Source organism: Meleagris gallopavo, chromosome 8, assembly GCF_905368555.1.
Source record: "Meleagris gallopavo chromosome 8, MGAL_WU_HG_1.1, whole genome shotgun sequence".
Classification (NCBI taxonomy): Eukaryota; Metazoa; Chordata; class Aves; order Galliformes; family Phasianidae; genus Meleagris; species Meleagris gallopavo.
The window spans coordinates 30,843,789-30,914,404 of NC_139411.1; the positions used below are offsets into that span (position 1 = coordinate 30,843,789).

At 44.0% G+C, this 70,616-nt stretch overlaps 3 protein-coding genes across 4 annotated transcripts; all 3 read left to right on the top strand.

Annotated features, from left to right (window-relative positions):
- The first annotated feature begins 4,890 nt into the window (after positions 1-4,890).
- HMX3 (H6 family homeobox 3) lies at positions 4,891-6,697 on the top strand. The gene is made up of 2 exons (XM_010714867.3): positions 4,891-5,817; positions 6,010-6,697. The coding sequence occupies exons 1-2, from the start codon at positions 5,502-5,504 to the stop codon at positions 6,618-6,620; spliced, it is 927 nt and encodes a 308-aa protein (XP_010713169.2). The 5' UTR covers positions 4,891-5,501; the 3' UTR covers positions 6,621-6,697.
- Positions 6,698-9,676: 2,979 nt separating this feature from the next.
- On the top strand, positions 9,677-15,612 carry HMX2 (H6 family homeobox 2). The gene is made up of 3 exons (XM_085229205.1): positions 9,677-9,900; positions 13,686-13,963; positions 14,885-15,612. Exons 2-3 carry the CDS (start codon positions 13,687-13,689, stop codon positions 15,427-15,429), a joined length of 822 nt encoding a protein of 273 aa, XP_085085331.1. The 5' UTR covers positions 9,677-9,900; position 13,686; the 3' UTR covers positions 15,430-15,612.
- An 843-nt stretch (positions 15,613-16,455) lies between these two features.
- BUB3 (BUB3 mitotic checkpoint protein) lies at positions 16,456-27,906 on the top strand. Of its 2 annotated transcripts, none has more exons than XM_010714865.4 (9): positions 16,456-16,546; positions 16,768-16,858; positions 18,540-18,734; positions 19,563-19,632; positions 20,463-20,614; positions 23,347-23,505; positions 24,888-25,065; positions 25,428-25,644; positions 27,589-27,906. In XM_010714865.4, exons 2-9 carry the CDS (start codon positions 16,850-16,852, stop codon positions 27,596-27,598), a joined length of 990 nt encoding a protein of 329 aa, XP_010713167.1. In that variant the 5' UTR covers positions 16,456-16,546; positions 16,768-16,849; the 3' UTR covers positions 27,599-27,906. The 2 variants fall into 2 exon arrangements, with proteins under 2 accessions (XP_010713167.1, XP_085085550.1); XM_085229424.1 differs by having other exon boundaries at positions 16,519-16,541.
- The last annotated feature ends 42,710 nt before the right edge of the window (positions 27,907-70,616 follow it).

The following is a 70,616-nucleotide window of genomic DNA, read 5'->3' on the forward strand; positions in this document are numbered from 1 at the left end:
AGGAGCCCCCCGCAGTGTGCACATCACTTGTGCTTCTTGGGATTCCTGAATCACTGATCTTCTCTGAGGAGTAGCCTTCCCTGAGGACCATCAGGTAAGACAGATCTATTAATAAGTGCAAACCACATAGAAGTCTTGACATAGAAGCTCTTGCTGAAGCAGAAAATGGCCCCATCATCCACTTATTTTATAAAACCAAGAGCTATTTTGAGGATTTGCTGACTTGGAACGAGCTGGTTCAGAGTTCCATGCCATTTATAATGAAAGTGCTTAGGGAAATTAGGATGACCACAGGATCTTTTAATAAAGTCTGAAACGCAGCTTGCATTTGGAATGTATGTCCAGCACAATTCTTGTACAATTGCCAAGGATCTCAGATAGGAACGCGAGACTCCTCATAAGCAGCTGATTTTTGAGTCAATGGGCTGTAACACTTTTGAAATCGATGATTATTTAAGGACTCCTAAAACAGCACGTTGTTCAGTAGCTGTGCACACAAACACTGGATCTATTCTATTCCCTGCTGGCTCCCAGCAAATGGATAATTTGGATCTGAGTTCTGAAGGCTGAATATGGTTTATAACTCTTGTTTCCTAGATAGGCCAGTACAACATTCACACACAGCTTTGGAGTTCTGTATGACTTCAGCAGGAGCTGAAAACGCTCAGCACTTTTCAGGTGTGATTCCAGGATGCTCATGGATTTTCATGAACGTGTAATTTGTGAGCATAAAGAAATTTACACAGTTTATTCTGTTTTTTTCCCCCCAGTTTATAGAAAATAACTCAGAGTTTATGGCTTGATATGTAAACACCAGTCTTTAGATTTAGAACCACAAGCTGCGAAGTTGCCATCTATCCACTGTTCTTTGGATCTTGCCATCCTTGTATTGAAACAAATAAGACGAGCTACAACAAAGTGTCACTTAGATGAAATGTCAAAGAACAGCTTATATTCTGCCTTGACATCCTCCTATGATATTTTTCACAAGAGATCTCCTCCACTGTATTTAGCTGACCTCTTTTCTGTGAGTGCACTTGTGAAAGTGATAAACTGTGCACTCATAGCCATCGTCAACACAAAGATGATCATCCTTTCTAGAAACTGGACTGGAGGGCAGGTCACCATGACAAAAGCAAAGGATATGGTGTATGAGTGTGTGATGATCAAAGAGCATTGCATCATCTTATATAGAGCAAGTGTGTGGTGCTGTATGAAATGAAGACTGTAGCTGGATCACATCATTTGCCCATCAATTCTCTCCCTGCGGATTTATTCCAAATTACATGGCAGTTTTCAACAGAACTTGTTTCACAGAAATGTCACAACCTGGAAATTGTTCCTCTTTCCTGTAAAAATGATATCTTTGTGAGTCAGAGACAGGGCTGTGATGGGCCTCAGAATAAAAGTCTCACAAATTAACGGTGCAATCAGGTTCAGAATGGACACTCTAAAATTTGTCAGGAAAGACACTCAGCTTGCCAGGAAACCACCAGAAAGCAGATATTTGCAAGGCCTTCAATTTAAAGGAACAAAAATGCCATTGTAAGGCATAATAAGGGAACAACTTTAACTGTTCCAAAATACCTCCTGCTCCACGCACATTGCATACACTCCTCTGTATACTCAGCCAAGCAAAACCCGAGCTGGGTTACCAAGCATAACTCACCTGTAGTTTCTCCAGCCTCGAATAAAACATCCTTATCAAACACGTCCTGCAGCAGGCATTTCTTGTGATGAGAAAGGAGCATCCGCTTTCTGGGTAACCTCTTGTTTCCACCAAGAAGCAATTGAAAGAGTGGCAGAGAAATGGGGTGTTTCTGAATAACTCGGATTTTACGGCAGCCCTGATGGTGTGTAACAATTTGCAATAGGAAAGGGAGAGCCATCGCTCGTGGCTCAAAGTCTGTGGTAGTTAATCTTTGGCACTCACAGAATTGTTTTTAGCTGCCTGGGCAGCGGAACGGCAGCTCTGCAATCTGATAGCAGGAGAATTCATTTCAATTGCCTGAGTAAGTAATATATCTGCATGGGGCAAACTGCTAACTGCATTCTCATCTCCTTCCTCCCCCCGAACGTCCAAACCCGATGCTATGAGGCACTTCCCAATGGAAGAAATTGTGTAAAGCTAGCCACGAATTTAAATACTGCTTTGATGGATGGTTGTTTCCTTACAATCGTGGGGCAAAACGCTGCAGAGCACTGGAGGAGAGCACGGGACTGGCTGTGCAGACAGTCCTGCTGCTGTCAGAAAGCTCCTGCCAGAGGAAAAGCAGATGCAAAGCTTACAGAAATCACGGCGCAGCTTCATGCTTCAGCTTAGCAGGAGTGCATCTCTTTAGAAAAATAATGAAAAAGAAGAGGCGGTACTGAGACAGGATAAATAAGGAGATAAATCACTTTGCAATACAATGCAAGCCAAACCTGGAAAATAAACAATTACTTTAAATCATATCAAGCACCTATCACCAACATCGCATTTATACAATTGATCCATGTGTAAATTAGCCAATTAATTCTGAATTGGAACACTAATGAAATAATAATCATCTGTTTACAATGGAGTGGGATGAGTGTGGGTTTAGAAACAAAAGTAGAAGGAAGACTGCAGCAAAACCCCCTGGGCTCAGGGATGGGTCAGCATCGAGCTTCATGTGCAGCTGTTGCTGGGGGGCATAAATTAAAAAAAAAATGAGTGAGAAAGGGATATAGAAAAGGACACAGAAAGGGACATGGAAAGGGATACAGATTCTTTTCTTTTTTTTTCTTCCCCTTTTTTGATGCAGAATAAAGAACTGCAAAGTGACAGTTCCTTGTAGCATCATCGCGGACCGACTCGGTTTGTCTCTCCTGCTCAGCTTTGCCCTGTGAGTGGCTGCTGGGACCACAGGCAGATTAGGAGCCGACAGTCCTGCCCTGGAGCTGCCCCCTGCATCGCTTCCTGCCCGTGCATCTTAGTCCAGAACTGAGGAATATCCTCACTGCAACAGACTTGCTTTGACAAATTCCTGATAAGCTTTACTTTGATGCCTTTAAATAAAACAGATGCTTAGAGGAAGAGAGTATTCCTGCATACTTCTGTACCTGGATGATCCCCCATCCCCAGGATGTGCTTTGCTGATCTTAGGATCAGAAATCATACAATCATCTTCTATTTCTGCACCTCCCCGTTCATCTGAACTGCTCCTTGCCATGACAGGAATGGCTGGAAATGGTCACATAGGAGATGGCATTCTGAAAAAGACACATATGCTGAGGGTACACAATCTGTAACACGCCTGTTGTAGCCCAAAATGTCACATGGTTGGGTGTGTAGGAACTTTCCTTGGATTCATGACCCCAAATATTCTGGGGGATGCAGAGCTCCCAAAGAGAGCTCGCAAGCACAGCCGGTAAGAGGTCTGGTTCAGATAAAAGATGTTTCGAATTGCAGGTGAATGTCTTTGAAAGGGAACAGCGAGAGGAACACCAGAAATCTGTTCTATTTGATCAGAGCATTAAAACATTTACAGGTAGAGCTGCACACACCCACCTTCAGATCTATAGTCCTGTGCCAGGAGAGATGTGTGCAGTGGATGTGCAAGTGTGTCCCAAACGTTTAGAGCACACCAGAATCGAGGGGCTGGAACAATTGATTTATTTCCTTCTTTCTTTCTTTTTTTACTTTCTATCTTTTTTTTTCTTCTTTTTTTCCCCCTTTCCTTCCCCCTTCTCTTCCCCTTCCCTTCCCTTCCCTTCCCCTTCCCCTTCCTCTTTCCTTCCCTTTCCCCTTTCCTTTCCTTTCCTTTCCTTCCACCCTTTCCTTTCCTTTCCTTCCCCCTTTCCTTTCTCCTTTCCTTCCCCTTTCCTTTCTCCTTTCCTTCCCCCTTTCCTTTCTCCTTTCCTTCCCCCTTTCCTTTCCCCTTTCCTTTCCCCTTTCCTCCCCTTTCCTTTCTCCTTTCCTTCCCCCTTTCCTTTCCCCTTCCTTCCCCTTTCCTTCCCTTTCCTTTCCCCTTCCCTTCCCCCTTTCCTTTCCCCTTTCCTTTCCCCTTTCCTTCCCTTTCCTTTCCCCTTTCCTTCCCTTTCCTTTCCCCTTTCCTTTCCCCTTCCCTTCCCTTCCCTTCCTTTCCCATCCCTTCCCTTCCCTTTCCTTCCCTTCCCATCCCTTTCCTTTCCCCTTCCCTTCCCTTTCCTTCCCTTCCCTTTCCTTCCCTTTCCCCTTCCCTTCCCTTCCCTTCCCTTCCCTTCCCTTCCCTTCCCTTCCCTTCCCTTCCCTTCCCTTCCCTTTCCCTTCCCTTCCCTTCCCTTCCCTCTTCCCTTTCCTTTCCTTCCCTCTTCCCTTTCCTTCCCTTTCCCCTTCCTTTCCTTCCCTTTCCCCTTCCTTTCCTTCCCTTTCCCCTTCCTTCCCTTTCCTTTCCCCTTCCCTTCCCTTTCCCCTTCCCTTTCCTTTCCCCTTTCCCCTTTCCCCTCTCCTCTCCCCTTTCCTCGTCTTTCCCCTTTCCTTCCTTTCTTTTCCCCTTTCCTTCCTCCTTTCCTTCCCCTTCCCCACCCCTCCCCCGACGTTTCTCCCAACACGAACCCCGCTGCCCTCAGGCTGTCCCAGTTCAGTCCCAGGCCGGCAGTGCCCCGCAGTGCCGATTCCGGCAGCGCACCCGGCGCAGCCCAGGCCGCCTCCTCCCGCTCCCGGTTCCGGCAGAGGGCGCCGCGTGCCCGGCGGGGCGGAGGGGTCGGGACCGGGACCAGGACCGGGCCCGGAATCGGGGTCGGTCCGTGCGGGGCGCGCAGCAGCCGCAGGAGCTGTTTCAGCACGGAAAGTTGGCGGAGCGGCGGCCCGATTGGCGTCAGGCCCGCGGCTCGGCGGCTCGGCCCGGAGCTGCTCGGGGCGGCCCGGCTGCGCCCGCGCTTTTGTGGGTGCGGACGCGGGGCGGGGCGGCGGCGCGGCGGGGCGAGAGCCGCTTTTGTGGCGGCGCGGCGCGGCCCGTGCCATTCGCCTCCCGCGGTGCCTCGGCGGAGCCGGGATCCCTTTGTGCTAATAGCCCCGTCCTCATTTGCTGCCTAATTGGACTCCGCCGAGCCAATAACGATCGGGCGGGCGCTCGCAGCCTCCCGCCGCGGCGGCGCACGTCGCAGGGGGGCCGGGGCCGCGGCGCTGCGGGCAGGGGCTGCGCGGAGCCTTCTCCTGCCGGCCGCCTCCCCGCCTAATCCCATTTGCCATCGTGCGTGCCCAATCGCCGCGTGCTCCCCGCGTTTAACTTGGATGACATTTTGATTTCATCATTAGCATCCGGCGCCGGGTTGACGCAGCAGCGAGCGGCGGCGGCGGCGGCAGCGAGGAGCGCGGCTCTCCCTCCGCCTGCCCGGTGCCGCTCGGCTCCCCTCGGCCCCCCGCGCTGCCGCCCCCCCATGCGAGGGGCCCCCGGCCGGGCCCGCCGCGCTCCCCCGCCGCGCCGCCGCCGCGCCTCTCCCCCGCGCCGCCGGGAGCCGCCACCCGCGGCGGGCAGGAAGCGGGCGGGCAGCGGAGGATGCCGGAGACCGGGCAGGAGCCGCCCAGCGCCCCGCCGCCGCCGCCCCCTCCCAAGGAATCCTTCTACATCAAGAACCTGCTCAACGGAGACCCCCCCAAAGCGGCCCCCAAGCAGCCGAGGGCTCTGTTCGCCCCTTCGGGCAAAGCGGACGGCTCCGGCTTCGCCCTCTCTCAGGTGGGAGATCTCTCCTTTCCCCGCTTCGAGATCCCGGCTCCGCGCTTCGCTCTGAGCGCGCACTGCCTGGAGCGAGCCCAGACCTGGTGGTACCCCTACGCGCTGACGCCGGCCGGAGCCCACCTGCCCCGCACCGAAGGTACCGCTCCCTCCGACCCTCCGACCCTCCGTCCCTCCTTCCTTCCCATCCGTCCCTCCGTCCTCCTATCCGTTCCCTCCATCTCTCCATCCCCGACGGGACGGGGGTGGCACCGCGGGCGGGCGGCGGCGGCCCGTCGGGGGGCAGCTCGGGGCTGAAGGTGTCTCTTTGTGTCCCTCTGTCCCCGTTCAGCCGCGGAGAAATCCCTCCTGCGGGACTCGTCTCCCGCGTCGGGAACCGACAGGGACTCCCCGGAGCCGCTGCTCCAGGGGGGGGACGCGGAACAGAAGGAGCGGGACCCCAAAAGCCCCGCCGAGATCGTGCTGGAGGAGAGCGATTCGGAGGAGGGGAAGAAGGAGGGCGGCGCGGAGGACTGGAAGAAACGGGAGGAGAGCCCCGAGAAGAAGCCGTGCCGCAAGAAGAAGACGCGCACGGTGTTCAGCCGCAGCCAGGTCTTCCAGCTCGAGTCCACCTTCGACATGAAGCGCTACCTGAGCAGCTCGGAGCGGGCCGGCCTGGCCGCTTCGCTGCACCTCACAGAGACCCAGGTGAAGATCTGGTTCCAGAACCGCCGCAACAAGTGGAAGCGGCAGCTGGCGGCCGAGCTGGAGGCGGCCAACCTCAGCCACGCGGCCGCGCAGCGCATCGTGCGCGTCCCCATCCTCTACCACGAGAACTCGGGCGCGGAGAGCAGCGCGGCGGGAGGCGGCGGTCCCGGCCCGCAGCCTCTGCTCACCTTCCCCCACCCCGTTTATTACTCCCACCCCGTGGTCACCTCCGTTCCGCTCCTGCGGCCCGTCTGAGCCCCGCGCTGAGCGGCGCGGAGCCGCCCGTAAGTAGCGCTGCGGCCCTATAGCCGGAGAGAGGGGAGCGGGGCGGGAGGGTTAAAGGGGAGGGGGGTGGGGAAGGTAAGGAAAGAAAGAAAAAGTGTAACAACAAAATAATTAGGGAGCAAAAGTGGGGAAGGGGGTGGGGGGGGGGGGGAAGGAAAACGAAAGCGGGCACCCCGGGGCTGTCACACCTTTTGTAACCGCGAACACACACCGCGATGGTCTCTGTGGCTTTAGGTTTATTTTTGTACAAAAGAAAAATTAAAAAAAAAAAAAAGAAGAAAGAAAGAAAAGATAATAATAATAATTAAAAAAAAAAAAAAAAGATCCCACGCCACTACTCCTCCTCGAGATTTGCCAAACCAGAAAAGCCAAAAAAAAAATTATTAATAATAATAATAATAATAAAATGAGGAATTCTATCATTCAGTCCCTCTCGGAGCGCTGCTTTGCTCCGACCTCACGGCGTTGTGCCGCGGGGGGCACAGCCGGGGGGGGCGGGGATGGCCGCTCTGTTCGGGTATCAGAACTCTTCTGTCGGATTCCCGTTCCTATTTTCCTGCTCGTTGTTTTTGTTTTGGTTTTGGTTTTTTTTTTTTTTTTCCTGTTTGGTTGGTTGTATTTTTGTTGTTGTTGTTGGCTTTTTTTTTTTTCTTTGTAATGTTATTTCGGTATTTGGGGCAAAAAAAAAAAAAAAAAAAAAAAGGAAATATCTGTACTCTTTGGGTTCCTTTTGTAATATTGATTGATGATGATGATGATGATGATGAATCCATATTTTTATTCTTGTACTTTTGAACTGTGCAATACTGTACGACGATTCTCGAAGCACTGCTTTTACCTGAGGGGGTGAGGAGAGGGGGGGGGTTTAGCCTTGTATAACTGCGTTTCGCTCGTGTTGTACGAAATAAAATTAAAGAAGAAGAATTAATAAGAATACAATAAAATCCAATAGATGGAAGCGAAGGGAGAGGCGTGGAGCTCCGCACCCTCCCGGCCCCGCGGAGCAATGCGGGCGGTTCGGCGGGCCGGGCGCTATCAGTGAAGGACAATCAACTTTAAGGGGGGATTTTCGTTTCTTTGCTCCGATGTCGCAGTTTTATTCTGAGCTCCTTCGAGGGCCGCGGGCAGAACCGAACCGGGACGGCCCCCCCTCCCTTCTCTCTTCCCACCCCGCGGCTCTCCTCCGTTGTCGGCCGTTCTTCCCGAGGGTTTGGGACGGGTGCCGTTCTTTTCCTTTCGGATTTCTCATTGCTTTTATTTTGCCTCCTTTCCATCCTCCTCTTTCTCGGTTGTACCCCCCCCTCCTCCCTTTGCTTTCTGTTAGGGATCGGTCCTATTTTTACAGCCTATATTGTTATCAACTGAATGTTGTGGTGGAAAATAATAATAATAATAACAATAATAATAATAATAAAACCCGTTCCTTAGCGTTTTTTTTTTTATTATTATTATTATTATTTTTATCTCTTTCTTGAAGCGTTTCTTCGAAGAAAACAACACCAAAACAACAGAGATGCCAAACAACCACCGGAACGGGAGGAGGGGCTCCCACGGGCGGGTGGGGGCGGCTCTGCGGGGCATCGCGGTGAGTCCGGCCCTGACGTGTCCCGAACCAGGGGGGGGTCCCGACTCGATGCGATCCCCCCCAGCCTCCATCATCGGTACGGCACTATGGGACGCTGTGGGGGGGGAGGAGGGGGGAAGCGATGGGACGCTGTTTGGAGGGACATTCCTTGCGGGATGCCGCACCTTTCCCCGGCGGCCCCCCCCCCCCCCCCCGCTGTTGCCCTCGGGGTGCCCCCCCATCACGCACACACACCGCACGGTTATTTGCGGCACAAATCGCTCCTCTCTCCTCTCAGATCTGCCCCACCCGATGTGTTTATAGTGCCCAGGGCGGGAGCGGGGGGCGAAGGAATCAAAATAAAACTCCGTTCTACGGGCGGAGAGCTCCGCGCCTTTCTTTCGTTTGGGATCCAAACCCGATGCGATGGGTCGTAAACGGAACACAAACAGAGGGTCGGAGCCAAAATACGGCTCTCGCTGTGTCTCCTGCAAACAGAGTGATGCCTTTTGTGTTTGCACTGCTAACTTTGGGACAAGTCGTTTGCAGCTCATTAAAAATATTGTTGTGATTGCAAATACATCTTTTTCCATTTTATACGCGATAGAGCGATGTTATCGAGCGGCGGGGGAAAGCTGTCGCTTATTTGTGGTCGGGGAGCAGCGAACGACTCCGGACTGCCCCGGCCATCCCCGAGTGAGGGGGGTGCGAGAGCGGCTGCTCCGCATTGTGAGATCCGCTGGGGACGGGTTGTGGTTCTCAAGGGGCGGAGGGGAAAGGGGAGGAACAAGGATAGGGAGGGGAAAGGAAAAGGAAAGAAAAAGGAGAAGAAAATATAAAGGGAAAAGGATCGAAGGAAAAGAAAAGAAAATACAAGAGGAAAGGAAGAGAAGGAAAAGAAAAGAAAATATAAAGGGAAAGAAAAAGAGGGAAAGGGAATAAAAGGGGAAGAATGGGAGAGAGGGAAACGAAAATCTGAAAGAAAAAGAAAAAAAGAATGAAGACAAAGAAAAGTAAATATAAAGCGGAAAAAAAGCGAGAGCTTTTCCACCCCTCTCTCCCCCTCCGACAGCAGTGCATGGGGCCGTGGGGCGAAGGGAAACATCGCTGCGGGGCTGTGAGCAGCGGCAGAGCCGGGACAGCGTTGCAGCCGGGACATTTTTCCCTTTGGCAGAGCCCTTTTGGGGCCGCTCCTTCCCTCAGACCCCCACACCTCCCCAGATGTCCCCGTACCCATCCGTGGAGCTCTGTCACCTCTCCCTTCGGGCGCACCGACGGCTGCGAGAAACCCTTCGGAGCGGTGAAAAAAACACCTTTTGGGAAACCGAACAAGGCGGGGGGAGTGGGGAGGATGTGTGTATGTGGGGGGGGGGCGAGGATCGGTGCGGGGCCACCGAACTTCTCCTCCATTCTCTGCGCCGCAGCGGCCGCGCTCCGCTCCGCAGCTCTGCGCCTTTGTCCGCACCGAGCGCTCCGCGCCGAGCGGAGCCGTGTTTGCGCTACAAACACCCATGTATTTCTTTTATTTGGTAGTAAATAGCGGCTGGCTGTGTACTGCAAACAGCGCGGGGGGGGATATAAACTTCCCGAGAACCGCATTTTGGGGATCAGACGACTTTTGCCTCCCGCGGGCTGCGCAAGGACCGGGCGGGGCGGCGCTCCGCTTCTTCCGAGCACCTCCGGGAGGTCGGTAATCGGTAACGGCGCTTTTTGCCTTCCTCTCCCCTCCCCCCCCCTTTTTTTTTTTCCCTCCTCCTTCCTCCGAAGGTTTCCGAATTCCGCTGCATGCGCTGCGCAGATGCGTTTCTTTCCGCTCCGTGGGAAAATCCCGCAGTCCGACAGCGCAATAAACGCGTGGGGTTGGGGATAATTTTCTTGTTTTTCATTTTTTCTTTTTTTCTTTTTTTTTCCCCCTCTCCCTCCCTCCCCAAATATGCCGAGAGTGTCTCTGTAATAATCGCTTTGCTCCATCGACTCCGCGTAGCGCGCAAACGGGACGAGGAGACCATTAGGAGCATTAACAGATTGGCACGGCGTAATGCTGCGGTCCCTATTGATCGCGGCACGTCTGTAAAATATCGTTTCCAATGAATCTATTGTTCCTGCGCTCTTTGGGTGCTGTTGGTGACCTTGCGCCTCTCCCGTACCCCCGAGGAATCCCCGGAGCTCATTCCGGGCTCCAGAGAGAGCTTTGGGGGTTGGAAACGTTTCAAAAGCGCGCAGCAAAAGAACTCTTACATAAGAAAAAGTGGGGAAAGAGCGACGCAGGGCAGCTTCGAGGGGCCGCATCCTCGCGTTGAGCCCCGCTGAGGGATTCGCGTGGTATCGATGGGGAAGATGTGCAGCCCTGCCCCGCGCAGCACCTCCCCATCCCGTGCCGACGTCCCCAGGTGGGGGCACGGGAACCGGCGGCGCTCCGTTCCCGTCCGCTCCGCTCTGCCCGCCCCGTCCGTGTGCCCGCATCGCCGGGCAGAGCCCCGATCCTCGCCGTGCGCTCACCTGGAGCCCGCCGGGCCCCGCGTTTTCAATAAATAGAAAGGATCTCTCGCACTCCTCGGCTCTATTCGCTTTCATGATGGAGTGGAACCATCAGATTTTCATCAAAGTTCTATTAAGTGAAACATAGGTTGCAGGGCACCCTCTGATTGAAACAGTTTAAATTTTAATTGTGTTTTTAATTTGACATATAGTTGCAGAAAGGAATGACACTACAACGCCAAGGGGCGGTCGATTTTCTTAATTTCTCCCCGAGGAATTGATGAGTCTATCAGGCCACTAGATTGGAAACACATTAAAGCTCTCTGGTTAGGTTGTTAATTGGAACTTGATGGATAGGGGCCCTCGGATAGGCTATGCTGATCCAATCTTCGCGACTTTCTGTTTTCCAATAAATTACACAATTCATTTTCCAGCCGCAGATTACATAAATTGTACACCTCTAGGGCTCTCTTTCTCAAACAGGAGCCCTTTTCCCCAAAAGCCCATTGCGAGATGTCATTTGCGCCAAAAAACGAGCGGCAGAGGCTCTTGAATGAAAATCGAAACATAATCAACGTTTATACTTAGAAAATTTATCGAGATCATTTTCTCTGGTATTTCCTTATTTTAAAGTTTGGACGCGCCATATATCATAATCCACACGTGGAAAGGGGACCGTGTTTAATATTTATCGAAGCTTGATTCCGAGATCAAACTTGTTTATGACTTCATCTGTCATTTCGGAGGGAGCCTTCTCCCGATATTACGGCCGCTCTACGAGCCTATTTTCCAAGCGCTGCAGAAGCAGGGCAGATCAATTTTTATTAGGCTCCTTTTGAAAGCTTGCTCAGGGCCACTTTAATACCGAGCATTGTAATAATCTGGAGATCTAAACTTTAAGCGTTCGCTCTGTCTTTCGGAGTTGATCTCGCCGTGCCGGTTGATCACATTTGCCCCGACGGAGCGGGCGGGGGGGGTGGGGGGAGGCGGCCCCATCCGTCGGGGGGCGGCGGGAGGCGGGTTGGGCCGGGCTGCCCCGTGAGCGTTCGTTCCATCGGGTGCTGATGGGCGTCGGGGCTGATTCATTCCCCCTTGGGAGCGGCGTCGGAGCGCGGCCCGGCTCGTATTGGCTCGGCCCGGTTTGGTTCGGTTTGGTTTGGTTTGGTTCAGCACGCAGGCTGCTGGTGCTTCCTTTCCCTTCCCTTCCTTCCCTTCCTTCCCTTCCCTTCCCTTCCCTTCCCTTCCCTTCCCTTCCCTTCCCTTCCCTTCCCTTCCCTTCCCTTCCCTTCCCTTCCCTTCCTTCCCTTCCCTTCCCTTCCCTTCCCTTCCCTTCCCTTCCCTTCCCTTCCCTTCCCTTCCCTTCCCTTCCCTTCCCTTCCCTTCCCTTCCCTTCCCTTCCTTCCCTTCCCTTCCCTCTTCTCCCTTCTCCTTTCTCCCTTCTCCCTTTCTCCTTCTCCCTTCTCCCTTCTCCCTTCTCCCTTCTCCCTTCTCCCTTCTCCCTTCCCTTTCCTTTTCCCTTTTCCCTCCCTTCTCCCCCCCAAAGCCCCTAAATCCCCCACTCCCCATGAATTCCACCCTCCTCACCCCTCTCCCTGTCCAGCATCCCCCCACCCCGGCCCATCCGCACCCCCCGCAGGCAGCACAGCGTTGTCACGTCGATTGCCATCGGGGCGGCCCCAGCGCCGTTCCCTGCCTCTCTTTACCCCGGCTTGGAACTCGAGCAGCCCCCGGGTGCCGTCCTTCTCTTTCCCCGACGGCAGAACCGGGTCCCGGCTGCGCGCGGGGCCGGGGAGGCAAAGCGGGATGAAGGACGATTTCTTAAATTGTATTTCAGTGAGGGGTCTTTCCGGGTTAATGAGCTGACATCATGATTAAAGCTGACCATTTGTAATGTGTCGCGACCCCGTTGAAAAGCACTGAAAAGGTTAATGTGGTAAAACAGGACAGCACCTGCCCCTCGCAGGGAGAGGAGGAGCTGGAACACTTTTCCTAATCAATTAGTCCATTAATGAGTCTATCAAGTAGTTAAGTAGTTAAAGATTATGCCGCTGGTCTGGGTAACAGTCGTCATCTCGCTATGCCTAATTATATTATAAGTACTTTATTCAATATACCAGCCATAATATGGTGACTCGGAGTTAATGAAAATGTCATTTTAAAACGTCTTGACATTTGTCTCTATTGATTTGTATATTTCCATCCCATTCTTTGCTTTCTCTGATTTGATTTTTGGGATATGTGTCCGCGGAGGGGCCCGGGGCCGGAGGGAGGGACGGGGGGAGGGTGAGGAACGGGGGAGCCGAAGAGCCCCATCCCAACACGGCCCCGCCCCGGGCAGCCGTCGGGGCTCGGCCTCGGCCGGGCCTCCCCGATAGGAAATAGCATCTCCTTTCCCTGAAGCGTTCGTTACCGGTTCTTATTCATCGCAGGAGGATTTTTCCCAGCTCGGCATCAAACCGTAACATCGATTTATTTATTTATTTATTTCCCCCATTTCTCCCATAAACAAAAGGCTAACCCCCCTCCCCCTCAACCCCCCCCACCAAGACGCGTTCCCCCAACACCTCCCGTCCATCACGACCCCACGTCCACACCGCCCCCCGAGGCGGAGGCAGCGCAGCCGTGGGGTCGGGGCAGCCCCACAGCCCTCGGGATACCCCCAGCCCCGCCGCCTCCCGGGACCCCCCCAACCCCCTCCCAACCCCCGGACCCCGCCGCTGCCCAAACTTTCCGCCGCCGCCGCCGTGATTGGCGCGGCGAAGGCCACCTCCATGCAAATGAAGCCCCGCCGCCCGCCGTCCGCAGATCAATAGGGACGCGAGGGAAGGAGCATGCAGTCCGCCTGGGCAGGCGCGGGGAGAACCGGCAGCGGCACGCCGAAAGCACCCCCAAAACAAACCCCCCGGCAGCCCGGCTCCCTTCCCCCCCCGTCCCCACACCCCTCGGCTCCTCTAAAGCGAGAGCTTTCCCCCTCTGCTTTCTTATGAACCCAGGATGAGCAGCAAGGAAGAGCAGAGCAAGTGCTGCCCGCCCGCTGTTCCCGGCTCCACCTTCACCATTCAGTCCATCCTGGGCAGCGGCAGCGCCGACGGCCCCCGGGAAGCGGGCTCTAAGGCGGCCCCGTGGACCCCCCGAGGTCGGAACCTCTCCCTGTCCTCGGACGAAGAGGAACCGAGCGAGAGCTGGAAACACCGCGGCTGCTTCTGCCCCGAAGCCCACGGCCCCGCCGAGCCGTGCCGTAAGCAGCAGCCCCTCGGCTTCGCCCGTCTCGGTGAGTAGCGCTGCCCGACGGCGCGGCCGCGCGTCGGGGCTGCCGGGTGTGAGCCGGCCATGGCTGGAGGGGGGATGGATCTGCTGGAAAAACGGGGCGGCTTTGGGTTTTTTTCTTTCCTTTTCCCACCTCAGCAAGGTTCGTTCTCGCCCTGGCGAAGGGGCGAGTTTGGAGTGATAACGAACGTTCCCTTATCTCCTGCTTCTTTACAACGCTCGGCTGAGGGAGAGAAAGATGTTTATTTTTAGCATTAGTTCTGATGAAACGGCGTGTGAAATGTGGTGTTGTAAAGCAAAATACGCCGGCTCGTGTCGGGCTGGAAAGCAGCATTGAGCCCGGCGCTTAGGTGCCTTTGCTGTGACACATCGCAGAATCATCATAAAATCACAGAATCGGGGAATATCCCGAGCTTCAAGGGAGGGACCCTTAAAGATCATGGTATCCAACTCCCGGCTCCAAGCAGGACTCCCCAAAACCCAATCCCTGTGTCTGAGAGGGGTGTCCCATCACTCTCGGGGCCATAGGAGCCCTGGGGGGCTGTTCTGTGCCCATCACACTCTGGGGCAAAACCTTTTCCCTAAAAGCCAACCTGGCCTTTCCCAACGAAGCTTCATGCTGTTCCTCGGGTGCTATTCATTTCGTCCACCCATTTGTCCTTCTGCCCATCCATCTATCCATTCACCTTGTCCATCCATTTTTCCACCCCTCCATCCACCTGTCCATCCCTCCATCTATCCGCTCGACCATCCAGCCCTCTCTCCATCACACACCAACCCCCGATGCACACCCACTCATATCAGAAGTTTCTTCCACCCTCGCTGCCTTTTCCTGCTGCTTTTCCTCCTCTCCCGGCTCCCCGGAACCGTCGGGGCCGCACCGTCGGTGGCTGCCGGTACGACCCGCGCTGTGGCTGTGTTGCAGGCAGCACCAAGGGCAGCGGAGCGGCTGCGGGCGGAGCGGAACGGCCCCCATTCCTCTCGGCCTCCCCGCAGGACTTTAAGGAGGACAAGGAGAAGCCGCTGGGATCCTCCTCTCCCTCTTACGGGGACAGACAACGCGACGGCGGGGACCGGCAGGCCGGGGCCGCTAAAAAGAAGACGCGCACGGTGTTCAGCCGCAGCCAGGTGTACCAGCTGGAATCCACCTTCGACATGAAACGCTACCTGAGCAGCTCGGAGCGGGCCTGTCTGGCCTCCAGCCTGCAGCTCACCGAGACCCAGGTGAAGACGTGGTTTCAGAACCGCCGCAACAAGTGGAAGCGGCAGCTCTCGGCAGAGCTGGAGGCGGCCAACATGGCCCACGCCTCTGCTCAGACTCTGGTGGGGATGCCGCTGGTGTTCAGAGACAATTCCCTCCTGCGGGTGCCGGTGCCGCGTTCCATCGCCTTCCCCGCTCCTCTCTACTACCCCGGCAGCAACCTCTCGGCCTTACCGCTCTACAACCTCTACAATAAGATCGAGTACTGAGAGCCCCGCCCGCCCCGTCGGGGCTGGGAGCGGCCGCGCCTCCGGGCTTCGGCTCCGGGACCGCCTGCGGGGCTTCGGGCCCGGGACTTCGGGATTCGGTTCTGGGGGCTCTGCTCCGGCTCCGAGGCATCGGGTCCGGGGATTCGGCTCCCACTCGGGTTCGGGGCCGCTTCCAGGGACAGTCCGGAAAGGTTTGGAACTGATGGGGGTGGGAGGGGTGAGGTCGGGGCTCCCCTTCCCCCGCCCAGCGTTATCCTGCCACTTGAAAAGAAAATTAATTAAAAAAAAAAAAGGAAAAAAAAAAAAAAAGAAGCGCTATTTCAGATCTGTACATATTTTTAAAGGAAATAAAACGTTTTAAGCCTCGTTTGTAAATTTGCCACCACCACCGCGTGTTTGCATGGCTGGGAAGTGGGTACGGGATGGGCTTCGTGCTGCGGGATGGGCACGGGGGGGTGCGAGCACGGGAAAAGGGGAAAAAAAAGACGATTAAAAGACGCAGAAAGGATTAAATAAGATGAAGGGAGAGGCCGCGTGTTGGGAATGGATGAGGAACGAGTGCTGCCCTATGGATGGGGTGCATGACAATCCCAGCTTGGGCTGGAAATGTTGGGAATGATGTGAGAATTGCTGGAAGTACCGGAAATAATTGGAAACGTTTGGAACTGTTGGCTACGTTTGGAAACATTTGAGGTGTCGGACATTTCTGTTGATAGCGTTTGTGGGTTGGAAACGTTTGTGGGTGTGGGAAATATCGGGAAATATCGGGAAATATTGTAAATAGCGGTAAATATTGGTAAATATCGGAAATATTTGGAAACAACCATGTGTATCTGCAGACGCTGTAAGCGTTTTGCTGACGGCGGCCCGTGCTCGGCTCCCACCCCCACGGCTCCGTCTCCTCGTCTCCCCCGACTTCCATTCCACCGATGGACATTCGGGGCCGATCCCCGCCCGCCCCGCGCTCCGCAGCCGGCCTACTACAATTCCCAGCATGCACCGCGCCGCCACGCCACTTTGAACTGACCAATGGGAGAGCGGCGCCAAGCGGCGGGCGGGGCTGCGCGCACTGCGCATGCGTAGAGCGGACGGCCGTTAGGCGCTGTGAGGCGGTGAGGTGAGGCCGCGCCGGGTGACGGGGTGAGGTCGGTCGGTTCGGGTTGGGTCGGGTCGGAAGCGGGTTCGAAGGCTGGGAGAAGGGTGTGGGGATAACGGTGGAGGCTCCGGGCTCGGTCCCGGCTCGGGGCCGCGCTGAGGGGCGGCTGCGGCCTGCGAGCGGCCTCGCATCAACCGCCGCTTATGGGCCTGGCCTTCACGCTGTGCTTCCCGCCCACACAGGACTATCGGCAGACTGCCTTCCTCCTCTGTGAAGAACAGTTCTCCGTGGTGTGGCCTCGAGAGAGGGAAGAAGCCGTGTACTATGAAAACGGTAGTGCTGTGTGCTGCGTGCCGGGGTCCTGAGGGCTGCAAAAGCGTTGGTTCCGTGTCTGCGTTGTACAGGGAGCTCTCGGGGAGGTAGAATTGCAGAGAAACCCCGTGCTGAAGTTGGTGTCGTGGTTCTGCCTTTATTGGGATGTCTTCTCCACGGATTATTGTGTGTGGTGCTCCAGAGCTGTGTCAGGGCTCTGTGCTGACCACAACAGTCACTGTTCTCTGGCAGTCTAGATTTATTTCTGGAAATGTGCAGAACCCTTTGTTTTTTTTTTTCTGACTGCTAACCTACATAGGAGGAACACACACACCCACACGCATATGTATGTATATATACTTATTTCTGGGTTCAAAAACTTCAGGAGTTCCTTCCAAGTCTCTGCTCTTCCTGCTCTTAGTGTGTCTGCTTAGATCCTCCTGGTTCTCTATTCCTTACTTTGTTGTCTTTGCACATCCATTTGAAATCCTCACTGAGATACATTTAACTGTTTAAAGTGTAATGAACCTGCTGCAGAATCCTTTGTTAGAAGTTGTGTGTGTGTGTGTGTGTGTGTGTGATGGATTCTCAAGCATATCCATCTTTTGGGCAAGGAAAAAGGGATTAAGAGTGTAGTTTTTATTTCCTATTCTTAAAAGTGATTATATTTTCACTTCCACTTTGAGTACTTGTAATGGTACAGTTTTTGTTTCGGTGGGTGTTTTATGTAAAGGTATCCTTCCAGGAGCTTCCACTTTAGACTTTTTTTCCATTGTAAGAATGTGCAGTGCTTACATTGTTCTACAGCTTGATGATGGTTCAGTTACTGACAAACACAGCACTGGAATCATCGTGCAGTGCTGTTGATTCTTGTCATATTTCACCTTCTCGTTCTGTCTTGGATTTTGGTCCCAAAGGTCTAATCTCTCTTCTGCATTTGTATGCAAGTTCGGATGTGATAACATTACAAAAAGTCAGAGCTAATACACTTATTAAGCCTTTTCTCAAAAAAGAAATGTGTTGTTAATGCTTAGAAAGCATTTTAAAAGATTTTGGGTTTTTTTTTTTTTGCTGTACTTATAATGAACAGTTTCTTCATCCAGAGTATTTCTAAGCTCTTCACTGTCTTTCCAGCTGAAATTTGCCTGTAGCCTCAGCTCTCATTTACTTTTTTTTTTATGTGTACCAATTAGTGCTGGTAACTGTTGGAGTAATCATGCAGTTGTAGTTCTTGGAAGTCCAGCACAGTTGCACTGAATCAGGAATGCTTTTTGCTGAAGTTTTTCCTTGGATTCCTCTCTGCCACCATTTTTTAAAGTGAAATCTTCAGTCTCAGAGTAACTTATAAATACTCCTAGAAATATAACCACATAGACAGCGTAATGAGAGGAAAGTACATAACAATATTGTATATAAGCTTAGAGATAAACAGAACAAAAAGTTTGTGATAATTATTCCATGCTGTATTTCTGTGTTTGATATTTAAATTGAAAATTCTCTATGTGGAAAAGAGTTAAGGTCTTGGGCTGCGATAAGCATCTTCAGTGTGTTTGTCAGTTCTCTGTGTTCCACGCTCTGCGTGAAGGTTAGCAAGCTTTCTGAGTTTCCTTTAAATGAACCCTGAGATGTGTCAGTTAGCCAGCTAACTCGCTGGGTTTATTTTCCTGTTGTGACTAAAATGACATCTGTGCTCTGTTGTCAGATGACGGGATCAAACGAGTTCAAACTCAATCAAACTCCAGATGATGGGATTTCATCGGTAAAGTTCAGTCCAAACACATCTCAATTTCTGCTTGTTTCATCCTGGGACACCACTGTCCGTCTCTATGATGTTCCTGCCAACAGCATGAGACTCAAATATCAGCATTCAGGAGCTGTCCTTGACTGTGCTTTTTATGTAAGTGTGTGTGAGGTTTGTTTTTCAATTGTATTTTCGGACTTATGGAGCACAAAGCATGTGAGAAATTGTCAGTCCCTGAAGTTAAAGGGATAGTTCCTACCTGAAATGCAGGTGTCAAAGAGCACTGTACTTGGACTAATTGTTCTTCCCACAAGGCTCTTTCTTGTCCTAAATCCATGTTTTTTGTGAAGGATGCAGGCACATGCATAGCTTACTTCTGGCAGAAGTGGCAGACAAGAATAAGTTCAGCTGGTTTATACTGTTTTGTTTTTTTTTTTCCATTGGTGTGGTCAATTCTTTGCACGTTTCTTCTAGAGAGGAGCATATACCCAGAAATCATTCACACTGGATACCCACAGCCAATTATTGTTTTTTTAGCCCTCTCTTACTGGGTTGTTTTCAAAAGACAACATTGCTCCACATGAACCATTTACCAAATACTTCTAGCTTTTTAATGCATTAGATTTGAAATATTCTTCTGAACAATTTTTTTAATTGGCTTTTTTTTTGCTTATTATTTTGCTTATCACACGTAATATATGAAATATATTGTTGCAAGTAACTTTTTTTTTTTTTTGCACTGTATTGTGACATGTCCTGCAGTGTCTGAACTTGATAAGTTACTGGATGAATGCTTTAAGGATCAATTTAACTGTGCTTTTTCCACCTGCAGTTCAGACTGTGGTTTAAAACACAGATTCTCACATGGTTTCCAGTTTTCCCCAATCTCTTAAAATCAGGTCTCTTTCTGTGCCTGGGAGACTGAAGTTTCCCTGCCTGCTGTACATTTATGCATGTCATGAGGGGATCTTTTTTCCATTATAGGACCCTACCCATGCCTGGAGTGGAGGATTAGATCAGCAGTTGAAAATGCACGATTTAAACACGGACCAAGGTAAGCACACTGAATTCTGTGAGCCATCTCTTTGAAACACCCAGCCTGAGCTTCAGGTTTAGATACTTGCAGGAATAGAATTTTTCCAGTTTTTCAGGTGGGGAATATTTGCTTTAAGCAGTAGCTCCTTAGTTTAAATTGTCACCACTGGCACCCAGGAGTCATGCAGCCTTTTCTGATTGCCCAGGGCACTGAACAAGGCAGTATTTCTCATTGTGTAATTAAAGATTGTGCCAGAACAATTCTAGCAGAAGGGCTGGATCCATTGCTGCTAAACTGAAACCTTAAGCATTTTTGGTGACAGGTATTAACTGATGTGTTTTGCACATGTATTTTTTTTCCTTACCTAATTTTAAGGTGAAAAGGGAAGGAAGCAGATACATACCCATCTTGCTGATGCTTTAAACTTTATGTCATGTGTGTCTTTGTCTGGCAGAAAAACTGGTGGCCCTGGGAAGTACCACCTAGCAGCTAAGCAGGGCTTGGCACTCTGCTAGGAAGTCTGGTACGTGCTTGTTAAGGCATCTTGAGTTCCATTTCTGTTGAGAATTGCTCTGTGCTTCGAGCTACTTTGTCTCATAAAGGGGAATTAGCTGAGCTGCTCTAAAACTGAGCATGCTGTTTTCTGAAGGCTTATAATCCGGACATATTTAAAATGGTCTTTCACAGATGGGGCAAAATGCACAGAAAACTTTCACTTTGTCAGACTTTTGCACCTTATACTGTGTGTTACAGTGTGTTTGTATGACCATAACGTGTGTTTTTAAGTTCATTCACCACACTCTGTTTGTGAAGCCCATACAGTTACATTTGGTTTTGCTTCCTTCCAGAAAACCTTGTTGGTGGCCATGATGCACCTATCAGATGTGTTGAGTATTGCCCAGAAGTGAATGTCATGGTGACTGGCAGCTGGGATCAGACAGTTAAACTGTGGGATCCAAGGACACCTTGCAATGCAGGAACCTTCTCTCAGCCAGAAAAGGTATGTAGTGGATCTGGGATCCCAGGTAACATGTTAAATAATACAGCCAGGGAGTTGTATGTGTAGTTGGAGAGCTCATCCTGTGTGATTGTCGTGACTTCTGATGCTTTTTAAGACATAAATGTTGTGTTTTAGAATAGCAGTCAGAATATGTTATGATTTTAGGCTAAGGGTCTACGCTATCATCAATAGGAGCATAACTTAATTCTTAGCAATAGTGATGGCAAAAAATCATCCTGTTAAAATCAAGTTTGAGGAGGGAAGTCCCAACAAAAACAGCATGTGAAATTGAGGTGGTCACTGATAATCCATGGCTTACTTTGCTAATTTTTGGCCTAATTGTTTCAGTACGTGCTGTTAGTGATTTCCCTAGGCATTAAGGCTTTTAGATATCAAATCCTGGCATTTGTAAGGTCTGATTGCTTTGAAACATGTCTAGAAATAGAGTAAGAGGCCAATTTTCATTGCCTGAAATAATATTTCTTTTTGACTTGTGTAGAAAAGTTGAGCAGAATTGCTTGTTTTGTTGTAACACCTAATATTCGAAGAAGGTCTAAACTGACCAAAATCCTCTGTGCTGAGATCAAGACAAGTAAACTGAAATGTAATTTCTTGAGTTTTTCCTAATACGTTACATGGTTTGCTGATCTTTTGCTACTTAGAGTGGAATCATTGGAACGAATTATAGAAGACCAAATTTTGCATGGGAATATTTTTTGCCTGGGCTCTTTTAAAAATGGCACTTAGCTCTGTCACAGTGTACGATCGAGTCATAGAAACCATCACTGCATTCCCCATTGCAGCTAAATAGCTATTACTTTTGTTACGATATAGCAGAACCTCCTCCTGACAAGGCCTTTGTTCAGAATAAAGTAATTGCATTATTTCTAGTTTTGATTTATAGTTGTATGTAGCATGTAAAGAACTATGATAAATTGCTGACAGGATATCATATAACGGACAGACAGTGAATCAAGCTGCTTATTGGTTCAGCAAGGTTCATTATGTCATTTTTTTTTAATACTGCCTTTGATAAATGTGTACACCTACCCAACTGCATGACAATGGTTTCGTTTGATTTATGATTGTGTGGTACAGAAAGAATACTCACTATACAGGTGTGACATCAGTTTGTAAAGAAGATTTAAGGTATTTAATGCTCTTAAGCCTTTGTTTCTATATGTGCACAAACATATGATGTTCAACACTTTCGGATCAGTTTAGTTTTAAGTCTTTTCCCACTTGTATGTAAATGGGATTCGGCATTGGGATCATTAGATCTTATGTGAGCATTTAATAAGTCATCAGTCCTGAGAGGGAAATTGAATAATGGTGTTTTTTTTAAAGCAGGGATGCATGCCTAGTGAATGTAGGTTCGTTAAACAGACAAAGGGTTTTGTATATGTGGAGCTGTGAGGTAGTTGATAGCTTTGTATTTTTTATAATAAATTACTTTTTAGAAGACAAGAGTTTTGCCAAAAGAAGTTGATGAGACAAGTTTATTTGCCTAATATTTCAGGGTAGTCTTATTAGGTCCAAACAGCTGTGCTGTTTACAAACTTTATCACAGAAGCAGAAAAGGGAAGCTGTGTGCTTGAGTACAAGCACTTGTCCAAAGTAAATAGAGTCCTTCTGGCAGGGTACCAGATCTCTTACACTTGTCATTCCTCTTCTGAAGTATATTCAGTAGCTGTATCAGCTCAGTGGCAGAGCAGCTGGAGGTAGTTGGATTCCATCTTGCTTGTGTAGCTACAGCTGATAATTCATTTGGTAGGACAGAGCTTTTGACTAAGCAGGTGTTGTTCTCCTTTAGGCCCAGGTTAACTCCATCCCTAGTAGAAGTTGAACGCAGAATGATTGATGCCCTTAATATTTGTGTGAGAATTGTAAGAAACAAAAAGTAGAACTTCTGAGCCAGTTTTGGGAACAGAGCTAAAATTCCAAGCTGTAGGCTTTTTCAATTAGTTTTACTGTAGTATTCAAAGTACTGTTTTTAATGATTTATTAGCACTTTATTTCCCTTCATTAACATGAAACGCAGCTTGACGTTTTCTGTTGAAAAAGAGAACAAGTGTTGCTGCTAGACAGAGGAGAAACAAAACGTGCAGTGGCTTTGTGAGACTGATCTGTGCAATGATGCCTGCACAGTGGGTGATGCAAGCTGTGCATGCCAAGCAAAGACCAAATCTGTGCCCTCTTCCTCTGTTGCTTTGTTCATATTTCCTTCTTGTTTTGACCTGTCAATGAATTTAATGCTTGAAATGATTTTCCAGGAAAACTTGAATAATATTTATTTCCCTTTTGAATCATGCATCTCTTTTTCTGTACATGTGTATCATTTAGAATGTGAATTAATACTGAGGAAGGAAAGCCCCAGGGGGAAGGTTCTCTCCAGACTGGCAATACGGTGAACATTCTTGATATTTAGGATTTTACAAGTGCGTATTTGTACTCAAATCATTTGGTTACTGTTGGTTTTTGTAAGTTAGCTTTATGTTTTCTGATGCTGCCTTGGGCTTGGTTTTAAGGTATGTGCTAGGTAAGAGATGCTACATTGGTTTTTGGCCAGTAACCAACTGGATGCTCCTATTGTTTATCCCAAATCTGAGTTACAAATCTAAGCAGAAGGGAAATCTGGGGCTGCAGTCTTAGTTACAGGCTGCTCACGCTTTCTTTTGTGCAACAAACATCCAGATTAATACGTGTTTAAAACCTGTGCTTCTTTTTGGAAGGTGTACACGCTGTCTGTGTCTGGAGACAGGCTGATTGTGGGCACTGCAGGTCGCAGGGTGCTGGTGTGGGATTTGCGCAACATGGGTTACGTTCAGCAGCGAAGGGAATCGAGCCTGAAATACCAGACCCGCTGTATCAGAGCATTTCCAAACAAACAGGTATGGGAGCAATCTCAGTGATTGTATTTCTGGTGAGACTTCTGTAGGAAAAATAACGACTCGTACTTCAAGCTTTCTGCATCTCATTTTAAAATATTTCTGGATTATGAAATTTAAGGACCATCTTTGGAGAAAGTAAATGATGTCGACTCCTTATTCCAGGTTAAGTCTTTTAATGAACAGCATAGCTTTGGAGCTTTTGCCACTGATTCATCAGCACATTGTTTTCACTTTTTCTCGGTTTGTCTCTTTTTTAAATTAATTTACAAATCATCTCTTTGCATATCAGCATCACAATACAGTAATAAATAAGTAAAAATCTCCGTGAAGCAGCAGTAGAAAAGATGAAGACAGAGTTGATGGTTTCCCAGCAGGCTTTATGCATTGTAACCCTGGATTCCTAAACAGGCAGTGAAGAGGGGCAGGATTAAAACTGTAAGAATGTAGTAAACTTTTTTTTTTTTTAATTTTCTGAAGTCTTGACTGTGTCACTCACTAAGGAATCGATGGTTCGTTGCCTTGAGCAAATGGTGCCATTTAGATGATCACAGAGCTGTTCCAAGTAGGTTAACATAGTGTGTCTGTGGTATTTCTGGCTCATTTTGAAGCAAAGCAACAATAGCTTTTGCAGGCAAAAGCAGGAACTGGTTTGGAAGACAATTTTTCAGTATGCATGGAGGTGGTGCAGACACTGAGAGACCTCCTTGCTCACTCTTGAAGTGGCATGAATGCTTTTTTCCACTTTCAGTTCTAGTTGTAGTAAAACAAATTGATCTTCCTGATTATATTCTGGATTTTGAAGAACCTCAATAAAGCTAGAGATCATTATAATCCTCTTTTGAAATGCTCTATGATGGGCTTAACTGGGAAGGTACAATAAAAGCATCTCAAGTTGCTGTAAGTCAGGGCTGTAATGAACTGGATAAGTGGACACCCCTTATAATCAATGCTGCTGAAAATACTGTTTCAACTTGAAGGGTTTACTTGCTAGTAAACTGACTAATGAAACAAAATAATCCTGTGAGTATTTGCAACATACAGGCCTCGGGGAATAAGTGCAAGTGCTGGGAGGTGTAATAGCTTTTTTTTTTTTTTTTTATCTCCAAATCGACTTGAATTTCCTCTCACAAAGATAATTAAAAGCCTCACTGTTAGCTTGAACTTATGGTGCAATGAAAATCTTTTGGAAAGCTTTATCTGAGTTGCTTCTTAAAGGCAGATTTTACTGCTGATGCCATAGATCAGTGGTAACGACTTGTGCTTGTGCACCACCAAAGGCTGTTTACATTTATTTTAATTTAGAGGAATATAAAGTAAGTTGTATGGCAGTCTTTTTTCCACTTACAAACTTCTAAAATGCCTGTCTCCCATTTCGTTGCTAGGGTTATGTTTTAAGTTCCATTGAAGGTCGTGTTGCAGTGGAGTATTTGGATCCGAGTCCAGAAATACAGAAGAAGAAATATGCATTCAAGTGCCATCGTTTGAAAGAGAATAACATTGAGCAGATTTATCCAGTTAATGCTATTTCTTTCCATAATGTCCACAACACGTTTGCTACAGGTAGAGTAAACATTCATTTTTCTTGACACTTGCATCATTTTCTGTAGCTTGTGATTTGAGCAGGTCAGCCTTTATTCCGTATGTCCTTCATTTTTAAGTCTCTTACATTGTATTTCTTGCTCTGAGCATGGTTTTTAAATTATTGGCTGCAGCAGGAGTTAATTCTCTTATCAGACATCAGGAAATACTCAGTGTGCTTTCAGTGAATAATGCACCTGTATATAATCCTGTGTTTTATCTGACAAACTCATTCCATGTAACCACATTCTTTAATCTCTCTTTACCATCCTTTCTACTTCACTGTATCTGTTACCATTCTCCCAGCTATAACTTGCAGACGATTTCTAAAAACTATTTTTCAGGAGGTTCTGACGGGTTTGTAAATATCTGGGATCCATTCAACAAAAAGCGACTGTGTCAGTTCCATCGGTATCCCACGAGCATAGCATCACTTGCCTTCAGCAACGATGGAACCACCCTTGCAATAGCTTCTTCATATATGTATGAAATGGATGACATTGAACATCCTGAAGATGGTATCTATATTCGCCAAGTGACAGATGCAGAAACAAAACCTAAGTGAGTATGCATCGCCTGTGTTTGAGCCTTTCTGAGCATTCAGCCCAAGATTTTATTAATTTTCCTAAATTTATGAATAGCATTATTGATGCCGGTAGATAGTGCAGCTTGACAGTAGGGTTGGTTTTGATTTTATCTTGTTCGCCCAAGCTTTCAATATCCGTAGGTTGATAGACGTCTGATGGATAAAATTGTGCCCAGTTGTTTAGCAGGAGAAGAATGTCAAACTCTTATCCTTTTTGAATAGGTGCTATTATATGAAGCTGTGGAGTTATTGCTAGCTCATTGCTTCAAGAATTAAGTGAGGAATTGAAGAATAATTCATTTGAGTAAATGTCACCGTGTTGGGGTATTTAGAACTTGGAATTAATGAAATCTGTACACGCTCTGTGTGCACCCAGCTGGTACAGAAGGGAATGGGTGTGTAGAATCCAGGGCTGGCTTTCTCAGTTGCTGTGTGTTGGACTTTGCAGCCCTCTGATAACGCACTGTCATTCTTGCTGTCAAAATGGGGCAAACTGATTTATGGGGTGAAGGATTTCTGTTAAGCTTGTTTTGGGATGAATGTTACATTTAAAAAAATTACCACTGCGGTGCAGAATTGCACAGCTCTTCATTATGCCAGCACAGGAGTAGTTGTTTTTATTTTCAAGTCCTTGTGGTTTGTCACTGTTTGTTTTTTTTCTTTTATTACTCAAACTTTGACTGAGACAAGCAGATATTTAGCATCACGGGTAGCTAATAAATAAGTGATCCAAATTCTTTCTTTTTAAACCAACACCATTCTTTCCTTCCCTTAAGTGACTTGTACACTGCTTTGCAGCTGCCATTTCCTCACAGTGGAGATGTGAGGTGGAAGTTACAAAGCAATAAATGCATCATCTCTTATTTGGAGATGATTGTTTTAAAACAATCTTGTTTTCATGGGAAAAGGAAGACGTAACTATTTCTATATTTATTTCTGTGGCTTCCTCATTTATAGAAGTCCTAAGCTGATTTTTTTTCAGTTATATTAAAAGTTAGGTTGTGCTTGTTACATATGTTTGGGAGGAATTAAAGAAAAAAAAAGAGGTGATAAAAGACTACTTGCTGCTGTTGGTTTTGTAATTGCAAGAGCTGCTTTCAGTTATTCTCGTTCCTTGCTAGTTATGATTGCTAATTCTGTAGATGCTTCATTCTGCCGTATGAGGAGGTTAATCTACAATTAAACAATATTTCCTCTTGGCCCTCCATTATTTTCTGAAACAGATGGTTCATCATTTCCTGGGCTGTTAAACACAGCAAGGTTAAGGTTAGACTCTTGGGAATCAGCTAGTTTTGAATCTTATTAGGCTGTAGAAGGAAAACTAATAAGAATACTCCTTAATATCATTTTGTGACTGTAAACAATTATTTATTAGCAAACAATTGATCCCAGAAGGGCAAATTGTTTGAGTCAGTAATGAGCTGAGAAAAGACAGAACATATCTGTGTATTTGGAAAATAATTGTAACGTAATTGCAATGCATTTAGACAGGCATCTTTTTGGACCTGTTTCTATCTTTAAATGAATTTCTGAAAACATTAACAAGGTTTATATGTTTTCCTGACGTTTATAAGTTGCATGTGCCAACCTTAGTGCACTAAGAATGATGCATATATTTCAGTGTTGCAGTAGTGTGAGTCATCTCTGTTGTAGTCTAAAAATAAATTGCTTGCTGCTAAAGCTACTGGTCTTCTATGTTTTCGTAGTGATCTTTGTGCATTTCTGCATGGCACATCCTTAAATGAAACCGTGTGATATAAACTTAGCATCAGGCTTTTGATTACTGAGTTATTATGTGTTGTATTGGTACAAGTGAATGTGGTCTGTCTACGCGTTTCTGCGCTTTAAAATATTGAGTGTTTGACCTGTTTATGATTACTTTAAGAAGTGCTTGCTGAAATGCAGTTTATTTATTGCAGGTCTACTTAAAGAAGAGATATCAGTGGAGGTCTACAAGAGTTGCCCACCTGTTCCTAACAAGACTAAGATGAAGTAATGGGAAGAACAGCCTGTGTTCAGATGTTATTTTTAATTAAGAACTATCTCTTTGTATATTGTCTCATGTCTTAATCCATTGTTACTTTTCTGCTTACATAGGGTCTCATTAGCACTATTGCTCAACCCTCCTGTAGGTAATTTTCTGTATATCTTTATAAACTTGCAACAATTTTGTAGTATTGTTCGTTATGAAATGGTCTCATAAGTGTTCAATAAATATCTTTAGATTTTTGAAAATATTTTGTGTAACAATCTTTTTTGAAGCGTACGTGAAGACCAAAGCTTTAACTTACCCAAATTCTTGAGTTCCAGTGGTTGGATTGATGCTGTATTTCCTGCTTCTGTTCTGAGATATCAATGCCTGTCCAGTCAGTGGGAGCACTGTATTACCTTAAGAAAACAAACTTGCCAACAACGGAAATGGTAACAAATCATTCCAGAGAAGGTGGAAGTGGAGAGAAAGCTGGACTCTGCAGGGAGTTAACAAGCTTGAGCTGTTATCAGGTAGAGATAGTGGCTTTTGTTTTTTTGTTTTGAGGGTTAATGGCTACAGAACGTTGAGCAAAAGTTGATCTGCTGATAACAATTTTTAAAAAGAATAATATTTTTATTGGCTTTTTGAGAGGAAGCGGATGATAGTTTGGGACTGGAACCTAAATATGGGAACTGAAGGCTTCTGAGAGCAGAATCCCTAGTCTGAGAGATGGCTGAATGTTGAGACAACAGACTTTATTATTAGGTCTGCCTGAACTGTTAAGTGTTCCAGAGCACAATTTATATCTGTGTGCAAGTATAAATACATGCATCTTTGCAGAGCAAACGTAGGCAGTATCTCTTCTTCTATTTCTTCTCAACCAAGAGAGTATTATGTTGCAGAATGTAGGATTGAGCCCATAGATTTTTTTGTTGTTGTTGTTGTTACTTCTAAGTACAACACTGACGTTGAGGGAAAGAGACCCAAAATGAGGACGGTAGAACAGGCCGAGAATAATGAAAAGGTAGGTTTTATGTGAAAAAAGAGATTTGTGAAACGAAGAGAGCATAGAGTGGGAATGTACAGAGGTATAAGTGTTAAGTGTGGGAAGCTAAGTGAAGTAACAGGTGGAGGAAGACAGGAGAGGAATGAGGGGCATTGAAGGTGGTTTGGCTAATACCACAGATATGTAACCTGTGCTGTTTTCCAATGGTAAATATGAAGAAAAAGCCAAAGTTTGAGTAGTGTTGTACTAAGATCTGCATGGTTACAAAGCAAACAAAGGTGGTCACAAAATATAGGAGAGAGGGAGACTGGACTTAATTATGTTTTGGGTTATAAATTGTTAAGAAATTTCTCTGATGCATTGGTATTTTCTGTAGATGCAGCCTGTAGAAGGCAGCACGGCAACCTGGAGTAACTGCAGAGAGGAGAAATGTGGGTTGGTCAGTGATACAGCTGTTTCTGTTAGGAATAAATATATGGTTGTTTTTAATGTGCATGTGATGAATCTTCCTTTTAAGCTGTCTTCTAGAAACACAGGTCAAGGCAAAGGCTCACAATGCAGAGAAGTCCTGGCACAAGAGATTTAGAGATCTACATGGCAAGCAGCTGAACAGAGAGGGTATGCTAACTCTTAGAGGAGTTGAGATCTAGAAATGCTCCTGAAGTTGTTGCTTTTTGTAGGGCAGAAGGCTGTGTAGAAAGACATGGAGTCATTCTAATAGAGCCATCAATCACTGTTGACTGCTTGCAGGAAAAAATATCATGGCTTGGCTCTCACAGGAGCCTCATAACACTGGGATTAGGAGCCAAGTGGCATCTGTGCCCTGAGTGTTACAGAACTCTGCTGGTAAGTGTACTTTATTGGCCACTACTTCAAGATAATCAGTGTATGGCTACTACATAAAGTTCTGTAGCTCTGCTGCATCTCAGATGTGCTGTGTTTTGTTGCTGCTGCAATTATATATATATAAAAAAAAAGTGTCCTTAAGATGTGAATTTCCAAAGCAAAACCAGTGCCTGCACTGATCTTAAATATCTGAGCACACAGATTTGAGTGATGCCGTTGTGAATGACCTTTGCAGATCAGTGTAGGTGTTGCTAGCTCCATCCTGTTTAGCTGTCTCCTGCTTCTACTAGAAGCCAGCAGTTTTATTGCCTCGAGAAAACATCAGATTTTCTTTAGTTGCAGTCCCTTGGTCGCTCAGTTCAGCAGTAATTCAGTTGGTGCATCTGTTAAGATAGAAACAGCCCGTTTTGGGCCATCTACTGTTGGATGCTTTTGCAAATGTTGGCCTAAATGACACGTCCACCATCAGTGATTGGTATTAGTGGTCTGGAGCAGAAGCTGCTTCTTTTGACTAGCAGGCATCTGTTCTGGTGATTACACCATTAGCTGCTTTTATGTTGTTTAGTATAATCATAACCACAACGCTGGTCATTTTTTAGTCAATATGCAACTGATACGACTTGTTGTACTCCCGCAAGGTGGCTTTGGTTCTGAACCACAGTAAGATTCTTTGAAACAATATTGAAGTGATGCTTTATAATACATTTAGCTATGCAGAATTGAAATGTAAAGTCAAGCAGAAGACTCGCCCAGTTACCCATAAATAATATGCTAAAGACTCTTCCTGTGAAATCCTTTATTTGTTAAGGCTGGGTGTGTGACACTTTTTGACTGTATCATACATTTTCCTATAGATTTAAAAAAAAAAAAAAAAAGTGAATGTGCTAAGGCATGATAGCAACGCAGAGGATGTAATAGGTCTTCAGAGTCCTCTGTGATTACCTGCAAAGTGGAAGGGAATAAACGGTTCTCCCTGTCCACCGGGGCTGGGACGAGGCATAATGAGCTCAAATTGCAGCAGAGATTAGATGTTAGGGAAAAACTTGCTAAGTGTAAGGATGGTTAAGCCTGGGAGTAAATTGCTGGAGTAAGCAGCAGAATCTCCATCTGTGGAATGTTTCAAACCTGTGCCAGGGATGGTGTAGCTGTAACTGGTTCCATTTTGGGCCATGAAACAGAAGACAGTGCTGGCTGTTGTATTGCTGAATTTGTTTCCGATCATTCATCCTCCTGGCATTGGTCTTGTCCCCACAAACCAGCGTTCTTTGTTCCCATTTTTTTTGAACTTAAAACTTCTTACCTATTAAATGGGCTTTTATTTTCTTCCATGACCCAAAATGCCATCAGTGACAAAACCCAGTGTCAGCCTTGCACTGCTGTGCTCAGCAGCGTCTGCCAGCGGGACTTGCTCAGCTGAGAAAGCAATAGCACTCTTTAAGGTAAAAGAAATGTTTACAAACATATTCTGACTTCTTAACTAGGTTAATAAAGCAGAGTTCCTGATTCTCATTGGCTGTATAAATACTTGATTTATAGAAAATTTGTGCCAGTCTCATGAGATACTCTCAGCCTTAAACTTATGGCTGGGGTCACCATTAGCTGTTCTGGAACAACCCTTGGATCAGCAGATGACACAGCTCAGCAAGCAGCATCTGATACAGAAAATCACTGTATTCTCTTCTGATAGAGTAAGGTAGCACCAGGTAAAGCTAAAGCTGTAACTTATTAGTTTATGCCAAAGCGTTCCTAATAATTAACTAAGCACAGGTTGATTTTCCTTGCTTATATTGCTGCATAATGCTGCAGTTCTGCAGTGAAAACAGTGCAGTTGCTTTGTTAGTGATTGCCTTGTTCTCAGAGCTGCGTGGATGCGTTGCAAGAAATGATCCTGTCTGGAGAATTTGCTCTTGGAATAAATAAGGCAGTCAAAGGGGCAGAGAGAAGAAACATTCTTGATATTCTCATTCCAGAGATGTCCACAAAGACAAAGGAAGTGAATTTCCATGTCGCAGGGTGAAGGCAGGACTCAAGCAGAGATTTCTTGAATTCTAGCTCATGTAATTGGTTTCTTTTTTTTTTTTTTTTTTCTTTCTTGGTGCTGTAGACTTACTGCGGGGAGTTATTTTAGCTAATCTTTTTATTTCTGTGATGTAATTCTTTGGTCAATTGAACAAAAGTTGCTTCCCCTGTGTTGGTGAATGAGGCCAAATTGTTAAAGGAGGCTTAAGATCCCCAGAGGAATCTTCTTAAATGCAATTTTTTTTTCTTATGCAGAAATACATTAATACCAATGTGTTGATACATAATAATGCTAAGTGATGTAGAAAGAGGCTAATAGAATGCAGAGATTTGCCTTGCTTATTACTTGAGTGGAGGATAGTTGCAACAGATTGGAGGAAGGTGGGAGATGTAAGCATCCTCTGCATCATCGACTGATAGCATAAACTGGGAGATGGTACAAATGCTACATTTTTTGACGGCGTAACTTTGGCTTTATTTCTTCCATCTGTATGTTTTGCATTAAGATTGCTTTGTTTTTCATGCCGAGACTTTCTTTCCATCATGGCCTACAACGATGCAGGGCTGAGCAGGGAGATAAGTGCCCTGCTTCTGCCAGAGGTCATTAATTTCTACTAATGAGAGTTTGAAGGAAACATGGTGAGAAGTGGGTAAACCTCTCAACAGAAACATCTGGCCTTTTGTGCAAACGCTCCGATTCCACAGATTAAATGATGGGAATATATCTGGGGAAATGCATCTATCCATTCCTGTTCAAAATATTTGTTTTCAAGATCACGGTGCTCAGTTTGAAACAAAAGCATAGCTTCAAGTCCTTGAATTGTTCCCTTGGTTATAATGGAGTTGCTGCTCTTTCTCTGTCATCTGCAATCCTCAAATGCTTTTAATCAAATCCTCAGTATTTAAATTATTTAACATCTTTTTGGGATTACATTTTTTATTCCTAATTATACGCAAAAGATATATATCATGAAATATGTAGCATGTAATTGTGATTAAAGCGTACAGCCTCCCAAAAGATGGGTCTAACAGTTTTATGCATTCAGAATTTAATTAGGCAGATAATGGGGTTACGATTGAGATTTTTAAGGATGGGGTAGAGAAGGAAGTTTTTGGAATTAAACTTTTTGATGGAGGTGCAAATCAATATGAGGCTACAAATGCAGATATAAATTGTACTTTTTTTTTTCCTGAAATCCAGTTGTTTCTCTTTTTCCTTTTCATCTTGTAGTGCTGCCAAGATTGTCCATACTTAAAATTTGTCTGAATGGTGAAGAATTAAGTTAGTGTTACGTACTTGGATTTTGTCGTTATTTGTAGGATCATAAAGTCATAGAATGGGTTGGAAAGGTCCTTAAAGCTCCTCCAGTTCCCACCCCATGCTGCAGGCTGGGACACCTCCCAGCAGACCAGGTTGCCTAAAGCCACAGACACCTGAAAAATGGAGTTGAGATTGAAGTTCCCCACAAACAGGAGGGAGATTTTTCCCAGTTCGATTCCTTGGACCTTCCATAGGGGAAAGAAAAGGAAACCTGCCTGCTCTTGTGAGAATCAGGAATCTGATATCTTTGAGACAGTGCTCCTGCAGCCAATCTGGATGTAATTGGTCAGTCGGTCCTGAAGTTATTAGAGGGATGAGAGGAGAAGGGGACGGGCGGGCAGATGCAGGCAATTTCATTGCATGAATCCCATTTCCTTAGGAAACCAGAATAAAAAAATCAATTAAGGTTAAGACCTTCCAGTTCCCTTCTTCAATTACTTTGTGAGGACAATGCCTTTTGCTGAAGTACCCATTATATAAAAAATCTGGATCAATACAGCACTGGGTGAAACCCATTTTGGCAGATGTTTGCAAGTGATACAGCGTAGAAATCTGGCTTTTTGGCAAACAGAAGGTGCACAGTCTCTGATGGAATCAATGCCTCATCAGCTGCTTTGATATGGGACCAAACTGCCAGTATTTGACCTTTTTATCCCAGGAGCTCCAGAGTACCAACACCCATCGAGTGCCTGAGGACCACGTTCCCCATTGCTCTGTTCTGCGTGATGTTCAAATAGTGATGATATTGCAGGTGATTTAGGGATGCAGCTCAAGAGTCTCCCTGGGCCTTCCATGCCAGACCTCCCATTTCAGGGTCCGATATGGTAGCCCTGCCTCAATGCTGGCATGGTGCTGGGCTCTGTGGGCCTTCTGCTGCTCTTATCAACCAGCTCCTTCCCTTCTGCCATCAGCAATGAGCTGGCTTACCCAGTGGAGGTGCCAAGATTTGGCACTTCTAGGATTCTAATTACTTTTCCTCCCCCTTATTCCAGTTTGTGGTCTGTTAGCACCTTGGGCTGCTGTGGGTGGGTTTACAGGAAAGAAACAGCCATCCTTCTTTGCCTAGAGTCTTTATTGTGAGGTTTTTATGGACAGAAGGAAACAAAGGATGGGAACAGACAGGAGGTGTACATGATGCAGATGGTGAATCATTTGTATCCCCTTGGTTCTTGTTTCACTCCCGTGCATCTTCCATCTTTCTGTTTTATGAAATAGATGTGGCTTTTCCTCTGTCTCGTCTTGAAGAGATTTCGGTGTGGTGTATGAACTCAAGACAGTTCCTCTGACTAAAACCAGTGAGGAGAACCTTGTTTTTTCTGGCACCGGGTCAACATGGCAGCAAATAATACTTTCTAGGTTTTATTTTCTTCCTGAAAGCATCAGAATCGCCTGTGCAAGCAGAGATGTTGTTCCTAAAACAGAAATGATGTTTTATGCAGTTTGTATGTACTGCATTGGCGTGGCTGTTATTAATCCTCCAATAACTCTTTGCTATTAGAAAAAAATTGCATTGCAGGACAGCAAGCATCGATAGGGAGGAGTGCATCTTTTCTTTTTTTAACTGGCTGTAATGTGGCAGCCTTTCATCCCTCTGTATAAGATTTACCTTTAACCCAGAATCTTTCACCCGTTATCTATAATGTATAATTATAAATACATTGTAGTCTTGAGTAAGTACAATTAAAAAGGGTAATTCGTTTCCCTCCCTCTCTCCCATCCTCCCACCCAAGTCCTTAGGTTTAATTTTCATGATTATGTTAGATTATGAGTCATTTTAAATCATGGTATCCAGTAGAGACTACTCCTACTCTGCAGCTCTTTTCAACAGTTGTTTATGGTAGTTTCAGCCTCTTTCTGCCTCTCTGAGGCTCTTTATTTTTAAAGCAAGGCAGACAAGGCCTAAAATTATTCCATTAAAGAGGTGCAATTTTTGTAATGGGACTTAGAGTGCTCTGCAGAAGTGCAGGCAAGTTTCTTCAATATCCTGAGCATTATTCGCTCATTTAGTTAAATGATGTTTCTAATTCCCTGGTAATTACATGTAATGAGGCACTCTTTCTCTTCTTGATGAGACTTTAGCTTAATATGAGATGTCGTATTTTTTTCTTTTTCTTTTTTTTTTTTTTTTAGGGATAATTACCCTTCCCAGGAAAAGCAGGGGGTTTGTTGTGCAGAATATATAGCAAATTATTTTATTTCCTGCCATCTTGACTGCCAGTAAATTATAAAATTAAGTTTCAGTGGAGCATTAGCACCATTTTGGAAAGGCTTGAGATTTTTTTTTCCTTATTCATGTATTGATGTCCTTGGGGACTGTTGAGCTATTATTCAAAGAATAGATGTTTTTCTGCCAATTCCTAGCATTAGACAGTATTGAAGCAGCAACATAGGTTTATTTATTTATTTTTCCTGGATAATATCCAGCACAGAATGGTCATGTTAGTTGCTTTTTGTATCAAGTAATTATCTTTATAAAGTTATATTAATGCTCCACCATTGGTGACTAATTGCATTTCTTTTTATGCATGTCATAACAGTATTAAATGCCGTGGGGGGTTTTGTTTTCTGTTCTGGAGGGCTGTTCTTAAGTTTCTTATATTGGAATAACATTTAGGTGCTGGAATGAATGGAAAGATGTAGGATGCATAAAATAAGCAGTAACACAAATTTTAGTTTAAAAAAAAAATCAGTGGTAACTTTGACAGTGGTACCTGTCTTTCCTATTTTTTTTTTTCAGTCATTTTCTTCCTGTTGCTCATACGGTGATTCCTGCCTGCATTTTTTTAATTAGAAATGTGGTAAAATTATGAATGGAACAGCATCTGGGAATAGCAGTGTCTAAGGGACAACCTCAGGTTCAGGAGTGGAACATCCATTAAAGAAAGCAAGCAGCATTTAGTTGTCTAATTCCTATGGAAAATCTGTGGCCAGATTTATCTCACTTGCCTCTGGCTATCTAAAAGTGAGATTTTTAGCCTAAATTTGGAAGCCACTGAGGATCCCCTACATCCAGTTCAGTGAGAGTTGGCTGGGAAGACTTGTCCTGCTCATCTTGCAGCACACTTGTAAGAGAAAACCATGTGGGAACCTTCATCTGTAGGATGAGAGATGTTCCTACGTGTAAGCATATTGTGTGTATGCTCTGAAGTCACAGAATCAGAATCACAAAATGGCCTGGGTTGGAAGGAACCCCAAGGATCGTGAATCTCCAACCCCCTGCCACATGCAGGGCCACCAATGTCCACATTTAATACCAGCCCAGGCTGCCCAGGGCCCCATCCAACCTGGCCTTGAACACCTCCAGAGATGGGGCATCCACAGCCTTTCTGAGTAATGAGAAAGTCTCAAAGTCAATGAGTCTAATTACACACTTAAAAATATATTCATTGAAGGGTTTTTTTTATGGTCAGCTTCAGGATCCATAGTGACTGAAGGATTAAGTCTTGAAAATGGTGGGAGGTATACTGCACCAAAAGTATGCCTTTTTTTTTCCGACAAGCCATGATGCAGCGAAATTCTAAATATAAAGGCCCATCTTTTTGATAAAACCAAGATTTTGAGAGGCTAAAGTGCAATCAGCAGTAGAAAATAAATGTCATAAATAACTTTTTGATCCCAAATACTGTGACCCCAATTCTATAGAAAGGAACTGCAAAAATGTGACTGCATCTCACTCTTTATTTCATCTTAAGCAATTTGACATCAATCAAATGACTATAGAGGCAAAGGCATGAACGTTTATTTCCCAGTCCACAGGATTGCTGTCAAATTGCAATTTTCAAAATTGAAAGAGTTGTTAAGCTAGATTTTCTCCATTTTCTTCCTACTTCTTTCCCTCAAACTTTCAAAAAATGTGCCTCTCAATTTTGCAGTGTTCTGTTCTACGATGTGTGGAGAAATTAAAGAAGCTCCTGAAAAGATCCTTTACAAAGCAGTGGTAAAATCTTCTTTTTTTTTTTTTTAATGCTGTTTGCAACTCAGTCTATGATCTGCAGAACGAGTGCATCAGTGAATAATGAACAAATAAAATAAATGAGAATGTTAAGATATCACCCTAATGAAGTTGATAAAAGCAACAAGCCTGTCGCATCCATGCTATCAAAGAATGGCTTGGTTTGGAAGGGACCTCAAAGATCATCCTGTTCCAGCTGGGGTGCCAATCATTACATCAGGCACCAGCTCAGGGTGCCCAGGGTGCCATACAAGCTGGCCACAAGCAGCTCCAGGGATGGGGCACCCACAACTTCTCCATGAGATGTATGACTGGCTGGCTGTGACTGGGTGCATCTATGCTGCCAGAGCTCAAAGCAAGTCCTCATCTCATCCCTGCTAAGCAGAACACATGCTGCTCGCTGGTTGTATTTTATGGATGTTACACGATGAGTAAAAACTCCACAGCTTTATTGGGAAATCAGAGAATGTATTACTTGAGGGTCTATTGCACTTCAACAGCTGGGGAAACCACAACCTTAAATACAGAGCTTCCATGAGAAATGTTTCAAAGTACAAAATAAGATTTCACAGACTTTGTCTGTTTACTGTTGCTTGTAAGGACAGAGTTTGGGATGCCCAGGTGGAGACGTGGCAGGGATTGCTCTTTCTGTTCTGCCTCAGAAGCAACGCTCTGAGAAACTGTGCACCACCTTTTTGCTTAAGGTGCTTAAATGTAAGTAATATTTCTGGAGAATGCAACCTATTTCTCAAGTGCTGACTATGTTATGGGGTACCTATGTTCAATGGGTGCTTTGCTTTCTTTCATCTTCCCAAAACTAAGCAGTTTTCTTCTACAACAATAGAAAGTGTGTCTAGCAGAGAGAGTGGAAACTCCTGAGAAGTGCAGGACTCCATGGGACAGCTGTCATTGCAGGGATCCTTGTGGGGGTTGGTAAGTGCCTGATGGCCAATCCTGAGAATTTGGACATTCTGAGGTTGTCTTTGCAGCTTTCTCTGCTTAGCATTCCCCATCACAGGAATTTTGAAGGATTACAGCATGGACATCGCCATAGCTGTTGTTTAGTTGACAGATGAGAGCATAAATCCCAGTAACCACATGATGGTTGTGCATGTAGGCACTCTGATGTAGCAGGGCGGAGGAAAAGGAATAAAAGTGAGTTAGTCTGGGTTAGGGTTGCTAAAGAACCTGATTTTCTGTTTTTCAAACACCAGTTTTCCTGACTTTCAGTGTTTAGGAATTCCATTTTTGTCTGCATCTCAGTCAATCTTTTATTTTTTCCAGGAATTTCTGTATCTAATGAAGGGAGGGAAGAAAAAGGAGTAGTGAATGGAAACCCCAGACGACATCAATCGAGAGTATATGTGCTCACTTCGTCTCGGATGATAACTTGTTGGGAAGCTTCAGTTTAAAAGACAGAAAAATCTCAGTAGTTTGTGGTTTGTGTTGACAGGCGTCACCAAGGTAAGCTTGCCATGCTTGTCAGCATTTAGGTATTCAGATATGTAAGAACAGCAGTTTGGAACAGTACAGTGCTGGAGAATTGTTTGCTGTTCTTGTGAGGAAACGATGAGCAGACAGTCAGAGTGATTGCTCCTCGTTCCTGCCAGATGTGATGCGAGGAGCAGCTGCCTGCAGCAGGGTCCACCCTTTGGGGTGGAGTGAGCAAACAGCAGCACTGCTCCGTGCAGCCTCAGCCTCATGCTAGGACTGCTAGGAATACTGGAACAAGAGCTCACTGCAGCCACTGAGCCCACTGCGGGCACACACCCAAGCCATCTAGTTGGGCGTGTGACCCTTACGAAGGATTGACTTGGGTCATGGTGCAATACAAGCAGAAAATAATTCCTTACTCTTCTTGAGAACTTTCTAGATTGCAACGACTTCAGAAGGCATTCTGTGAATCAGATTTTATATTTTTAGTATGCCCATAATGTGACTTAGTCCTCTGGGAAACCAGCAGGTTGCATGCAGGTGGGCCAAAGTCTTGGTGTCATCTGGAAGGCAGGGGCAAGGCGCACTTTGCTGGATTTTGCCTTGCTGCAGTGCATGGTCCAACAGCTTCGGAGTCTGTTTGAAGAGAGGATGGCACCCGTAGTGGCACTGGGCACTGCAAGGATACTTGTGGCTGTGGTCAGCCTGGTCAGGTGGTTGGCGACCCTGCGCATAGCGGGGGAGTTGAAACTAGATGATCATTGTGGTCCTTTTCAACCCAGCCCATTCTATGATTCTATGACTGTCTCCTGAAACTGGACTAACTCCAGCACCCCTTTCACAGGGGCTAATTAGGAGCCATCAGATTAAACTCATTGCTCCTCATTAACTTGACATAACTCTAAGCCAATGGCCAGTAGGCAGGAACCTGTTAGTAAATCGGGGAAGTAACCATTTGTTGACATTTCTGTCTATGTAGCCCCAGACGTCCGCCGTTATCCTGATTGCACTGTGGCTCTTTGTCTTATGCACTTACACCAGTGCAGATTAGGATATTCAGTTCGGATTGTTACAAATGCCTTTATCCATTCCCATTGACATTTTAAACAAACGGTGATATATTTAGTGCAATAATTACAGTTATTTGATTACCTTTCTTTTAGCCTGAAGTAGAAGGCAACTGACAGATGTGAATACCTCTGAGACCAATACTCTGTAATAAACTAACATTATTTATTACAAGATGCATTTTATTAATAGGAATTGGCAGTAATTAATTCGCTAAAGTTGATGTTACTAATAATTACATGTAATTCATGAAATATTTATGAAAGAAAACTGTGTATAAAAATGATGCAAAGGTCATCTAGCTAATTAGTTAATAAATATCACCAGCATTTCTAGGGAGTCTCTTTAATTCTGAATAGTTTCAGAGTTTCCTTAGTAAAATAATTTTCGAAGCATTTTTCTCTTCGTATATGGCATCTGACATGGAAGCTAACATTTCTGGTTATTGTTTTGAGCCAACGTATGTACTGTTTCCTTTGCTAATTCACTTTGTTCCCTTTCCTTGTTCATAGTGGAAGATCCTAATTAGAGATAGCTCTATCTCAATCTAATTTAGGTTATCTGGGAGTTGCGGTGTCTCCCAGCTTGAGAATATATGAATATATCTTTGTCTTTTTAACTTGACTCCACTGGCTTTTCTTGGAATCAAATAACCATCACCCAAATTAATAGCTGACATCTGAACTGAAAAAATCTTAGTGTCGTTTCTGCTCACGTTGAATTCAGTGGCAGAGGCTTCCATTGACCTGATGGAGTGCAGGATCAGACCCCAGACCCACTGTTGTGTTTTGAGCAGTGACATTGCACTGGCTCATGATAGACTTTGTTGCAGGACATGCTGGTGGTATTTGTGGAGTAAGGTGCAGAATGAGGTCATCTTGGTGAGGTCATCCTATGTAGTATACAGAACTACGCTGACCTTCGCGTTGTTTTGAATTGAGCCAAATGATTTACGTTTGGTTAGTGCCAGTCTTTCAGAGGCATTCAGATGTGGTTTGGAATGCCAAGAGCTGGGCATCCTTTTGTCAGGCGCTCCAGCAGCTAACCATGCTCACCTTCCAAGCGTGGATGCATCTGATTTCAGATTCCTGCAGCAGGCCTTTCTGGAACAGAAATTATTAGCCTCAACAAAGAGTTTGCTGTGCACAATTCCATGTTGTCTTCTAAAAAAGGGCAGACCTAGTGATCTAATATTGCACTTTTCCATGAGCCTGTGAGCATCACCTTTACGCTTTCCTCATTCTGGCATTGCTTTGTGCTCAATCACAAAGCAGAATTCCACACTCAGCCTTTTGGCAGAGATGGGAATTGCTCAGGGACTACGGGGATGGGGAGATGAGGAGGAGGAAGAGAGTACGTCATGCTCACTGTGTTCAGCTTGGAGTGGTGACTGGGGGTGATGTCACTTCTGCTCACTGTGTTGCTGGAGGAGAATGGCCCCAATGTGGCTCCAAGCCACAGGGCTGCCCTAAATCAGAACAGGGCTGGCCCCTATTCCAAAGTCTTGAATAGGTGTTCTTTGGCTCAGCGCTGCTTTAGACATCGTTTTAGCATTGGCTGTTAAAAGCAAACCTGTTTCTTTTGTGAGTCATTCACAGCAACACCATTTACCTAGGATTCTCCCTTTATTAAGAATTTGTCTTCAAGGGCCAGTGTGTACGATGATGTCTTTTGAGGTCGCCTACATGCTGATAACCCAACCATACATACATCAATGTCTATGATCAACTCACAAACTGAATTACAGATCTGCAACTGGTCTGGATCTGAATGTTCTATCCAATGTCTTATGTCTTATTCAGTTTTTGTGGACTAACTTTATAAAATAAATCTTCTCTTAAGAACAATTTTATTTTGTAGTAACATCCAATGTAGACAATTTTATTACATTACACAATAAAATATATCTGGGTAAGCCATACAGTCCTGAATGGCTAATGAGCATTGAATCAGAAATGATTCTGGCCGCTATTTGTTTTGAGCACAAATCGTGCCCAGTAGAAGTTGAAAAAATTCAGCTCCACAGGACAGGACAGACCTTTCCATTTTCTGCCAGTGGGGTTAGAACACATGGTGTGCTCTGCAGAGGTCATTTGTTTATGTGCAAATATGTTTCTGTGCTACTTTTCATAAGGCAGCAGAAATGGTGCTGTGCCCTCTGCTCTGTGTGCGTGCGGGTGAAATTGTCTTGCAATGCTTTTTCTTGAGTTGGTTGTCTGAGGGAATTTTTTTCTGGAGAAAGAGCTGATGCACAAGAACATTTTTGCATCTTTCTACGAGTCCCTGTGAGCAGCAATGCAGAGATGTGTTGGCAGGGTCCAGCCCCATTCCCGACTTCTGCTTTCACCCAGATATAATACAGATATCTATTACATAGATACTTAGTTGGGCAGGTTCCCGATGGAGATGATGCTCTACAGGGCTCTGCTGGCTGGTGCTCACAGTTCCAGCTATTGGCAGAAGAGAGTTAAAGACCTTAGCTGGTCAGACTCAGAACCTTCCTATTTCCTTGCTTCCCTGATACCCCTGTATCAGCACATAACTATGTGCTGGCATATATAGAGTATGCCAATAGAATACACTGATTATCTCAGGTTTACTGAGACAGCCGTATCTGTCTCTTGTTCTCCCCCAGTAAATCCTGCTTGGCTCATCTATGAATGGCAAGGTTTGGTCTCGCATTATTACATAGCCTAATTGAATAGGAAAATAATTTTCTGAGATGATTTGAATTGCTTCCTTGGAAAACAAAAATGAAAGAGCTCTTGTTATTTTCTACTAATAAACAGACTCTCAGGAAGAAAAAGCTTCAGCGGTAGCCATAAGAAACACAGCAAAACAAAATAAGGGAAATATGCACAGAAGGGTCTGCTGCACAGAATATGTACAAATCCAGAGTGCCTCTTCCTGCCATGTAAACCATTTTAGCCTTTACTTCAGTTACAAACAGTCTTCCTGATGGGCAATCGCCTTGTAAAAAACGGAGCAATTTTGAATTGCCTCGAATAAGCTTCCTAACAGGCAACTGGTTCTGATGGAACAATTTTAAACTCTCTGTCTCCTTATCTTCTGTCGACATCATTTTTCAGAAGGGGCAACAGCACCAAATTAAATCGCTTTGCTGCAGACAGTCTGTCTGTCTGATTGCACTGTGGCTGTGGCCCATTTTGAAGATTTTCTCTAGCAGTTTAAAACTGAGAAGAGAGGAAAGTTCATGTGTCTCAGGCTCAGATGCACACAAACCTGGGCTTCCCTTTACCTGCTCCTACACAATTATGGGAGATGTTTAACACAGAAGAAATTCAGAGTCCAGCTGTTATACTCCATGGCCAGTTCCATTAACATGCCTTGAAACTCAAGCCAGACAAAGGTCTTGAAAGAAAGAAATTAATAATAAGATGTACCTGAGTTACTCTGATCCAACTATTACTTGTGGAAAGACGTGCACAGAAGCATTGCACACCACATTCTTGTCTCATCTGTCATGTTCACACTAAGACAGGAGTAAGAGGTCTGACCCTCTTTTGTCTTCGGCATTCCCTACAGTTTCTGCTCCTCTCTGAAGCCTCTCTCATCAGAAGAAAGTTTGATTTTTGACCGAGATGCAGCTGTTAGGATTGAATAGGAAGAGAAAGAAGCTGGGAAATGAGATGCGCTGCAGTCAGCAAATGGATTTGGAGAACCTGATTGCTGTATAACAAAAGAAGCCTTGGGATATATTTTACTTACTGGTGAAAAGGAGAGAACTGTGGTCTTGGGACATGTTTCTAAGGCCAGCAATGCACAATCATCGCCTTTGGATTGTGTCCAAGTGCTGTTCAGAATCCTGATGGCTCTTGAGCAGCATTAAATCAAGATGGATGTCACTTTACATCTCATTGTGAATGCGCTACCTGCAGCATGGGCTTGCATATAACATTCCTTTCCAAGCAGAGACTCCTGCCTTGAGGGAGATTTGATCTAGCTGGGAAGAAAGGAAGAAAAGCTTCTCTCGTGTCCCAGTCTGCTAGTCTGTCTGTGTGTGACCACGATTCACCAAAGCCTCCTCCTGGAGAGCTTCACATCATGTATAGGGATCTAAGTCAACTCTCAGCATGCCTCTACACTGAGGACATATGGCAAGAAAATGAGCTGTGTCTCCAGCCTGGATCAACTCCTCATTGTTGTAGCAGTTTCAGTATGCTCTTACTGCACGTTGGCTCCTATTTCAGTTCACTAGTTCATGTAATTGCTCCATCTCCCCTGACGACACGGTGATGCTGTGGGTGCGTTCATGCTAAAGACTTGCTCCTTTGTTTCTTAATGTCTTAGGAAGTCACTAACTACAGAGTAAAATCCTTCCAGCTAACGTTATAGGGACAATAAAATATGTCAGGAGAGAATGTTTTGTAATTCCTATGTTGGGAGCTAATGTTATAGTTGACCTGGTAGTGGCTGGAGATGTTCAGAGCTGTTCAGGGATGTGGCAGTGGGCATGGTGGGGTGGGCTGCAGTTGAGTTTGGTGATCTTAGGGTTCTTTTCCAATCTTAAAAAAATCAATTGAAAGGCTTATGACAGGAAAGATGCATTATTAAGTGAGGGTCTTCCCTGTATATTCCTCTGTGCAGAGAGATAGCTTAACCCCAGCCGAGACAGCTTGCAACAGTAGTGGGAAGCCTGACTCTGCCATACATTTGTGGCACCTGGAAATGCTGCCTTGCTTGATCTCAGCAGCTATCCAAAAGGGTGAAGGGGTTTGGTGTTGGACTAGTGGATACTGGTACTCAGAGTGGGTGTATGAGCAGTACAGGTGCTGTGCTGATGAACCAGGAGATCTGCAGCAGGAGGAGCACAGCTTTGCTCTCTGTACAGACCTGGTCTGCTGTTTCTCTAGCTGTGCTTTGCTTTCTTGGCTATCAACTTAGCTGTGCTCATCCACTCTGAGCATTCACAAGCCAAGAAGACACAGGATGAAATTAAAAAGAGACCATTAATGGAGCAGACAGTGAAAGCATCAGGAAAACAAACCCACGCTTCTTTCTAGGAACACTTGGTAGAAATCCTAGGAGGCGTTAAATAGATTTAATCCTTGCCTTGTTTTATTTGGCCACTACTTCCAAAATGCTGCTGTTGATTTTGGCATAAGAAATGAATCATACTGTTTTAGACAGTGCTTCTGAACACATTGGTCTTGAACAGGGGAGATGCCTACAATAAAAAGCTGCTTTAAAAAGACAAAAGCTCTCACATCCGATAGAATGGAGGCTTTCCTCAAGCCCTTTCCCCTCTTCTCCTTTTAGAAAACACATTTATAACCATTAGGCTGGTGTCATGTTTCACAATGGGGTATTTTCACCCTTCACATCAGTTGCTGCAGCCCCTCACTGCCCACGTCCCTCAATGCCACATCTCTGCTGCTCTGGAACATCCAGGGACAGTGACCCCAACGCTCCCTGGGCAGCTGTGCCACTGGGGCCAAATTTTTCCTAATATCCAACCTAAATAAAGCCAGAGAGTGGTGACACCTATGTATTAGATGTTCTTTTTGTTGCTCTTTTACATCCAGAATGTTTGAAGTAACAATAAGATTGCCTACAAAGCTACTGTTGGCTATACAGAGGTGGCATTTGGTACATTTCCAGAGCACTGGGATTCCACCTGCTTCTAACTGGTAAGGTAAATGTTTATATTTTCTTTGTTTACTTATTTAGTTACCACTTGTATCCTTGGAAACCACAAAATGCTAAATATAAGTTCTGTTTAAGGTATGCTCTCTTTTAGACGTTTAAGATGCCAGTACTGAAGTATTTGATGATAAGTAGTTTTTCTTGATTACTGAGTGAAACATATCCTCCATTCTGAGCAGCTGATATAGACACATTAAGAACAAATTATGCCTTCACTGTTTTTTTGTTTTTTTTTTTTTCCTGTATAGGCCAACATCAAGGAAAAGCTGCACACCCATCAGTGACCTTTTGATGACTACAAAATACGTGTTATTTCTCAGTCCCAGCAGACATGAGGCTCAACACTGAGCCAGTAGGCTTAAGGTTAGTAACTTCTGAAGCACATTTTGGTGCGTTGAGTATCTGCGAAATCTACATTGAGTATCTGCTAAATCTACATTGAGACCCAGAGATTAGGAACCTACAGAGTGTTACAAACACTGACATTACATTGGTTTATTCAATGTCAGTGTTTCCTACACTGCCTTTCTCTAGCTACCAGGCAAGCCAGCAATTTGCAAATGCAAAGCTGAAATTCCACTGAACAGAGTAGAGATTTTCTATACAATCTTTTTTTTAGCACCACTCCTGATTGCATGTGCCCTGGATTGATTTATTTATTTTTGTGACACAGGTCATTCAGTGTAAGGTATACGGCAATTACAGCAAATTCTATGTATGAGTTCCAGTAGTTCTGCCTCTGCCTCCCATTTGTCAACACTGCTGTCACTGTGGCCATGCAGCCTATTCATCTGCTTTCTGGGTTCCTCTGGTATTTCTCTGAGCTTGGTCTGTGCAGATTACATTCTAATCTAAAGCAGTGTTTTGCTTCTCAGCTCAGAAATAAGCCTCTTCTGAGAGGGTCTGTAAAAGTTTATCAAAAGCCTTAAGTTAAGGCTCCCTTCAGCAAACGCCTGAAAAAAGAAACCTCCCTTTTATTCAGAATAATCTGTGGCAGGAGGAGGAGAAAGGACCTAATAGGTCTTGTAATAAAACCCAACTTCAGAGCTCCTCACAGTAAAGATTTTTAGGTAATTGCCATGGCTCTTTGTATGGCATATGGCTTCCATGTTGTTTGACTTGTTTTCACTTGACATCAGATTAGCCAACAGGTTAAATATTGTGGTTTCAAAGTGTTAATTTAGCACATTTGCCAATTAGAATTTTAACATATTTGGAATTTTGATGAGACTAAAAGCCAAATTGTAACGTTCGAAGCAGCTGATTTTAGGTGCAGTTCAGCAATTAAGTTAATTTCCAGCTTTCTGATGCTGAGAAGGACACTCGGTGATATAATAGGTTATTTTCTCGGGTGCAGACTGGGAGCTGACTACAAACTTCCAAACGAGCATGTGTGCTTGATTTGTCTATTTGTATTCAAGTTTACCTTTTTTGGCTGTCAGTAACACTACCCCACCTGCCCTATACAGCTTGTAGTGCTCAAACCTATTTGGAAAATCGAGTGAATAGGGATTTGCATCATTACAATTTCCTTTCCATTTAGGAAGCATCTGCTATATCTTTAAAAGTAACAGGTTTGAAGAGGCCACAGGCTGTGAAACAGACTAAACCATTATTAAAATGAAACAAAAAAAAAAAAGAAAAAAGAAAAAAAAAAAGTGGTTGGACCTAACTCAACAGCAGATTCAGCATTTCTGTTTTCTTTTTACCTTGGAAAGGTTAAAAGCATTTGGGTCCTTGTGGAAAATGTAATTGCATTTCAGCCTTGTTTATTTGAGAATCTAAAGAATAATGATAATCTGCCACGTGAAAAAGTTCTGTTCTTCTGCAAACAGGCAATCCTTCTTGTTCTTAACAGGTCTTTCTATTAAGTAAACGGTTAAGGCCTAATTGGAGCTTTTATCTGCACTGTGTCACACTAACTGATCAACCATTGCTAGCAGTTGTATAAATGTCATTTTAAGTACCTCTGTTGTAAAGATCCAAGTACTACAAGGACAGAGGAAAAACCTCAGCTGCAATTTCTCTTAATAACAAATAAAAAGCAAAGTTCTAGAAGGCTGTGTTTGGGCAGATTAAGCTAACAGTATTATCCCCCTATTCTCCATGCATACGATTTCCATGGGCAGCTGTATGTTTCGTTAGGGGAATCAACCCATCCTGGGCCATACTGTTCTCTAATTGGATTTCCCATTCTTTTGAACTGGTCTCTGGTTTGCTCTTGCTTTTTGCAGGCTTAGTTGGAGCAGAGGGAATCTGCCCACTCTATGGTAGAAAACAAGGTCCAGAGAACACATGTTGCTTTAGAAGAACTACAGACTGACTATATAGGCATAGCTCCTTCAGTTATTTTAACTTCTCTGTATTCATCTCCTGACCCAGAAATGGAGCCTTCCTTTTTTTCCTTATAGTAATGCAGCTCTGCACTGGTTGATAGGCATCACAGAACTGATATCAACAAGATTATTACTAAACATATTAGAAAGCTGCAGAAGTGTTTCACATGTTCCAAAAGTGATTTTGTATTTTCAGTTTCTCATGCTGGACTTGAGAGAAGATTCTGACTTTGAAACAGCGATAACAACTCTCTCTTTGAACATCAAGCCTTTTAAAACTGTCTTCAATCTGGCACTTTCAAATTAATGGAGCTATAGAAAATAGCTCATTGAGCTCATTCCCCATCTCAAGGCAGAACTGAATGTATCTGAGTCATTTGTAAAAAAGAAAGATGAATGCTGCCTGCCTCAGGTCCACGTATCCCTCATCCCCATCTACTGCAGCAGCTCCAGCGAGCAGTAGATGCTTGAAGAAGGACACAGCAGTGCACCTGAGGTGCTCCTCTGTCCCCTCATGAAGAGAGATTGCAAAATTTTATGATGTGGAGGCAGAACCGTAGTTTGAAAGTTGATTCATCTCCCTCCCCTCACCCAAACCCCAGAGTCTGGGCTGCCTGTATTGTCACGGGGAATGGATTTTACATCTGTCCTGCGCTGCCTGCATGAAGCATGTGAAGCTCTCCAAGAGTGGGAAGGATTTGCTATGTGACATCGATTGACTTCCAGGTGTGTGATGCAGCTGCCAAACAGATCATCTGGCAGGTTGAAAGGGAGAGTGTTTGCACTTGGGTTACCAAGCAGAGAACATCAATTTCTGCCCTTGGCACAGAAAACCTATAAAAAGAAAAAAGCACCTGTGGAGCAGGTTCCAAACAAGGAGGGTTTCACATGCCACTGAGGGAACGACACGGACCAAATTGCACCAGGGGCAGTTCAAGTTGGATACTGGAAAAAAAATTATTCTCTGAAAGAACAATGATGGGGTGGCACAACTGCCCAGAAAGTGGTGGGGTCACTGTCCATGGAGGTGTTCCAGAGCAGCAGAGATGTGGCACTTGAGGGATGTGGGCAGTGGGGGTGGATTGGATTTGGGCTTTTGTGATCTTAGATGTCAATTCCAACCTTAACGATTCTGAGATTCTGTCGTTTTGTCCAGTCCTGCTTATTCTGATGTTAGAAACCTGAGTGAGATGCTGTCAAGGCTTTACTTCTTTTATGATCCATTTTGGTGATTTTGTAGTGTGTTTTCTCAGCACACACCAACTGGGACTCTGCTGCTGGAGCCAAAGTTGTTTTCAACGCTCTCTTCCCATCAATTAAGAAATCAGACTTATCTATCTATCTATAGATATTCTATAGAATTATCTATCTATCTATAGATATTCTATAGAATTCGGAGGCACTGGCTTTTGGGAAGGTTGTTTTACACTCCTGGCTGGCATTGTGCTCCATTGTGTGCAGCAGTATTGTGACACTGCTGTGCCTGTTGGTGAGCTCATGCCCTCTGGGCTGGGAAGATTGTTCTTCCTGCAATTAGTATTCATGGTCAGCTGAGCAGAAATTATACAACAACTCTTCTCTGCTTTGAAGGTTATGTTACATGGTTTCAAAGTGGCCAGAGGAGATTCCTATATGAAGAAGGTATCTGGCAATATCCATTGTTTTCTTGTGTATTTAATGCTTGCATTTCAGGTAGGATTTCCTTGCTGTTAATTCAGTGCTTTCTAATTTTGCACATAATGAAGTGGGACAGCAAGTCAGAACTCAGCAATTTGAAAATTTTACATTGAATTTTGTCCCAGCCTTCCAATCTTTCTCTTGGATTTGAATGGAGAGGGGTTATTTTTATTTCTTCAGAGCATACCTGTTTTTCTTACAAATTTTTCGCTTTTGAAAATACAGTGAATGTTTTTTTCTAAAACTGCAAGGAAATTTTGTGTATCTGCTCTTCATTGAAAAGAGCACAACTTCTCATTAGTAGAACTCAGAGTGCTTTGACAATAAGCTGGTACCACTTTTCCTCCTTTGTAAGTGGAGGTAGTTGAGGTAGAGAGAGTTGCAATGATTTTTCTGGCAGGTAGAGAGGTGTAGCACATGTCAGTTTTGTCAGTAACTTCCAACAGACCCTCTCACTCATTATCTCATTACAGAACTTTCATGGCACTGAAGAGCATTTGCACTGCTGCTGGATAACCATAAGCAAAAAGATAAGAAGACTTTGGTAACAGAGAGCTTGCACTTCTGGAGACAGCACTTCTTGTCCAGTGAGATACAGCAATGGCTGCAAGTATGAGAATTATGAGAATCTTGCTGTTTTGTTTTGGGATTTCTTTGGCTTACACCATTCTTTGGCTTTGGTTATTGAGAAAAAAGGGGGGATGTAATTTAGATATTACATAATGACGTGCCTGTTAATACATACATCACAACAGGTGCAGCAGTGCCACAGAAATTTGCTAATGCAGGACTGGTGCCTGTAGTAAGACTTTGTTCCACACTTGTTTTAGGTTGTATTCCAATGATCTTTATTGTCAGGAAGTTTCCATTTGAAGCGATGTTTGTAAAGTCAGCTCTGAGCAGGATTTCCTGCAAGAAAGATAAGGACAGAAAAAATACTCTGAACAACGATGCCAGGGCTAGCATTGCATAAATGCTTCCTTCGTTAAAAGTGCCTCCAAGCCGTAGCCTTCACCAGCATAAAGTGATGTAAGAACGCAGAGTCTGTTGGAGCCTGAGAACAGCAGCACTTGGGCAGAGATTTGCTTAGAGATACATGGGCAAGCACAGCTCCTTTCTTGGATGGGCTTGGCTTGAGGAGCAGTGCATGCTGCAATTAACTTGAATTTTAGATCCAATATTAAAAAACATTGATTTTTCATTTCACATATATTTGTTTTCCCTTATTAATCCAAGTCTTGCTGGGAGCAGTTTATGTAGAAGACTTATTAGACCAGAGCATTTATGCCAAACTTAGGTTCCTATCCCACTCCTGCATGCAACCAAATGCACGCTCTGTCCTCTGACCCTCCAAAGCTGCCTGGGTTTTTTCCCTGTGTTTTTCTGCATGCATGTGGCTTGCAAACAGCCTGGTGAATGCTGTCTGAGGCAGTGTACATCCATGATGCTTTATGTAACTATTGGGCAAATTATAACAAACCCATCATGCCTGGTTGCAGGGGCTATAGCAGAGAGCACAGAATATCAGCATGGATGTGTGCAACCTCTATTCTCTCTGCAGCAAAATTTGTTCTTCCAGGAGACTCCCTGTCAAACACGGTTTGGCTGTGATACTGTGAGCTGAACAAGATATCTTTTCTTATTGGTTTGCAGTCTTATTCACCAGTTGCTCTTCATCTCTATTCTGGAAATAATTGCTTTTCAAGAACATCACTTTTATTGCATTGTCTATTTTAGAAATACCTGCTTTCCAGAAATCTGACCTTCTTACTCAAGCAACACTTGAAATTGACACTTATGGATTTGGCCTAAAATGCTGGGAGATTTGAGCATCTGTTGGGCTGAAGAGCAGTGGCCATTGAGTGTTGGACTTGATGATCTCCAGAGGTCCCTTCCAACCCCTACGGCTCTGTGATTCTGTGGTTGCTGTCAGTACAGCTTCTTGATTGTAGTCATTGGGCTTGGAAAAGGGTCTCTAATTGAAAAGTATTTTTTTGTTGTTGCCATTTTTTGATATGGTTTGTGAAACAGATGGTTATAGTGGATCAAATGATCAGGATGTTTAATGTTGGCTGTGGTCTGCCTGCTTGCAAATGGCCCCTGGGAGAGAAAAGTTTCTCCTCATAGCAGATAAACTTTAAAAAGTGTATTATTTTCTTAGCCTGTGTGGTAACATATAGTGGTCTGGCAGGTTTTTAATTGATGGTTATGAGTTCACTGCAACCAAAATATCACTGAAAGTGGATCACAGGTGATCACTTTTTCTAACGTAAATCATTTAACACCAGTAATTTTCCTCTGTTGCCAATGCCATTAGTTATTTCAGAGATTAAAAAAAAAAAAAAGAAAAAAAAAGGAAAAAAAAAAGGATCTTTTACTTACTTTTTTTTTAATTTTACTAGGTACCCATAGCTTAACTTAATGATTTGTATAAGTGATAGTAATTGCTGAAACTGCAGTTCAGTATTATTAGCTATAAAATGAACATGGTTATATGTCCAACACAACTAGCAAGGAACAGAAATGCAGTTGTATCCAAGAGAAAATAATTACAGCAATAATCAGTGTAATTCATGATAATGGCTGAATTGAATTTCACACCATAGCTCCAAGCACTTACATTTAATGAATGTAGTTTGTGCTTGTTTACTAAAAAGGTTTTTAGCAGAAAATCGATAATGTAACTTCAGTGTTTCTAATTGCAAATGCAATTTTTTTTTTTAAAGTAGTGGTTCAATAAGGATTTTGTAGGGAAAATTAAGGTATGTAAGTGCAGCAAATGCTGTTACTTTAATTAGGCTACCTGTGCATCAGTGGTGCAGTTCCTTAATATTTATTTATTACTACATATTGATTAAAATTGGTTTATATTTTGTTGTTAAGACTAGGCAATGTAATGAACATTGAAACTTTTTGGTTTCAGTGTGCTGGCTGTGATGAAGCATATCACTTTATAATGGGACTGTCCTCACAAAAAAAGGTTTTCAACTTGAAAGCATTATCACAAGAGGAAGGGAATACAGGCTGGTCTGCAGAGGTGTTTTCTACATGATGACTACAAGAGAGGTGCTGCTCCTGTACCTGGAATAGCACAATAAATAAAATGATTGGCAGTTGATGGTATAATTACAATTGCTTAATTGGCCCAGGCATGTTCTTGTGCTTCATCTGACCCGGAGCCTTCTTCCTATGAGGGGAAATTGTTAATTTTTTGCAATGGCAGGGAAGCTGAGGGAAATAGCTCCAAAATAGCACTCTGTATTCCTCAGCCACCTCCTCTGTGATCTCCCAAAACATGGTGCAACAAGCTGCTGCAATACATAGGTTATCAAGAGATACAACTCCAACAAGAATATCCATACATGGATCCATATGGATAATACGTAGGAGTAGAACTCACAAGCCTACTTTGGCAGCAAATCTCCAAATGTCTTAAAGGCAGAGCATGAAGGCTGAGACACCTGTAAGGCTGGGGGGCACAACAGAGGTGGGATTGAAGAGAAATCACTTAGAAAAAGGAGAAACGAAGCTCTCAGAATTGAGTTTTCTGCAGCTCAGCTACGAATAGAAATGCAATTTACTGGTGTGCTATTCTTTGCTTTTGAAGATAAGATAGCCAGGTTCTACATCTATGGGAATGGGGGGAGAATGCTGATGGGCTGAGGGTTGGACTTGACGATCTCAGTGGTCTTTTCCTACCTTAATGATTCTATGATCTCCTTGTGATTCTATGAATCCTTTGTGAACTTTCTTGTACCACCACCTTTACAATGGTGTAGACAGTCTGATGTAGGTTAAAAATCATGGCTGGTGGAAGATGTTTCATCTTAGAATGTTTTGAGGTAACTCACACTGGCAAGAATGAAGTCATTAAGTCACATATCTCACCAAACTAAGCTGAAATTCCAGCAGGAGGAAAGTCACTACTTGGCCAACAGCAATAATAAGGGAACTAAACTTAAAAAGTGGAAGCAAACTAAGTGTGATTCACTGGGAGAATATCAAGATTGACAAAAGGGCTTAAAAAGTAAAGCTGGATTGCTCAAGAAGCGTGCTTTGATTATTTTCTGTGGCTACTTGCCCTCCCTGCTAGAACCAGCGCTGCATTTTCTGCTGAGTTCAGTAAGGCATTTTACTCTACAAAAACAACTAGCTCCTTTCCAGCCAATGATTACTTGTAATTATGCTTTCCCCTGCTATTATTCTAATAGACTGTCATGCTGCACAGAGGAGGCGATTGGAGGCTGCTTTTATGGATGGACTGTTGGAACACTTAATATAGCTCTATTTTTGAATTATCAGGTTCTATCCTTTTGAAGTCTGTGTTAGTGGAACTCCTATTTATGAAATGTGCTGTGCTTAAAGGTTTGCTATTGATGAAGAGGTCCAACAGAGGCCTTTATCCTAAGTACTGTAGCATTCTCCCTGAGAAATAAATAGCCTTGCTAAAAGGTATGTTGTGTACCAAGGTTGCAAATTATCAGCCAAGCACCTTGTAACTGTATACTTCAAAAATACCTTTCTGCTTTCTGTTTGTTCTCTTCTTCCACAGCATGAGCGTTGTTTTTAAAAACACATAAGGAAAAAAAAAAAAAAAAAAAACCCAATTTGTTATCTCTTTAATTGGACAGCATGTCCTGGAGTAAAAAGGTAACACTTCAGTGTACATATTTAGCTCAGGAGGAGCTGTTTGCAGGTGTGTCCTTCTCAGCATTAAGCACTGTGAGTTTTGGGGGGAGTTTCCAGCCCTCGTTCAGGGATTGATGGGAACTGCTGATTTATTGCAAAATTCCACCACTGTGGCAGCCATGCCAGCACTTCCAGCAAGCTGAGGATTACTGCCAATTATTTAGGAAACGATGACAAGAACAACATGATACATACAAAGCAGGGGAAAAATGTCAGGCATTCTTCCCTTACCAAATGTTTACAGTCAAAGAGCAGGTAGGAGGGAGCTTCATTTCCCTCGTGTGCTGCAATTAATGAGAGCTCAGGCATGCGAGTTCCTGGGTGCTCTTTCTCCCCTTTGAGATCAGTTTCCAAACCCCTCTCTAATTCTGTTATTTACCATCGCTCTGTAGCCTAAGTTCATGGGACCTGAAACCAAAGCACACAGATGATAACAAACACACCGATGTCTCTGTCTGCTGTTGGATTGCATCGTTTTTTAGCCTACAGAATTTATCTGAAATTAATAAGCAATGTTAATATGTATTTTTTAATATTTTTATTATCATGAAATGCTGACCTCTGTGGAGTACACTGCATCTATCCAAGTTCCTCAACAACTTCTCCAGAGGCTTTTCTTGCCAAACCTGGGATGCTGCAAATGGAGGGGACCAGTGTTGGACCATGGGTTGGTGAGTGACCGAGTGTGCTGGAGGCAGCACTGCTGAGCACGTGTCTCCAAAAGGGCAAAGTGGGCGCATGAAACTGCTATGGGAAACGTATTGCCACATAGAAGAGGTTTACACTGAACACAACAAATAAGGCAAGTCGTTGGTCGAAAGTGTTTATCTGGAGTTTTTCATTGGGAACCGTAATGTATCAGGACCTTGACTTTGTACTCCCTAATTCATCTTTACTTCTGTATTTTACCATTACCGATAGCTTTCCCCTTAAGCCTGTCTATTTGCTAGTAGATTTGACAGATGACAGCTACTCTTTGGGATGTTAGATGGCGTTTGTATGGCTATGATGCCAGGAGCGTTCTGAGCGCTGGTGTTGCATATTTATTGATCTCCATATTCCCAATAATCTGATGCACGTCACATTTGACAACATTATGTGGAGAGGTCAGCTGTATGGGGCTAATGAAACTGTTTCAAAGATGGATGTTGTTTTCCACAACATTAACCTTGCAAATAGCTGTCACCAGTGCATTTCACTATGGGGCTTGGCGTTTGAGAACCTCCCTTTTTTTTATTGTTGATGTTAACATTAAACAAAACCTGAAGCCATTAAACTTCAGTATTTATATACGATAGGAAACATGGACGACATGGCATCACTCCAAATGAAAATCTTATTAACAGAACACGGTGCTTGTGGCAAAGTCCTGAACAATCTGAAAATTGGTTTGGCTGTCTGAAATGTTTGACAGATTAGCTAAGGATGATGTAAAAGGACCAAAGAGGGAACAGCTGAATTCTAAGGATTAAAGTGGCAAATAGAAAACCCTGATGTAATCAGAAAACGCATTGCACTTTCATATTTTACTGCAACATTACTGTTCTCACCCAGAGCTTATTACATTCAGGGCAATATAAAATTTAGATTACCCTTTTATTTTAAAATTATTTCACTAGCATGTGTAATGTTACAAGGGAGCACTCGATTTCTAAAGAGGTCTCTTGAAGTTCTTTTTCCTTAAGAAATGCTGTTACGGCGATTTAAATATTTAATTGTAGGTTTTCCACTGTCATGCTGAGGCACTTCACAACAGGAGTCCTAGGGGCAATAAAAAATAATCCTCGGAGGCCCCTTTTCCACACTGCACTGTTTCAGAACTGTTGTAGTAACTCTTTTTTTTCTGATGTCACACTGCATCTTTTGTAATGTAAATTTTGCACATACTTACAGAACACAATTCCAAATATGATTTTGATAGGCAAGCAATTCAGAAAACGCTTGTGTTGGCCATTGGAGCTGTGGAGTTCCGCATATTTTCTTCTGGGATTTTAGGGCTTTTTAAGCGAGAAGAATAAAAAACAAACCTAAATCCCTGTTCTGGTCTGGAAACTTGTGATTGCATTTTAATATTTTAAGGTGCGCTCAGTAAATGTTAATATAAAGGCTGTTCACAGAGGATGAGTTTCTGACTCAGGCACTGAGTAAAGGGCAGGTGACAGTGACAAGGACAGCTAACTGTGGCCTCAGAATGTCCCGAAGGTGATGTGAGGTGGAGTTGTTGCAATGTTTCCGTAGAGCAATAGCTGCTATGGGAGTTCTGCAGCAAGCCCTGCTTGTCAGATCATTGGTGCAGTCCTCCAGTGTCAGTTGAGAGTTCTGCTGTTTCAACTGTGTGTTATAAAGTGTTCATAAGAGGAGTCCCAAGTGCTGCTCGGAGGTGTCAGTGCAAAAGGTGATGGTGGGTGTTCCAACCCTGAGCTGATAAAGGCTCCAGAAGGCATCTCCCAGAGGAGCTCTGTGAGGTTCAGATCATCCCTCAAATGAGTGCCTGAAATGAAAGGATAAAAGAGGTCAGCAGAGATGGAAAACACCTAAGGCAACTCTGTTAAAAATATTCCCCACGATGAGCTTAATAGGTTGTGATCAGCTAAGCATGCTGTAAACTGTCCAAAAATTAAATGTTGTCTCTAAACTCATCTCTGGACTATCAGTGCTCTCAAAGGGAAGAGAAGGAAGTTTTGGGGAGCAGCTCACGGGTCAGGATGGAAGGAACCACTGCCTGGATGCACCTTTTGGTGGTTATGGCTCTAGAAGGGCTGGGTAGGTGTCCAAAACTAAAGGGATGGCAGCTACTCCCAGGGAAACAACAGGAATATCTGCTACTGTAGAAACTTCTAGATAACATAGTCCTCTGGCAAGTCTTGACATTGTTCCTAAGAGGTAGTCAGAAAAGAATGTACGTTTTTTTATTTTGTATTTATTATGTAGCATAATGGAATCCATTTTTCTTTTTTGATTAAAAGTTTGTTAAGGATGCAAATATTCACAAGTAATATAAGGAAGGTCTCATCTCTCAGTTTCTGGCAGCTCCTTTGGTGTCTGCCATATTTATTCAGTGACTTAGTACAGGGTCATGGAGAGTTCCTCCTGAAGCAGAATCTCATGCCAAGTGAATGTTGTAAGGGGAGTTAAAACAGCTGATTTATGTTTACGACATCTCTTAGTAACGCATATTACTGTTAATTAAAAAGCCATTCTCCTGTAATAATTCTCAGGTTGCACAGTATCGTTATTGCACGAGGTTGTGCAAAAATGTAATACACTTCTATGAGATTATTTCTGATATTGCTAAGCCCGCATGCTATAAAATACTAAGTGCTCACCAAAAATGAATCAATGGAAAAAAAAAAAAAAAAAAAAAACCCAGCAACTTTTACTCTAAAAGCTAATGAACTATGATTTCTTTTTATTTGTCTTTTGGGTTTAAAACCTCCAGACCTCATTTTCAAACTCTTTTCTCAATCCAAGAGAGCTAGTTTATTTTCTAAAGTAAATAGAGAGGGGTCAGCAGAGCCTCTCACAAGTACAAAGGAGCTTGGGCTTTAAGATTTCAAGTGATTATGATACAAGCAGCTTAAGCATTGTCAGCAATGCATTTTTTTTTTTTCCTTACAACTCCAAGATAAATATAATCTGCTCAAAGATGTTAACCTAATGGACAGATCTCCTTGCTGTAGAAATACACATTTATATACTTGGAGGAGCAATGTTACCACAACAATGAATCTGCTGACTGTGTAATGTACCCTATCTATCCTGGGACCTGGAGTAGGAACATTTAATTCTGGCTTTCCCATCATGACCTGGTATTTTTTCCTCTATTTTTTTCTTCCCCTGTGAAGTAGAAATGCCACAGCTGGCACCTGCAGACTGGGCATCTATCTGCTAGAGCAGAGTTTGGGCAGGGTGGCTCTGTTGCTGATAGCACATAGAGATAGGATGTGGCCAGAACGGCTGCTTGGATGTTCAGTGTGAAGGATCAGGTTTATGTTTTCAGATTGGCCATTTGGCCTTGGCTGCTGTCTGGAGAAAGGCTGGGAGTTATGTCTCTGTGACTATAATATGGTGCTGCAATGCTCTGCTGCTACATCCTTAAAGACTGAGAAATACCTAGCCTTAATATCGCTAATGCCTTCAAAATAATGCTTAAGTGGGACTTCAGGGGTGGAATGAGTCTAGTTCTAGACCTCTGGACAGAATCAAATTTAATCCTTAGGGAACCTCATCTGTGCCTCAGAACTGCAAAGTGCTGTGCACTCTACCCTGATTGTTCGGTAACTTGCAGAAATGAGCCCATATAAAGCATTAAAGAACTTCAGAGCCTGGCATTTGATTGTGCAGAGTTAGAGAGGAGAGATGAGAATAGCAGCCAGAGGACCCAGGCTGGCCCTCAAATTAGTGGGAATTTCTTAGCAGAAGCTCCCACCTGCTGGGAGAAGTGGAAGTGCTGCTGGTGTGAGGATTGCAGGGTTTGTACCAGAGTCCTCGAGACCCAGAAAAACTAGTTGTTCTCAAACCTTCCTCTTGCAAAAGACAGGATTACTTAGTTGCCTCTCAAAAAAACATAATCTGAGAAGTACTCTTGCTGGTCAGCTAGAAGGACATGAATGCACGAATCCTGCACTTTGCAGTTTGTCAATGCCTTCCTCTGTGGCATCATTGCACAGATGCCCACCTGATACCCACTCGTGGATGCTCAGATCCTCCTCTCTGAGGACATGAGACTTGTTCTTCAAGGGCAGTGTGGGGCACGGTGTTGAGGAAATTCCTGACCTGGGAAGCAGGTCAGGAAAGCTTGCATTAACAAAAGTTTGGGGACGTGAGGATATAAATCCTTTGTATGACCTCAGCTATCCTTATTCTACTGCTAAGGAAAAATACGTTATTTTCACGTCGTTTTGCATCTCAGTAGTAATAGTTGGATTTAACATGCTATACTGTAATACAGCATTGTGTTAGAAATAAAATGCAGCTGTATTCTATTAATTTAATATAGATATAAAATTTTAAATCCTCTAAACAAACTAGCACAGCTGGAAGCATTATTCTTTTGAAAATCAAAGTATCTCCTGTTCACTTTACAAGTAAGATGCCTTGCAATCTTGTTCTCTCCAGAATGACGTGTTTTGGGAAACAAATGCCCAGTGTGAAATGAAAGGGGGTGGTGGGGTCACCGTGCTGGGAGGTGTTCCAGAACCATGGAGATGTGGCACTGAGGAACATGGGCAGTGGGCACGGTCGGACTGGATTAGATCTCAGTGGTCTTTCCCAACTTTAATGATGCTCTGATTCTCTGAAGATGCTGGTTTTGGCAAGCTGATTCATCTGATCCTGAAAAGCCCGTAGATGAGAAATTGTCTCCCATGCAGATCCTCACTTAGTTCTAAAGGCTGTTTTAGTCCCAAGAGTAAGAATCTCATTCCTTAAGATCAGCACAGGAGCAGAGAGGCAGAAGCACTGGTGTGGTGAGGGTGCTGCTATCCATAAGGCAGGTAGGGGAGTGAAGCAATGCTGTGATGGGACACAGTGGATCAGGAAAAGTCCACTGCAGCCTGAGTGCTGCCAGGCACCTGCAGGCATGGCGGCCAGGCCCAGGCCTACACAGACCTGCACCTTCCCACAGAGAAATGCCAAACGTCCGTGCGTGGCTGGGCTGGGCTCCTGCTTGTAGTCAGCAATTGCATCCAACCGGCTCTTAAATGCAGGTTAAAGGCTCTGATGAAATACAGAACACTTCGGAAAGACAAGCTAAATTTTTGCCATTTTAAACTTTGCATGGCTGCGTGCTGGAGCAGCCTCCCAGGTTAATGAGCTGCGAGTTTAAATAGCAATTGAAGAAGTCGGTTATAAATATAGAGCAGTTTGCTTTTTGCCTTCCTGTTACTTTCCCGGGCTCCTGAAGGCCTTCCGCTGATGGAGAGCTTTTAATTTCCCATTTTGGCCCCCACCACAGGTGATAAACAAAGGTTTCCCATCGCTGTGACTCGGGTCAGTGCTGCAGCCCCGGCGTCAGTCCCGCTGCCTGTAATTACACACAAAAGGTTACCGGGATCTGCGGCTAATTTGCAGCCTCTGTTTAGCAGAATTTAATAGCAGGTATTACTGGTGCAGCAGTAATTAAGGACCTTTGTCAATAAGACGGAATAGATGGCCACACTTTGTTGTAATCAGTGGACTCTTGAGAACCCAGAGGAGTGAAAAGCAGTGAGAGGAGCAATCCATTTTGCGAATAACATGGCTGTCCTTTCACCCCCCCTACTCCCTCCCCCCTCCTGAAACCAGCAATGGAATAATAATTCCCCAGGCAATGAAAGTACAGGAATAAAAGTACTTACCCTCCAGCCTGCGATTTTTTTTTTTTTTTTTTTTTTTTTTTTTTTTACTTTTTATTTACTCTACTGTGCTTTTTATTTGCTTCGGGCTGCATTTGATGAAGTATTGTTTAAACAGCGCCGAGCAAAATGGATGTAGGGAGATGGAAAATAGAAAGAGGAGGAATTTTAACCAGGTGGATATATGCATTTGCCTTTAAGGTGGATGGCGTTCGGTTTATCAATTATTTCCTTTGGATTTTTAAAAAAAGAGAAAGAAATGACAAAAACAAGTGGCTCGGTGAAGAGGTGGAGAGAGTCATTTAGAGCTGTCTCTGCTCAGAGGCGTTCAGCTGTAAATGGGTCGCAAACAACAAGCGAGAAGTGAACTTGGTGCAGCACTGCGGCCCCCTCTGCTCCCCCCATCGCTAATGTACCAATGAATGGCCTGGCACAGGGCTGAGGCAGCCAGACACACGGACACGTGCGCAGCGCTGGCGGCAGGGGGAGAGGCGGAGAGGCTGCCACGGCACAATTCAAAGAGTGCTTTAAGGTGTACACTCCTTTCAGTAATTGGTGAAGAAGCTGCATTTCACTCACTGATTTCCTGCCTTTTTACAGGTTTTAACAAGCATGATGCTTTTAATAGTGGTTTGAGTACTGGCTCTTTATGAAGGCTCTCTTTTTTAAAGCAGCTTTAACTATACCCTTTTTGTCAGTAATGTCTGAAAAACTTCTACCTTTAATCATTCCTAGATCAGGCAGCAAACAAGCAGCTCCTTTTCCTTTTTCAATTACACGCTGGATATTCAGCACAGATATAAAAAAAGGGGGGAAAAAAGAGAGAAGCATCTTGAGCCTATCATGTATTAAATGCAATTCTTTGCTGCTGCATTAAAATAACACTAAGGATCTGGCTTCAGCCAACAAAAGCCAGAGATGTGAAGTTAAAGCTGCAGTCCTCCTTTTTATCTGCTCCATTGTGTTTAGGCGTTGTAGCACTCTTAAAACAGTAAGGCATTTTCCATACCATGGGGGCTGTGATACTTAGCTAAGAGATCCTGAGCTTTCTGATGCCGAGACCCACAGGAAATCTTCTATGGCATCTAATGGATGGGCTCTGCCTGGTGCTATTTCTGGGACAGAGGGCTTGCATTTACTTCTTTTATTGTTTTGCTCTGCTAGTTCAAAAAGGGAGTGAGGTAACAGCAAGTTGCAGCTGGAGGTTTGCATCTTCATGAGGTTTCCTGTACGTGAAGGTGAGCAGAATGCTCCTTTAGTGGGTATTTGCCCACGGAAACAAAAAAGATCCCACTTTGTGGGAAGCCTGGGCTTTAAGTATAAGGGAGAAATCTGCTTGCGTACGTGAGCTGCCACAAGAATATCAGGAGCAGTTCATAATCTGGCTGAAGGAAACATGGAAATTTTGCAGTCCAGCTAGGAATTTTGGAGTCGATGGTACAGTGCTGTACTGACGCCAGCAAACCATGGGGCAATTGAGGAGTGCATTAGAGAAGGGAAATAAGGATGGATGCAGTATTTTGATGGATACAATTTACAGCAGTGTTACAGTCTTTTTTGAAATAAGGAGTATGGCTTATTGCTGGGATGCAAGGAGAATCTCCCTCTGAAGTAAAGTTTTTAGTGACTACTCTGGTGACAACAAAGTAATCATGTACAGGGTTTCTCTGTGTGATAGATTTAAGTTTAATCTGCAGTGGGTAGAAATTAAGAGATAATGTCAGTGGAGAAGAACATTGAATCAGGATTATAGTCTCCTGCTGCTATGCAAATGCCCAAGGTTAATCCAGGACGCTTATTTTCTAAGTAGGAGTCATTGATCCAAAGAGGTGTTTGCCATTGCTTTGTGGTGCAGCCCTGCAGGTAATATACACAGATACCAGTTCTTGTGGTGGTGTTATGGTGGGTTAACTAACTTCTGCACTGCTAAGGTTCTAGTCTTTATGCATTCTGGTGTGATGGCTGAAATAATAAAAATTGTGATGGCTGAGACTTATTTCTGGTCTTGAGTTGTTGCCAATTAGAGATTATGGAATCTAGCTTTCCTGTGTGAGTACAAAGGGCAGAATACAGCCAGATGTACCCCAATCTGATCAGAGGGGTGAAGCAAACCTGATCTGTTCAGGACCATTCCACTGAAACTTTGTCAGTAAGAGCCAGAAGGCAAAAGATAAATATGAAGGTTTGAGGTTCAAAGGTTAGTTATTTTCCTTGAGGGAAAATGTATCTCCTGCAAGAGCAGTTGAAGGTTAGTGTTCAATAGGTCACACTCTTTAACCTTTCTTCGGTGCTATTTGGTCACTTGATATCCAAGCCACATCCCCATAAATACAAAGCATGCTACCTACAGTCTCTGCAGATACAAGCATGTATGCTAGAAATGCAACAGAAAAAAAGAATAAAACATATTTGATGATCTTGCTTGGGAAAGGTTCGTTTCAAGGTAAATTTCTTTATGGTCTGTGTACAAAGTCTTGATTTCAGTCCTCTTTTGTTTCATTCCTCTTCCCACCTCTCTTGCACCTAGCAATGACTGCTGTGAAAGGCAAGAGGCCGTGGCAAAGTAGAGCTCCCACCAAACAGCAATCCCATTGTCCTGCCAGGACACTGCTGAGGTCCTGCTGATGCTGAAAGGTGCAGGCTGGACTCAATACATAACAGTCATACTTCTCCACGTTGTCCTAATGTTACTGCTCTTTGCAATGTAGGGCAAAAGAGAAAAACAGCAAATGAAATGGATATGAAAGCTCTACCCCATTGGAATTACCAACTGCAGAGGAGGACCATCCTCTTTCTTTGCTTCTTCACGCCTCCACCTCAGGTTTGTGGTGCTGATAAAGGTGGCAGAAGTTGGGGATAACTTTTATAGGTGCAGGTGACAGTGGCAAGCTCTGCCTGAGAATGGCAGGAGTGTGATGTCTGCGCTCCCCTCTGCCCCTCTGCAGGTGGCAGCCACTCTGCTGGCAGTTTGGCTTCTACAGCAGTGTCTATCCATGGGGAAGTGGCCGGTCTTGCTCTCTTTTGCAGTGTGCTGGGGTCAGATCTACCCCTCATCTCACTGGTCCCGACTGTGAAAGGTTTTCTTCCTATCAGTCCTATGTTTTTAATATAAATAAAAATCTTGATCTCTGCCACTGGGAAACCGCATCCCATTTTTTTTCCTAACAGAAAAATGGGAATAGGTTTCCTTTAACTAGTGGAAGGGTCTAGACTCTAAAAAGGTTTTTATTATTGTGTGCCCGGGGTCCTTGGTTTTAGACATTTATCTTCTGGCGAACCAGTAGGGAACAAGAAAGGCAGTATTTTGCAACTCCTAGACCCCCAGCTCTAAATAATGACTCAAAGCTGAAATTGAAGCAGGTGCATCATCTTCTTCATTGTGTCACTTTTAGCACAGACATTATACTTTATGGGCTTCAACTATCAAAATAGTTTGTGCAATGGACCCTAAAAATGGTGATGCATCAATCAATCAGTCAAGCTTTATTGCTTCAACTTTATTTACAGCTGGCTTATAAGCCATATTATAATACACAATAAGAAACACAACAGAATACAAATGCATTGTAACACAGTGCCATTTCTGTGTGTTTACTCTGAAGCCTGTGGCTGCTCTCCAAGAAATACCCCAGTGAATGCACTGCACCAAGCCAAATGCATCCCTGGTGTAACCTCATCGATTCTGCCCTGCCAGACCAGCTCCAGGAGGATGGATTCAGCCAGTCCCAGTGGCTTGCACAGGCTCCTAGAGCCAGCCAGGCTCCGACCATGCTGTTAATAGGATAGGCAACAGTGTTCAGACAGGAATGAAGAATGAAGTGGGGTGGCTGGACAGGCAACCGAGCAGAGGGTTATTTTTTTCCTGTAGGATTGGTCAAAAACCTTTGGCCATCAACTGGATGTTTTTCCTTTCTGCCTTTGGATTCCAAGTGCTGTGCACAATTTAGGTGCTGAGGCAGAAGAGCGTTGAAGCACTCTAGGGTATGGTTACAATACATACATGGAAGCAAAGCTGATGTTACTGGATTGCCAAAGGTTCCCATGGCTCTTTCCAGATGACTGATGTCTTTGGGGTGGTGATATCTCCTAGATTTTCCATAACCATTACGTGTTATACATGTGATATGATCTGTATGTTATATATGTCATATGTATGATATATATCAATTTTGTCATCAGCAGGGGCAATTTTGAGTAGGACAGATACAACCATGCTTAAACTGAAATAAATGCCAGTAGAAGGTAAGGCTTCCTTTATGGAAACATGACCAGCATCCAAGAGTATCAAGCATCAAGCTGGTAGTGCAAGTGAACAAGTGGCCATCTATGTATTATTTTATGGTTACTGCATGAGAAGTTTGCAGTATGGGCCTCAGGTTTCCATGTAAATATTTTGGTTTGAGATGGCAGTGGTTATGGCAGGTAATCATGTCCATGTTAGTGCCTGCATCAGATGCAAGAACAAATGCATCATATCTTCAGACTGTGTGCTTGCTTCTGCATTAATTTCTCACAGCAGGCACTTCTTAGGCAGTTCAGAAAGAGTGACTTAGAAAAGGTGACTTAGTAAAAAAAAAAAAAAAAAAAAAAAGATGATAGAGAGTGTAAGAAAAAAGGACTTGGCTATTGAATATAAAATTCTTTATTTTATATTACAAAATATGAGCAATGTAAGTTTTAAGTTTTGGATTCTTTTAAAAAGGACTCAAATTTTCATTGATGCCGCAATAAAAAGATGTTTGTAAATATGCAGCTAACAATCTGTTTTGCAAAACAGATTGTTTTCTAATGCTTGTCCCTTCCCCAAATACTCGTGTTGTTCATATCAGCTCGTAGAGTTTACTATAGTATTTGTAGTGGAAATCTCTAATTTGATATTTCCCCGCTGAGTTTAATGAGCCTGAAAAGTGACATTTAGAGCTAGTTTCCTCTTTGTGCTTTGAAAAATGAAATACAAGTAGTTATCTGTTAAATGAGATAATTACATTGCTACTTTGCTAAAGGCACATATTAGTGATTTTTAGCTTGTTTCACTTAATTAAAGCTTTACAAAACGTAGAGTGCCAAACCGCTAATAGACCTGTTGGAACAGTTACTGAGACCGTGAAATAAAACCAGTTGTTCTAAACAAGTCACAAAAAGAGACTGATGAAATGGCTGGCAGCTCCGACATAAATTTAAGCTTTGGCTGCATTAGAGCAAATGTAATAACAGCAGCAAGTAACCAATAGTTTTAATTTTACTGATCTTTCTACAATAATTATAAGGAACTTTTAATGTCTGTAATTAGACTGTTAGAGATAGGGTGACTTAGACCAGTGCTGCACTGTGAAAAATTGGATACTTACCATAATTGAAAATTAATCACTTTTCATTACCAGGAAGGGATGCAGTTATTATTTTGAATGGGTTGAGATACATCACATTAATTATGGGCAAACAAATTCACGTATTTGAAGTTAGTAACTTTGGTGCCAGTGGGCAAGTCTGTGCCAGAAGTGTCTCTGCTATCATAACGTATTTGATTTGGTGGTTGTTTGACCAGTAATTGCAGCACAGAAGTTTGTTTTATTTAGCTAAGGCTAAATTTTACCAGTCGTGCCCCCAGTGACCACTGTTGGGTTTTCTTTGGGTGGAATAACTGTAACCCCAAATACATGCATGCAGCCATCGCAGCAGCCTTTGAGCGTATTTGAACAGTGAAGTAATGAACAGGCCACACTGCAGGGGCAGAAAATGATGCAGGATCTCTGCGAGGAGTGCTAACTGCTTGGTTTGATGGCTGTGCAGAGGCTGCCCCTTTCCCTGCTCGTGTAATGGGAGCGCGCAGAGCGGCCGCTCCTCACCCATACAGCTCCAACCAGATCCCTGGAGCTCAGTGAGCGTGGCCTCCCAGGCAGATGGGCCTCTGGGGAGGAGGAAAACAAGCTTGTGGAAGAGACTGGTTTGGGCATGGTGCTCCTCAGATGAAGTTGTTTATTTTGTCCTGAGTGAGGACGTGAGTGCTTTAGGACAGTCTGCGTGGAAGTCTGCTAAGCAGGGATGGTATCAGAAATAACATTTTTAGACTAGCAGCAGTCTCAAGTGGAAATACATGCTAAAAAATAACCTTTTCCAGTGAAAATGGGGATTATAAGCTTTTTTTTTCTGTTTTAATGAAAAAGGTTTTTCTTTTTTCTTTTTTTTTTTCCCAAACTAGCTCTGCTCTTTTGTTATGTCACTGACACTAGATTTATGACTTTAACCAGCAATGTGGCACCCTCAGCACCCTGTAATGCCTTTCTGTTTAAAAGGTGGCATTTTATGCTCCAAAGGTGATGTGAAAATGTCACCATCTTGCTCCACAATTCTTCTCCTTGTGCATCTGTCACTGATCCCAGCTGCCAAATGCAAGGGCAGCAGGCGCACAAAATCTGCTCCAAACATTATCCCTTGCATTGGCAATAGGCTCTTGCCCAGCTGTGGATTTCTTAGAAAACATCCAATCTTAGGAGCAATAAGCGAGCATAACGATGAGGGAGATGTCTCCCTTCTTGGCTCTAATGGCTTTTTTCTGGCTGTAGCAGGAAAAGTAGAAATCAGAGCCCTGGCTGCCACTGGGTTTCCATATGCAGAGCCACGCTGCTCGGGCTGCACACCTTTCCCTGCTGTCATTAGGCTGAGCAAGGATGTGGCTGCTCATGACTGGGTGATTGATGTCAAATGTAGTAGCAACATTAAATTTGTCTGATATGGACAAAGAAAAGCATTATTCACTGTAAAAATCTTGTCTAAAGTTCCCATCTAGCCGGTGCTGTTCCTAAATTACGTTTGTATGAATTTTAAAATGGTTTTTTAAATTTCTTGGCCCAGGATTGTTCCCAAGGTCACAGAATCGGAAAGCTGGGATCTGAGGCTGGTTAAGACTGGTAGTGAAAAATGTGCCTGTAATACATCTTCATATTTGCAAATGTATTTTATTGCTGTCCGTATCCTGTGAGAAAAATCCAATGTTCTTAAAGACAAGCACTGCTCGTTATATAGACACTTATTAATGTTTATTAGAAACTCATCTCACTAACGTCCATGGCTTTATTGGAAGTTCCTTAAGTAGCAAATCCAATTTCCTTTCTTATGCTTGTGCTTACTTAATTAACATCAAAAATTGAATGAGGCAAAACAAAGTTTGATATTTATTTTAATAAGTTATATAAAGTTAGCGTAATCTCATTGAGCACATTCTTCACTGCTTCAGCTGCATGCACCAAGGGCCTTTGCAGCTCCTTGGTTTATAGTTTTGCATCGTGCACGATGGACAACCTCGCCACTAATGAGACAACCAGTAAAAGAAAGGAATGAATTGTAAAGTTCATGCTTTATGGTGCACGTTCTGGGGATACTGGGCTGCGTATTGTGTGCTCGGCACGTAGCTGGAGATGCCTTGGTATATTAAAGAACTAGTGCCTAGTTCTGAGAGGAGAGGTTTTGCAGAAAAACCTTCAAGTCATCAAGATTCCACATGGCATAATGCTGTTAAAGGCAGAAAACGGGGGCCTGCAGCACGCTTCTGATAGGAGCACTTTTGGAGCGGGCATCATCCCACCTTGCTGCACCCACTCTGGCAACTCGCTCTTTTCAAAATATTTACCTGACCATGTGATGTCTGTTGACCTTAGAACAAGCGTTATCATATTGGAAAGTAATGATAAAAAAATACAGTACTACAGTAAAGCTATTATAAGCTGTAGTGTTTGTGCCATTACTGGGGAATATGGTATTGATTTCTTAATAAATTATGCCATAACCTACATTTTTGCCTCAGGTTAACATTTAACACCATAAGCAAAAGAAAGGTACAATATTATACAGATATCCGAACAAGATTTACTCAACCACAGAATTCAGCTTTAAAATCAAGAGCTGTGGGGCCTTGCTCACCTTCACTTGTGGTCGTCTCCTCTACCACGGCTCCTGTGCAGGGGACAATGACGCTGGGTGTCCCCACAGCAGGGTGACCCTATGTAGGGTTGATGGCTCTGCTGCTCACTTTCTCTTCCAGATGGTGCAGCGTTCAATATTGAATTGTGACCATTCTTTGGCCATGAGATAACCTTGCTCCAGTAGTGCTGAGTGCCCACAAGGAACATCTCCAACGTAATTTGATGGAAGTGAAAGAAAAAAAGAAATCCAGCCTGGCACTTGTTGTGAGTTGCTGTTTTTATATTCAAAGTGAAATGTTTTCTGTGTGTGTGTCTGTTTGAATGAGGGGTTCAATTATAATTTATTTTTTCCAAATTTTTGTTTTAGAAGGAAGGTCACTTTGGTCGATTTTCATGTTCTGTCTTTTTTTCAAGGAAGGGGACTAAAATAGTTTAAAAAGTTCTGCGCTGTTCTTGTAGTGGCTAAAGATAAATATCAGTGTAAACCTTGAGCTGGATGACGTGCATTCTGCTGGCAAAAGGGAATCAGAAAAAAGAATCTATGCTAGAAAGACTTGCAGTGCAAACTGAAGAACAGCCCTATCTGCATGGATCAATGTTCAACTCAGAAAGGGGAGGTAAGGAGAGGAAGACACGTTGGCTCTGGTTGGAGTGCTGCTCTCACTACTATGCTGTAACCTTTGTTCCTCAGACAAACATTTCAAAAGCTATTTTTGCCTCCCATTTTCCACCCAGTTGGCATCAAACAGCTGCTCTTTCCTTCGTCATTTGCAGGAGTCCTAGTGCTAAGCAGCAGTTTTCTAGGCAGTAATGTTTTAATAGGTAATGTTTTCTCGGTTCTTCTGAGCCTGACACATCATTGTTTGGATTCATGATGATGGATTAAGTGGTTTCATACAAATACTTGTGCATGCACTTTTCCCTACACAGCTTACAGGCAATTCAGGAGCACCACTGTCAATTTTGTTACTCTTTATCAATACGTAGATTAGCAGAAGAAAGTTCTGAAATGCAGATCTAGTTTGAATCTAGTCTAGAGTGAGTGTATTTCCCATTGTCAGAGGAGGCCAGGACTCCTGTGGCCACATAACCAAAAGTCTGAGAAGTTGAAGTGAAAGAGAGTAAGGCATCCATCTGAACCGATTGCTTGTATGCATGTCATGGACATATATATGCAGTAGGCCAAGCTTTGAGAGGCAGCTGAGCAAAGAGAGGGAATGAGTAATTCGGCAGAAGGTTATGTTTCCAGAAGGAAAAGAACTGACAGGCAGAATGGAAATGGATTCACCAGCACCAAAAATGAAATCGCATTTCCTGTAGCAAAGATACTTTGTTAATGCACTTCTGACAGGAGAATTAACTCCCTAGGATAACAATTTCAGCTGAAAATCCCAAATCTGCAGTCATGAGTACATTTGTCTTTCTGAAACCTGCATTCGTGTGCTATTTCTACACACATGCTTCAAGAACACAGTGGAAATTTTGCACCTTCCGTGTAGGAATAAACTCAGGCAATTTTTAGATACTCACCAAAATATCCTGTAAGTAAAAAATTTAGAGGTCCCCATTAGTATTAAGCATTTCCTCTTCATGCTGTCAGTGCTGCTATAGAAAGAGAAATGTACCTCAGCTTGGCTCAAGCTTAAATTCCCTCTCTTCTTGTACTCCTTAAATAGCAAATTGTCAGCTTAAGAGACTTGTTGCTGCTGATGACCGTGATTCATGACCCATCTACAAGAACTGAGAAGTTAATGGCTGTTTTTTCATATCCTATTAACTGCGTTGTACTCAGACCCCGGCTTCTAATTTTACATTCATTTAGAGGTATTGTGGTGGCTGTTTTGTCTTTCAAGCCCGGTGGGGGCTGACTTCATTTTGCTCCCAGAGCTAAATCTACCTTTGGTTGAGCTGCCCCTGATTTAGGCTTACGGAGGAACAGACCACAAGGCCATTGGTTTTAATGAAGTCGAACTACTGCATCCAAATTTCAGATTTTTCTCTTTAGTTGAGGTATCTGAGCACTTCTGGACCTGTCTTACTTGGAAAAACCCAGCTGGAATATACGGGACATTATGGTCTAAAATTAAAAATCATGTTTGCAAATTCATATTAATTAAAAAGAGACATGTGAAGCCAAACAAAAAATCAATGAACTAGCTGGTTCTTCCTCAGTTAAGTAACATAATTTGTTCAATTTGTTTTATGTCTCTAAGTGAGGAACCTTTTACTCACTTTGATTCATGGGCGGAGGTTAGAAAATGGTACAGTAGAAAGGAAATTAACATTTAACCTGCCTGCCTGCATATCCTAGCTGATGTCTCAATGTGACTGCAGATGTGAGTAAATTCTCCCAATAAACCAGACAGATTATCTATGATATTCACATGCCTACTTGTGCCTTGAGGATATCTCAGGATCTTTTGTAATCATTACAGACCAAATTAGGAAAAATAATCTGAGCAGGATGTAGTGCTACTTGACATATATCTAGTTTGTCAGTTAGAACTTAAGGGGACGGATCTTTAGCATCACTGCAGATTCATGGTTTTAAACCCTGATCGTGTCTGTGAAAACAGCCAACCTGGCAGATTACAACTTGTCTTCTGAATACAGTTACTCAGGAAGAGGTGATGGCAAACCAAAGCCATGGCTCAGCTCCGTGGGATCGTGCAGTTTCAATATGTCATTGACTTCTTTGTCTTTAGG

Excerpts from the sequence above, each read along its gene's own strand:
- HMX3 (XM_010714867.3), top strand. The coding sequence starts at position 5,502 with ATGCCGGAGACCGGGCAGGAGCCGCCCAGCGCCCCGCCGCCGCCGCCC. Across the intron at positions 5,818-6,009 it reads CCACCTGCCCCGCACCGAAG|CCGCGGAGAAATCCCTCCTG; the intron begins GTACCGCTCCCT and ends GTCCCCGTTCAG.
- HMX2 (XM_085229205.1), top strand. The coding sequence starts at position 13,687 with ATGAGCAGCAAGGAAGAGCAGAGCAAGTGCTGCCCGCCCGCTGTTCCC. Across the intron at positions 13,964-14,884 it reads CCTCGGCTTCGCCCGTCTCG|GCAGCACCAAGGGCAGCGGA; the intron begins GTGAGTAGCGCT and ends GCTGTGTTGCAG.
- BUB3 (XM_010714865.4), top strand. Across the intron at positions 20,615-23,346 it reads CCTTCTCTCAGCCAGAAAAG|GTGTACACGCTGTCTGTGTC; the intron begins GTATGTAGTGGA and ends TCTTTTTGGAAG. Across the intron at positions 23,506-24,887 it reads GAGCATTTCCAAACAAACAG|GGTTATGTTTTAAGTTCCAT; the intron begins GTATGGGAGCAA and ends TTTCGTTGCTAG.